The sequence below is a fragment of the Cibotium barometz genome, chromosome 18, assembly GCF_041138505.1.
Source record: "Cibotium barometz isolate CiBa-2024 chromosome 18, ASM4113850v1, whole genome shotgun sequence".
Classification (NCBI taxonomy): Eukaryota; Viridiplantae; Streptophyta; class Polypodiopsida; order Cyatheales; family Cibotiaceae; genus Cibotium; species Cibotium barometz.
Window position 1 is genome coordinate 48,032,399 of NC_141063.1, and position 72,089 is coordinate 48,104,487.

Consider the following 72,089-nt stretch of genomic DNA (forward strand, 5'->3'; position numbering starts at 1 on the left):
GAGAAATGATGAGTTGATTTGGATTCTAATTAAAAAATGAAGATTTCTGAATTTTGGCTGAATTGTAATAACTAAGCAAAACCTCAATGAGGATGATTGGGACGAGTGCCTCTGATAATGTTCGTAGTTAGAATGACATTAATGACTCCAGCAAATCACTATGAGATTAGTGGATTGTGCTGGCAAATTGCTGCTATTAACACTTGACCCAGTGGATCAAGTTAAAGGAGGTCAAATTAAAAATTTGCATAAATAAAAAATTTCCATGAAGGACTGTTCAGATAGAAAATTTTGTCTAATGGACCATTATTGTGATAAGGAATTGAATGTTATGATCTGAGTGAATTGTTATTTTATAAGGGATCTTTATCCTAGGATTCTGTTTGGGTTCACCAAAATATAAGGAACCCATAATCAGTTGGATCTTAAGAAAAAGAATTCTCTTCTAGTTTTGCGAGATGAGGACATCTCGCGTTTTTCAAGTGGGGTAGAATGTAAGATTCCCCTCGAGCCTCTCAGGATGTCCAGTATCTTCCCCTCTAGTCAAACTCCTCTTCAGAAATATCAAAGATCTTGTTTCTACCTGTTTTGGCCTAGAGAGAGAAAATGTTCTAGAGAGAGATTATTCAATTTTTGGATATTTTTGGATGGAAAAATATCTCTTTGTATTTAAATAAGTTCCCCTGAAATAGAAGTTCAAAAAGATTTTCAGAAGGTGCATTCGAAATAAATTATAATCTGTTCAAAAGGCCTTATCCTGGGAGTCCAGATTTTCTAATAATTTTAAATTAAGGTTTTGAGGAGCCAGTCAGATTCATCCAAATGTGTGGAGGAGAAAAATGGAAGAAATAGAGAAAATCCCCCCAAAATGAGTAAATGCTCACATAAGATGAAGAGTTGACTATGTACAAGGTTTATTAGTAAAAAACTATGAGTATTACTAAAAAAATGAGATATTTTGGATATAATGATTCCATTTTGACACATGTGTAAGGAAGGGGAGTCTCTTCAAGGAGGCGCCTACTTCACATGCTTGAATGAGTTTTAAACTAAAAAATAATGTGATATTTTTATCTCTCCTCTCTCTTAGATTAAACTGAATCAAAAAAGGAACCCAACCGAATAAAAAAGGAACCAAACTAGGTCCAAATCTGGTCCAAGTTATACCAAACTGAATCTGAAAAATTATAGAAATTAGTTGGTCTTGGTTAGAGCCTCCCTCTCCTATAAATAGAACCTGAGTCCTTTGTAAAAAATAGGAGAATTATACTATGCGAGAATTATGCTGAAATAATGATAATTTTTACTATTCTCTAAAATTCTCTCCAAATTATGCCAGAATTATGCTGAAATAATCATAATTTTTACTATTCTCTAAAATTCTCTCCAAATTGCAGAAATTGGAGCTTCCCTCCTTCTTCAAACTCCATTGGTGGCTCCATCAGCATACCAAACCAATTGATTGGTTGGGGGCCTCTACCGTGATTAAAGAATCAAGCAATTTGTAAGGTAAAGTGTGAATTTTGATCTTTTTCCATAATTTCTTAATGTTTCTCTCTTCTCAACCCCTCTCAAGCTTGAGAAGCTTAATTGGAATAGTTTTTTTAATGCTATTGAAGTTAATTGATGAATGGAAGTAAGGAAATACATAAATTCCCATGTCTGCTTAATTTTTATGCTTTTTATGATTTTTGTCTTCTCTAAATTGAATATGATGTTATGCCTCATTGAAAAAAGGCATTCCCCTCTCTTCTTGAGTAAATCCAACCATTCTTTATCTTAGATGAATGATTAATGGATAAAATCGAGTTTTTTATAATGTTTCTCTTTGATAAGTAGAGAATGTTTACATTAGAATGATTTAAACACTCTTGGTGAATTTCTAATTAATTTTAGAGAGTTAAAAATTGAAAAACGATCAGCCATACAAAAGAGGTTATGGTAAATTTTTTTAAATTATGAAAAATAAGTTTTTCTTTTTTTAATTTCAAAAGAGTTATTCCCATCGTATATGTATTCTTAAAGTGTTATTTTTCATCCTAGTTATAGAAAAATGCTTACTAAAAATATTTTATTAAAAAAGTGTTACTTTCTTTAGAATTAAATTCTATGCATAGAAGGAAGCATATTAATTTTTTTTTATCATAAAAGAGTGATTTTCATCATAAATGATTTGTATGCATAAATATATGCATAAAAGATATTTTTTATATATTAAAAGAGTGATTTTCATCATAAATGATTTGTATGCATAAAAGATATTTTTTATATTAAAAGTGTTATTTTCATCATAAATGATTTTTATGCATAAATGGTTGCATGAAAGAAATTCTTTTATATTAAAAGAGTGATTTTCATCATAAATGATTTGTATGCATAAACATATGCATAAAAGAATTTTTTATATTAAAAGTGTGATTTTCATCATAAATGGATTTTTTATATATTAAAAGTGTGATTTTCATCATAAATGGATTTCATGCGTAAATTAGATGCATAAGAGAAATTCTTTCATTCTAAAAGTGTAATTCCTACTAAATTGGATTTATGCATGGAAAGATCCGTAAAGAATTTAATTTAATCCAACAAGTGTTATTCTCATCAATTTTGATTTTATGCATAGAAAGATGCATAAAGAATTTTATTTTTAATTCAAAAGAGTTCTTTTCATCAATTTTGATTTTATGCATAAATAGAGGTATAAAGAATTTTATTTTTATTCCAAAAGAGTTATTCTTATCAATTTTGATTTTATGCATAGAAAGATGCGTAAAAGATTTATTTTTATTTTGAAAGTATTATTTTCATTGAAACTGAATTTATGCATAAAAGATTTATTTTTATTTCAAAAGTATTTTTTTCATTGAAATTGAATTTATGCATAGATAGATGCATAAAAGATTTATTTTTATTTTGAAAGTGTTATTCTCATTAAAATGGAATTTATGCGTAGTAAAGTGCATAAAAGGTTTATTTTGAATTCGAAAGTGTTAATTTCCTTAAAATTGAATTTATGCATAAATAGACGCATAAAAGGATTTTTATAAAAGTGTTATTCCTGCTAGAGTTGTCTTTATGCCTAATTAGATGCGTAAAGAATCTTTATATCAAAAAGTTAGAATTCTCTTACATTCTATAAGTGGATATGGATGTATAAATGTGGAATGTGGATATGGATGTATGAATGTGGAATGTGGATATGGATGTATGAATGTGGATGTATGGCTGTGGATATGGATGTGTATGTATGAATGAGGAATGTGGATATGGATGTGGATATGGATGTATGAATGTGGAATGTGGATATGGATGTATGGATGTGAATGTGGATGTGGAATGTAGATATGGATGTATGAATGTGGAATGTGGATATGGATGTATGGATGTGGATGTGGATGTGGATATGGATGTATGGATGTGGATGTGGATGTGGATGTATGAATGTGGATGTATGGCTGTGGATATGGATGTGTATGTATGAATGAGAAATGTGGATATGGATGTATGGATGTGGATATGGATGTATGAATGTGGAATGTGGATATGGATGTATAAATGTGGAATGTGGATATGGATGTATGGATGTGGATGTGGATATGGATGTATGGATGTGGATGTGGATGTAGATGTATGAATGTGGATGTGGATGTGGATGTGGATGTATGGATGTATGAATGTGGATGTGGATGTACGAATGTGGATGTGAAAATGGATGTATGGATGTAGATATGGATGTGGATGTATGGATGTCGATGTGGATGTGGATGTGAATGTGGATGTGGATGTGGATGTGGATGTATGAATGTGGATGTGGATGTACGAATGTGGATGTGAAAATGGATGTATGGATGTAGATATGGATGTGGATGTAGATATGGATGTATGGATGTATGGATGTAGATATGGATGTGGATGTGGATGTATGAAAGTGGATGTGGATGTGGGTGTATGGATGTATGGATCTGGATGTGGATGTATGAATGTGGATGCAAAAATGGATGTATGGATGTAGATATGGATGTGGATGTGGATGTGGATGTGGATGTATGGATGTATGGATGTGGATGTGGATGTATGAATGTGGATGTGAAAATGGATGTATGGATGTGGATGTGGATGTGGATGTATGAATGTTGATGTGGATGTGGATGTATGAATGTCTTGAGAATGTGGTTGTAGAGACCTACCTGATAAAGTTGCAATAGCTAACGGAGAGTCAACGGAGGACATCTCGCTTAGCAAGGTTAGCTGAGATCTTGACCAACCTCGGTTCGATTTAAATGGTGAGCTTCCGGTACGGTGTATGAGGAACCAAGGAAGCGGTCTATGAGTGAAGCGCTAGGTGACCTGCGAAGGATCCTAGAGGGTGCTGACCATACGGTGCTTGGGCTCTGGGTCGTCGAAGATACCCACACGTGCATCGTGGAAGATATTGGAACAAGGAGTAAGAGTTGTTTTTTGAAACCGAGTATGGATCTGGTTGATTGACCTTGCTGGTCCTCAACTGATGAGTCCATAGCTCTCTTATATGGATCTGTTGGTTGATCTTGCTGATCTTCAATGAGGATTCCATCTTGATTTTTATATGTGAATATATTGCCAGTTACTACTATGAGCTAGGAACTATCGAAAAGGCCCCTGTGTGAATAGGTGGTGAGCGTTCTAGTTACCAATGATGCCATAAGTACACCGATGATGAAGGAATGATTGGAAATAAGGATTCAACAAGAGATGTTGAGGATTGTGATCAGTGACACAATGGTTTCATTAAAGGATTGTTTTAAAGATAGCTGCTGCTGAGAAAAAGACAATTTCATATTGGGTGTGTAAGTGGTGTGTCTAGTTTTATGTTTGCATGAACATCTGGCTAGGGGGCCTGGGAACTCTTTTCCCTGGTACCCGCGACAAAACCTAACCAAAATTCCTAATTGGATCCTATCACTACAGTGGTTGGCTAACCCATGGGATGAGATGGGGCTAGGCTGGACTGATGGGGATCCATAAATCGAGACTCAATTTCTGTTTAGTTCGATAGATGAGGTAAATCCCGGACAAAAAATGTTCTATGGAAAAAGAATCAACGGCTGTGCCTCTCGATGAGGAAAAAAGCGTTGGTCTCTATGATCCAAGTGCAATCTGTCCCTTGAGCTGACTATGGAACTTACGAGTTCGGTCAGATCAGTTCAGTTAGTTAAGGCTTTTGACTATGTTAGGGAAAAGTTATCCTGGTGGAATCGCCCGTGCTTTCTGGGCAAAGGAAGTTTTTCCGGGTTCGGTTTTGGAAAAAAAACCGATGGATTAGTCTCTTGTCCGGATATCCATGGGCGAGGCCTCGAGTGTGGGACCCTGCCCTGCGTAAGAAGTGCTACTTCCGCTGCTAGCACCCCAGAATTCGTTGCGCAGTGGGGTAAGAGATCTTACATTATTTACCAATAAGATTAATCCAAATGTAGGGAGGAGATAAATTGAAGAATAAAAGACTCCCTCCCCCAAAATGAGTAAATGCTCACATAAGATGAAGAGTGGACTAAGGACCAAAGAAAATAATTAAAAAACTGAATTTTGACATCTCAAAGTGGGGATCTCCTCTCATGAAGGAGGTGCCTTTTTTCTCATAATTAACCCCAAATTTTAATCAATAAAATGAGATATTTCATCTCTCCTCTCTCCTATTTCAAAACTAGATCTAAAAAGTAAGCTGAACTGACCCAAATATGGTAAAAAATTGACCAAGCTGATATGGAAAACTCTAGAATCAGTTTGCTTGGTGAGAGGCTCACTTTTTCCTATAAATAGAAGCCTCCCCCTTTGTAAAAGCTTAATGTTGTTTATGCATTGTTACTCTACTCCTGTCGTCCTGAGCCATCTACATTGAATTTCTTAATAATTCAATTGTTTTTGGCCTAACCTTCTCCAAAGTTAATTGGTGGCCACTCTTGCTTCAAATAAGAGTAGAACCCTCAATCCCTCAAGCCAAAGGAGAGCTTACAAGTTCCATGTAAGCTAATTTTCTTACTTATTTACAAATTTTAAATCTATGGTTTTCTTGTTTTTTATGTTTTATAGTTGATTGAATTAAATTCAATCAACTATGTTTTATAGTTGATTGAATTAAATTCAAATGCTATGCCTTTGAGGAAAAGGCCACCCCCTTCTCTTCTTTACATTCCAACCTTTCTTAATTCTAGAAAGATTAACTAAGGGATTAATTTAACTCTTCTTATTGTTTACTCTCTTGAATTTAGAAAAATTATATAGATTAGAGTTGTGTAAATCTAATTTGGGCTAATTTAAGTTAAATAAAGGATAATAAAAATGAGAAATGGTCAGCCATACAAAGGAGATTATGGCAAAATTTTTCAGAATTTTGTGGAAAAGAAAGTTGTTTTATGTTATTCCAAAAGAGTATTTCCCACCAATTTTGCATCTAAAAGAAATATTCTAATTACTCCATGTACAGATTCACCTATGAATATGCATGTATATCATTGACATTAATTATTAAAATTTATTTCTATGCATAGAAAGATGCATAATGGAAACTTTTTTATTATAAAAGTGTTATTCTCATTAAATTTGTTTTTTATGCATAGAAAGATGCATAATGAAATTTTTTTATTATAAAAGTGTTATTCTCATTAAATTTAATTTCTATGCATAGAAAGATGCATAATGGATTTTTTTTTAATTATAAAAGTGTTATTCTCATTAAATTTAATTTCTATGCATAGAAAGATGCATAATGAATTTTTTTTTATAAAAGTGTTATTCTCATTAAATTTAATTTCTATGCATAGAAAGATGCATAATGGATTTTTTTTAAATTATAAAAGTGTTACTCATTAAATTTGATTTCTATGCATAGAAAGATGCATAATGAAAATTTTTTATTATAAAAGTGTTATTCTCATTGAATTTAATTTGTATGCATAGAAATATGCATAATGAATTTTTTTATTATAAAAGTGTTATTCTCATTAAATTTGACTTTTATGCATAGAAAGATGCATAATGGAATTTTTTATTATTATAAAAGTGTTATTCCTATTAAATTTGATTTTATGCATAAATAGATGCATAAAAGGATTTTTTTTTATAAAAGTGGTATTCCCATTGAAGTTGATTTTTATGCATAAATAGATGCTTAAAGAATTTTTATATCAAAATTAGAATTCTCTTAAATTCTATGTTTCAATTCTATGAGTATTTGATAAATAAATAATTAAATACTCTAAGAGAGAAATTTCTATCATTTTATATTCACACAGATTGCAAAAAGAAAATTCAGGAAATCTATCGAGATTGAAATATTCAGATAAATGATTAATTTATTCCTCATTGGAATTCATAACTAATTTAGAAATCAGTTAAGTGAATATTCAAAAAAAGAAATTCAATAAAATAGTAACTGAATTATCAAAACCTTTTTGAGAAAGATAGTTCAGGAAAAATCTTATCCGACTTGAATCTTGAATCAGACTATGACTAAGACCAAACTCTTTCGTCAGTTTTGAGGAAAGAAGATGCGATCATTTTAGAAAAATGCACTCAAAACTCCCGCCAAATCTGAAACTAAGTTTGAGACCCTTCAAATTGATATGTGGATCAAGGTTACGGTATTCAAGAAAACTAAGTGAAGCATCAATAATTGTAGCATGCATTAAGTTTCTTAAGTTTGATAGGTTTTGATTTGATATGTAGCATTTAAATCCATTTTTTTTCTAAGGTTTTGAAACTTTTTTTGTGCTTCACAGGAATGGAAGCTAGCAGAGCACCCGCTACCTCGCAACCACATGGTGCACCAATCTTTACTCTGGATGCTCTCGAAACAACTCAAGCTAAAAGTGTCACTCCTAGAATTAAGGTAGATAAAACCTTCGAATTGAGTAACAAAGAAGGAGTAAAATGGTTTGTGGATAGCTACGATGCTAGTGCAAACTTCAAAGGAGTCCTCCATTTGTTTCTGTCTCAAGGTGATACATCATATAGAGATGTGGGGATTGTGGTAGGTGCTAAGGATGATGTGGATGTAAGACCAAACCCATGCTTCACATGCAATGTATTGCCAGAAGGAGAAACTACAAAAGCAAATAAGTTTTGCTTATCATTGGACACTTTTCACCTAGCAGACATGACTGGCAGTAAACTAGGAAAGGACAAAGCTAGGATTGAAGATCATTGACTTTTCCAATCAAGAAGACTCAGGGGTGGATAATGTGGAGGACCTCGTGAAAGCGGTGAAGCATGCAAAGAAGGCTTTGGATTCACGAAAAAAGTCCATACCTGAAAAGGAGACAACAACCACTCAAGTTAGGAAAATTGTGGAGAAAAAAGGCAGGGCCATAGTGAAGAGTGCACTTGAAGCATCTAGAAATGCTGGTGCAACTTCTTCAAAACATAAAAAGGAGGGTAAGAAAACAAAAGTCCTTGATGTAAGCACAATAGCAGCTGAAGACATGGCAGGGTCTTAGATGCAAGAAGAGGAGCAAGCACTTGCAAAGAAGAGAAAGGCAAAGCACTCTTCTTTGCAAGCACTTGCAAAGAAGAGAAAGGCAAAGCACTCTACAAAGGTTCAAGAAATCTCTTCAAAGAGGCAAAGGACAAAACCAGCAAGTGGTTCAAAGGAGATAGATGCGTCCGATGATGAGCTAATGGAGGTTGAGACTCTAAACAAGGGCACCAAAGCAATAATCTCATTAGAAATAAAGAAAGGATATTATCCCTTTGGTTTAAATGAGGTCTTCAGCATTGATGTGATGAAATGTTATCCTGCTCCTTCAAACTGTGTGTATAGAAGGTTATATAAGGATTGGGTTCGTATTTTGACCCAAGACTTTATTGAAGACCTACAGCAAGAGGAGATACTTGCAATTTTGATGCCCTGTAATCATGCTACGAAACAACCCCTTGATAAACTCGCAAAAGAAGATATTCATAAAGTTGAATATTGGATTATCTTTGGTCAACACTCCATTAGTGCTGCACACGAGACACAAGATTGAATCCCCAAAGTGTGTGGAATACACACAATAGATGAGTATATATAGAGGAGATCCTAGGGCTATATATAGAGACATTCTGAGACATTCTATATATAGCCAATACCCCCGCTCAAAGAAGGATCTCTAACTGTGGATGAAAAAACCCTTGGGAGCTCAAGGGAAAAACCCACAGCTCTATATACACCTACCGCTATATTAAATTACTTTATAGTTACAAAGTATTATTCAAAGGAGCTACATCACTCCCATATATACAATAGCCATGAAGGCTGCGAAGGAGCTACATCACTCCCATATATAAAATATCCATGAAGGAGCTACATCACTCCCATATATACAATATCCATGAAGGAGCATGAAGGAGCTACATCACTCCCATATATATACAATATCCATGAAGGAGCTACATCACTCCCATATATACAATAGCCATGAAGGAGCTACATCACTCCCATATATACTTCATCACTCTTATGTGTACAATAGCCATGAAAGCTTTGAAGGAGTCATCGTCATGCATCTTCATGTTGTCTTGATCCATTCATGTAGGTTGGGTGCGAGTCTATCTTCGTGATGATGGCAAATAATATTTTTGTAGTCTCTTCTCTATATTGAAGCTCAACAATATCCAAATACAATCCTGATCCATAAACCCTGTAATATGGAAGAAGTCTCCATAACAAATGGAAAACCATAATTTTGTTATAGAAATATGAGATGTACACGAAAAGATGTACACAAAGAAATAGACATAAAGGTATCTTATATGGTTGCTTAGGAATATAGTCCATCCGCATGGACATGCATGGCAATGTCAACTTGTGGAAGATCATCCAATCAATGGCAAATGAACTAGATTTGGTAAGAGAATCTGGTTACTTGGAGAAGTTTACTTGGAAGATTGACCTGTTAATAAACACTAAAATAGAAAATGACACTCATTCTAGTTAGTAAGGATATCATGGAAAGCTAGAATCATATCTTTGCCATGGGAAAAATCTATGACATAAGATCAAACCTCCATTATTATGAGTCAAGATAATGAGACAACTATAACTTGGATCAAACCTCCAGGATGACATGATATGAAAGTAAACCTCATAAGATGACAGGACGAGAAATCAAACCTCTGACATCCATAGGTAGAATGACCAGACATGATGAAAAAGTGAACCTCTGACATGAAACAATAATTAGGATGTAAACACCTCTGACAGGATGAAAAAAAAAAAGGAAACCTCTGACATGACATACTTGAAAGTAAAGCTCATAAGATGACGGAACGAGTAATCAAACCTTTAACATCCGCCACCGCAGGCAACATGTAGCCACGATGACATGATGTGAATATAAACCTCATAAGCTGATAGGACGAGAAATCAAACCTCTGACGGGAAGAGAAATCAAACCTCTCGGGAAATATGCTCGACGGAATTTCTTGTTACTTGCCATAGATTGAATTCCAAGACTTGACCACCATTATAGCCATTTAGACCTGCAGGGTTGCATTGTCAACCACAAAAGACATTGATAGACTTAAGTAAACCTAGTCAATCAGATGAGCCAAAGCCAAGGCACGGTGCATCCAATGACCATGGCATCATGGTAACAATCCATGGAAACGTAGTCAACCATCATTCACGAAACATGTAACCATCATCATGGAACAACACCATGGCATCATGGATAAAATCCATAGAAACACAATCAACCAATATAGATTAGCCAAGTGAACCAACATCAACGAAACATGTAGCTTGGAATGACCAACAGCAACAAAACATATAGCTTGGAATGACCAACATCAACGAAACATATAACCATCATCATGGAACAACGATCCATGGAAACATAGTCAACCATCATCGACGAAACATGTAACCATCATCATAGAACAACACCATGGCATCATGGATACAATCCATGGAAACGTAGTCAACCGTCATTCACGAAACATGTAACCATCATCATGGAACAACACCATGGCATCATGGATACAATCCATGGAAACGTAGTCAACCATCATTGATGAAACATGTAACCATCATCATGGAACAACACCATGGCATCATGGATACATTCCATGGAAACATATAGCTTGGAATGACCAACATCAAGGAAACATATAACCATCATCATGGAACAACGATCCATGGAATCATGGATACAATCTATGGAAACATATAGCTTGGAATGACCAACATCAACGAAACATATAATCATCATCATGGAACAACGATCCATGAAAACATAGTCAACCATCATCGATGAAACATGTAACCATCATCATGGAACAACACCATGGCATCATGGATATCATGGACATTTTGAGGAAATGTGTAACCATCATCATGGAAGGAAACCATAGTATCATGAGACAATACCAAAGCATTAATACAAAGGTAAACCAAGTCAATGGATGTACATTCCATCAATATGAAAGAAACAAGATGCATTTAAAAGCATCACAATCATACCTATCAGCTCCTCATCTAGAAACAATTGACATACCTTTTCTTGAGGATTTAATATGAGAATCATACCTATCAGCTCCTCATCTGAAAAGTGAGGTCCTCATCTAGAAACAATTGACATACCTTTTCTTGAGGATTTAATATGAGAATCATACCTATCAGCTCCTCATCTGAAAAGTGAGGTTTGAGTATCCTCCACGCACTTGATGGATACCTATCCATATAGTAGTTTTCGTGATGGAAAAGCAATGCTACCATTGTATGATGGAGATAAGGATTATGTCTCCACAAGATCTTCCTTAGCTTTCATTAAAAGATGTCAAAATTAGCAGGTTACGATAGCCATATCAAACTCGACACCAAATGCAAGATGAGAAAGGTAAAATTAGCTTGAAATTGTGTAAAATAGTAGTTATGCTCTCTCTAAGAGACGCTTGATAGTGGATTCATGTATGAATTTCAATACAATTTCTCATAGTTAATGTAAAACAAACTATAAAATAGAGAACTTATCTTGCCATAATCCAAACTCTCCTGCTCTTGCTGGCACCTACTGCCTTCGCAAAATATCAAGGCCATGGTTAGCATAGATTTTCAGATTGTATATATGATCAAGAAACCATAAGAAGTGAAGATAGCAACATTGCGTGTAAGATGTGATCAGGGTAATGTAACGATAATGAAGTTTCGTGATGATGTGATCACGAAAATGTAACAATAATCGAGTTGCCTTTCAGAATAATGATGTTTTTCAACATCCAAAGGACAGATGAACATATGAACATGAAAATCTAAACTTGATGAGGATTAGTAAACAAACACAAAAGTGTAAATCCTGTGTGGGAATGGCCCTCAACTTTAAAGCTTATTAAAATCATAAGGTTAAAGCTTATTAAAATCTTTGGGCCTCGTGTCTACACACATCAATGGGAAACAGGTGCAGGTGCTGCTGTGCCCACACACAACCAATACATCAAGAAAGCACGGTAAAGATATTATTAATCCATGGGAACAATGCCAAAAGAAAAGCTATTGAAGATCAATGGTATCAAAGGTAATGGTGCCCAAGAAGTATTATTTTCTTCTGCGCATAAAACTAAAATGTTAGCAAAAAGTGCGCCTGCCAAAAGAAAAGCTAAAGCCATACATAGCTACTGCTTGAAATAGAGAAGAAGATTTATTTAATAATCATAAATAAAGCATGGAAAATAACAGTTGCGCGCTGCCGTCAGCAGCACCTTCTCTCTTTCACAAGCGTTGTCGTGCCACAGCACGTCTATGGTGTGAAACCATGCATGTGAGGTTATTAAATGCAAATCCAGATGCATGGGATTAAGTGTCTGAGTACATATGGGATGTATGGCGTGTGGAGGGTTTTGCTTTTGAGGGTGTCATGGATGCGGCAATCAAGCTAGGGATTTTGATGGGAGTGTATCTGCGGGGACAAAGTTGAAATTCTGGAAGCAAGCTTGTCCGGAACATAGCCGGAGATGGTCTCAACTGTTCGGCCTTGAATTGTGTGCACATCCAAGAAATGAATGGGCCCGCAAGGTTGCATTTGAAGTATATGGGCATGGGCAATTAGGAAGGTAATGGCCAAAAGATTTGGTGTGAAAGCATTGTGTAGCCAAATAATATATATATATATATATATATATATAAGGTGGCCAACATATAAAGGAGCCACATGGCTGCTTAGTAGATGACCAGCGCTGCTGCTATGCGCGTGAAAGACAAGTTCTGGAAGGTTGGCGGAAAGAAAAAAATGCGTAGCTGAAGGGGGAACTCTCTGGGGGGGGGGCAATTAAAAAGGATAGCCGCTGCAGACAATAGGGAAGGAAGGTTGCTTTGTTCTTGAGGCTCTGTGGGCGGCTGCAAGAGAGAGCAAAGAGAGCGTGGGGGCTCTAAAGCGTGTGCTGCCAGCGCAAGTGGAACGCGGTGGAGGAGCCAGTGTGTAGCTGCTGCAGGTATATGAAGTGGAGCCTCCCGTGTGCATAGTGAACGTGGAACGCTGTGAGGCACAGCTGGCGTCAAGACGTGCGTGTTAGGAGCCTGGGCAGACGCCGTGGGGGTTCCCAGGCGCAACACGTGGATTGCAGTGAGGTTAAGGAAACAGCTGCTGGCGAGCTGAGAGTGGAAGGCGCCAAGGACAGTGGCTGGCTACTGCGGGTGCTGGCGGCAGTAAGAGGAGCGGGTGTGAAGGGAACCGGACGGGATGAAGCTGCAGATATACGGGAAAGACTCTCTGCACAGGGCAGATAGACACAGGGAGGCCGCTTTGGTCAGAGGGGAGAGTCGCCTGGGCAGTCACGGCGAAAGAGGGAGAGAGCCCCATGTCTGTTTGAGTGGTGAGCTGCAGCCACAGGTGCTGCAGAAAAACAAGAAGAGGGTGGCAGTTCAAATACCGAGTAGAATTGTCATTTATGAGCTACATGAACACAATGACACCAAACAAAGCCATCATGTTTGTGCAGAAATCAAAGGAGACCTTGATTGTAATCTCCTTGTTTTAATCTCAAATCATATTACATTATGTCAGGAATCAAGCTTGCAGCTTTTTAGCTTTAATGGAAAAAAGGACAAAGATTGGCATTTAATCTCTGCAATTCGGCATGTCAAGTTATGTGGAGGACCTTGTGGTGGTGAAGGTTAGTTGGTTGGACTAAAGGATGGCTCAATTGTGAGGATCTGGATCAATAACCTTTTCCCTCTTTGTATATATAGTCATACAAGTGCCATATGGTTTTTCTTGGGCTTTGGAACCATAAGATGGTTGGTTTGGTTATGTATATGAGGCGTTTATGTTTGCTCTGATTTTATAGTTTGTTGGATGTTGAGCCTCTGATGCTCCATGATGGCCATGTGTATCTTTCATGTGAATACCATGAGGTGATGTCCCTTGAAGAGCTAACTTTTTTGTTTCCTTGCGGGATTTTGGATGCAACTCTCACAGCCAGACACCCAGTGTGTTCCCAGCGACACCGCCCACGTCACGACAGCGTGGAGGAGAGTAACTATTCTCCCTCTCTCTCTCTCTTCCGTTACCTCTCCGCACGGGAGGGAGAAGAACCCTCACACAAGAGTAACTATTCTCCCTCTCTCTCTCTCTTCCGTTACCTCTCCGCACGGGAGGGAGAAGAACCCTCATACACAATATAGTGGGCGTCGTTCAAAAGCAACATAACGACTGTTCTAATTAGCCCCAGCATGACACATCTCTATAGGCGACCACAACACCTACAGCTGTTGCACATGGCGCATAGCAGCCAGCCATCGTCCTCTCTTTCTTCGTCTTCTTTTTCTTCTTCTTCGTCACGTAGCTCTACGGCGATCCTCTGGCATCTCACCGGGAGGAGGACGTTTGCTAGCATGTCTGTCAACGACAACTCTGTGCATCTACTGTTTCGACAGCTTTTCGAGAAAGAATCGTCGACCTACACCTACCGAAGTGCTTTGTTTCGTCGAGAATTCCGTCCTCGTCGGCGACGCCACGAGAAGTTTGTCCGCTTTCTCTCTTCTCGTCCGGCTCATATGCGGCTCCACGGGCTGTTCTTACACAGCTCTCTTTCTTCGTCTTCTTTTTCTTCTTCTTCGTCACGTAGCTCTACGGCGATCCTCTGGCATCTCACCGGGAGGAGGACGTTTGCCAGCATGTCTGTCAACGACAACTCCGTGCATCTACTGTTTCGACAGCTTTTCGAGAAAGAATCGTCGACCTACACCTACCTGCTCGCCGATGTTGCCCTCCAATAACACACACATAGCCGTATGGAAAGAAAAAGAGAAGCGTGTTGAGACTTATCTTGCTTATCGTATGGAAAGAAGAAGAGAACCGTGATCGCCATGAATTGCACACGCTCTGATACCATGTTGGAGATGGAGGCGATAGCACACGAGACACAAGATTGAATCCCCAAAGTGTGTGGAATACACACAATAGATGAGTATATATAGAGGAGATCCTAGGGCTATATATAGAGACATTCTGAGACATTCTATATATAGCCAATACTAAATATGGCTTAAGTGACTCCTCAACTGCGTCAGCAATTTAGGTTCAGGAGATCAAAGATAATTGTAAATTGCCTACCCAAGATTTCTCGTGACATTTCCAAGGATGCAAATTTATCTGTTGCAAAGTCAATGCAAAAGGAGCCATTCCTCGATCAACTTCTACAAGCTCGAGCACAATGGCATGCAAACGGTCGTCCTAGTAAACCTTTGCCTAGTGTCAATCAACCCAATATGGATGAGTCTTGGAAGGTACTCTTTTGATTCTTTGCTATATCTTGGTAAATCATAGACATACATTACTTCTTCTTTACTTTTCATAATATCTTTTGCAGATCTATAGTTTCAAGTGTAGCAGTAGCATAAGAAAGATACATGTGAGGCTTCTTCTCAAACTGCATAAACTTAATAGTTTGGTTTGAAATTGAACTTCAAGCCTCACCTCTCTGTGATGGTGTAGCACTTGCATATCTAATTGTAGCTCAAACTTAAGTTAGAACCTCACTTGCAAGTGCTAGATTTGCATACGGAGGTGGCGCTCAAACCTAAGATCGAGCATCACCATTATATACTAGTTTAGCACTGGCAAGTGAGGCTCAAACTCAAGTTTGAGCATAAGCTCCAAATATTTGAAAACCCATAGATGCATAATTCCTCCTAATATTTTGTGATATCTATAGTAAGGGGGCTAACTTCTTACTTTGCAACTTTGGAGGCCTTTGTGGAGACCACGGAGCACACACTACATAAGAATTTTGTCAAAAATGATTTACACTTGCTTCTCTGTGATGATGAATGTATGGCAGAATTGGGTTAAGATCATGAGGCTATATGCAAAAGGCTTGCTACCAAATACAAAGGGCGAAACTCAAACTAAAGGTCTTGATCAAAATCCCAAACTTCCAACTTTGAAGAATGAAAAGAGTCACTTTGCACAACCTGATCATAGTCTCAAATCCATATTATTTTGATCAATGTTACAAAGAAGAAATCCATTTAGATCACAACATGATGGAAAACAATTGCAGAATAAACTCTTCCTCATCTAAACTAGTAGAGGTAAGGGCTCAAGAGAAATTAGTCTCTAAAATGTCAATCCCAAAATTCTACAGTACAGCCTTTCTTGAAAACTTTGGGAAGAAAATCCAAAAAGGGGATAAAATCAATTAAACACAATCCCTAGAACCTCCCACTTGTGGACCAAATATAGTGTGTACATTATCAACATTACCACCCCAACTCACAGTGTTTATACCCTATGGCAGTATATCTATATTGCAATCATTACAAAATTTTGGGTCATGACATGTCCTAATGTCTCTATTCATGTGCACAACCTATACAAATGTTAACCCAAGAAACCCCATCTACACACCAAATTTCCTTATGATAAACAAAAGTAACCCAAATAGTGGAAATTATTAAGGAAGCAATTAGATAAACATTACAGTGCTTCTATTATCATGGACCGCACAAGGTGGTAGATTTCCCTACTTAGAGTACTTTGCCACCTTTCGTTTCTGAAACCATACAACCGTTTTGTAAACTATGTACCATCGATCTTGTACTCATGGACTACCCAAGGAGACTTGATTTATTGCAAGCTACCTTGTAATACTCAATAGACAAGGTGGTATATCACCATACTTAGAGTACTCAAAAACACTTGGAGTTCCTGACACCTTATAACCCTTTTTTAAATAATGAACCATTGAGCAAATCTTCATAGAATACCTACCTTGTAATAGTCAATAGAAAAGGTGGTATATTGCCATACTGTTGAATTTTTTTCCACCCTTCCACTATGTTTTGATGCATGAGCATATGCATGGTAGCATGCGCATATTGAAGAGCGATCCTTCACTTCGTACCCTCACTTGGTTTTGGCACACAAGCATTCTTTTTGCAGGCAAAACCTCCATCAAGGTGCCGCACTCAAGCATGTGTGGGACTAACCATGTGAAATATGTGCCAAACATGATACATCGGCGAAGAGAGTTGTGGGTGCAAATGTGGTGGTTGAATAAGGGCTTGGCCCATTTAAAATTAAAAAGCTTTAAACCTTAGTGGAATTTAAAAGCTTTAAACCTTAGTGGAATTTAAAAGCTTTAAACCTTAGTGGAATTGAAAAGCTTTAAAGCTTAGTTGCATCGAATCGTTGCCATGCAGCATGGAAATGAATCGCTGCTGCCAGTGCATGCCTGCATCGAAGCGTCGCCAGCCCTCACACGTGCTTGAAGAAAGAGAGTATTGCCATTTTCTGTGCCAACCGTTGTGCTGCGAGCAAAAGAAAAGAATTGAAGCAACCCTCACGGCTGCAGCCTATTCGTGCCGAGATCTTGGCAGCGAAACTTGGCAATTCCCACAGCATCTCCTCTTGTTGAGGCTCATCCATGAGGTTTTGGCTTGAGACCTCTTGTTGAGCAGCAGACTCTGTTGCGAATTGTAAAGGAGAAGGAGACGGAGTCGTGCGCCCCCTCACACGCGAAAAAAGTGGAAGAAAACGATTCATCCCGACCTACATCGAAGAGAAACGATCTGCATCGCAGGGAAATACCTTTTATATTACACGTTTTTTTAAGCTTTACTTTATTAAAAAAATATCATTAAAAAGAAGCTATTCCCACCTTCACTTGATCAAGGGAAAAAAGAGGAATAAAGAAAAAGAAAAAGCATAATAACTTCGCCTCTTTTCCTTGCATGTGAAGAGGGAAGCAGAAGAGAAGAAGATATTTAATAAAGAAGCAGGTGCGATTCCCAGCGGCAAACAATAATATAGCTTCGCACTCACACACTCACATAGTCACGCGTTAGCAAGCCTCGTAATAAGTCATATAGTCACGCGTTAGCAAAGCAGTCATATAGTCACACACTCATATAGTCACGCATTAGCAAGCCTCGTAAGTTGTTTGTATTCAAAAATTGAAAGCATTGTAAAATTTAATCCTTGAGAGCCGTGAGGGCATTGTTTCTCCTGGAGGACATCATCGACGACAAGCACGCAAAAGCTTCGTCGACAGCAAGTAAAAAGTGGCTAGATAAGATTTCTTCTCTCTCTTTTTCTCATCATAAAGAGCTACATAAATTTGCTTTATGAATCAAACATGCGCACATCAAATTCAATATGCAAGGCACATTGCACATTGTATCTTACCTCGTTCATTGGTGTCGTAGTGTCATCCCACTCTTTTGTCATTTAGTACAAAGCTTGTTTAACATTTGTGTGTGTATACATCATCAGCACTCCATCATTGCAGCATCGCATTTGTCGAAAAGATTCATAGCACACATTCTTATCTACTAGTGCCTTCTCCTTTGGGGTGTTGGGAGAGTGTAGCTCCATTCTTTGTTGGATATTTGGAGCGGTTGTCGGGTTGTCCTCTTTGCCTTGCTCGTCCAGATATTTTCCAGACACATACTTAGGGTACTTCAACACCTCGAGTTTCTGACACCATAACCCTTTTGTAAACGATGAACCATTGAACAAATCTTTATAGAATACCTAAGGAGATGTGATTTGGTGAAAAATGCCTTGTTGTACTCAACACTAAATATCTTAAGTGTGAATAATGGAAAATTATCCATGGTACCACTGAATGTTCTCACCCACTTACAAGCTCAGGTTGTGGAAAAAAGCCAAAAAGGCAACAATAAATGATTCTACACAATGGGAAGAATTTTTTAAAATCGAATCCCAAAAATATATCACAGACTCCTAAACCCAAAAGAACTAAAGAAACATAAACTGACAAGATTAAGGCCCCTCCTATGTGACAAGGGAAAGATTCATGTAGAAGAACTTGACTTGAAAGAGGTAGAGGCTACACAAGAAGCACCCACACTACACAGGACATTGATTAATCACCCACCTTATAACAAGGTAAAGAGTCATGTAGGAGACCCACACTTGAAAGAGGTAAAGGCTATACAGGATATTGAAGCACCCACCCTCAAAGAGGTAAAGGCTATATAGGATATTGAAGCACCCACCCTCAAAATTACCCATAAAACCATAAAACCATAAAAGCCCTTGTTGTACAAGTGTTGAAAAGAAAGTCAATTCTTAATATTCCTAGATTAAAAGTTGAAATTAAAGTGTCCATGGTAATAAAAATGATACAAGCTCAACTTTACACATGGTGGCATGAACATAATCTCATGACCTTGGAACGCTGGGATTGGTTAGGCTAACCTCTCCACTACAAGCTCATTTTGAGCACCTCCCTATGAATGGTGGAGTAATTTCTCCAACTTGGACTCATATATATGTGTAGACAGCCATATTGCTTTTTTCCTCTTGATGTTTTGTTCTAAAAAACATGCCACAAATACATGAAGAGTTATAAATCATGATAGCTTAATCCTCTTAGAAATCCTTTCTTCTTTCATGGGCAATCTTGGATTTAAGTACCTTTGTCTACAAAATCCTAATCTAATGAATTTAGGCTTGGTATAGGCAAACTCCAAAGTCTTCCATAAGCTTTTGGTCTCTACTAAGAAATTGAATTTCTTAGAGATAAAAGTGGATTCATCGAATGTTAGAAAAACAACTTAAGGATTAGAAACTAAGGAGTTGTTTCCATGTTAATTGAGGTAGTCCAAGGGTGTGAAGCTTTTTTAAATTAGCTCACTAATACCACAAGTGTTGAAGGTGCAAATAGCTAGTCCACAATACCACCAACCCAGTGGTATAGAAAACCTTTTAAACCTTCAATGTTGGCTAGTGGGATCTAGCCGGAGTGGTGGTACCTACCGATGTATAGGTTCGCAATTCAAACCTTGGCATGTGCTTCAATTGATAAAGAGAAAGAGAAAGAAAAAAAACTATAGCAATACCAAAAAAAATAAAAGTCTTCAATTTGTCACTTTTTAAGGGAGATCAAAATCAGCTATAGATCTAGAAACGGTAAAGAAGAATTATTGAGGATGAGAGTGGGTAGCTTGTGGGCCTCAACACTTATTTCTTATTATTTAGAAACTACAAAAGCTCATTTGGGTAGCTACTTAAAAAGTCAACAAGTAGAGCCTGTATTTTGTCTCATAAGAGACAATATGATGGGCATTTAGTATCTAATCACACCACATGGAATATTGAAAACGATGGGAATTAAGTTCAATGACCAATGCAAGTTAGTGGAAACCAAATCATCTTGACATGAAAGATAGTGCTGGTACCTTGGCATAGCTGGCATAGATGGAGTTCATGACTATTTGGCTTCTTACCTTACTACTTTAGTGTCTCTCATTTGTTTCCATTGTGCTTAACGATCTCTCGACATTGTGTATGTAGGAATGGCATGAGGCCTTACTCTCTCAAGGTGTTTCATGTCTGGCAAGAACCGCGGACCCATATTGCTTCTCACTGTGAGGACTACGTTCAAAGAAGCTGCTACCTCACTGTCTAGCCCATATTGCTCAAGTTTTACTACTCATTTCAATACAATGACTACCCTAAACAACCGCTACTATAACTAATCCTCCAATCGCCCATCAAACCCCTCTTTTCTCTACCATGCCTACCACCCATACAATACTCTTTCACAAACCCCTACCCACACTACTCTACTAAAGCCTCCCCACTCTACTCCTTCTCAAACCCCTACATAGTCTAGTTCACATCACTCTAGGGGTAGCCACAGTTCACACCTAGGAGTGGACGGTCTTGTCGAGGTAGATGTTTTGGGAGTTGGAGTAAGAGGGCCACTTCTCCTCCCTCCACATACCTTTAATCCTAAGAACCACTTGTACTATGTGGTGAGGCCCGATAGTGTAGTTTTCATGGATGAGTCCGACATGGCAATCATGATGCACTTCAAACATCTTATGAACTCATCCTATAAGTCATGCTTTAAGAGGTGGGACCAACAATCTCATTGAGACTTTGACTATATTATTAGGTGCTTAAATGAGAGATTCTCCAACCCTCTAAATGAGAAGTTCTCTTCTCTATGGAATGGCTTTGTAGTAAAAAGATAATGAATTTTCTCTAAAACAAGAAATGGTGGCGGATTCGATGGGGAAAAAGGAACATTGTGGCAAGAAAAAAGACTATTCTCCCACCACATTATGGGTGCACAAGTAAGGAGTGGAGAAAATGCATCCAAGATGTAAGAGAGAAAAAGAAGTAAAAAATCAACCCGTCACTCACAAATGGAGAAGTTTATCTCTACATGTTGGGGGTCACGTGGGAACAATCGTTGGTGGAAGGACCGTTTTATAAGTTCTTGAATCCTTTAAATAATATTTGTTGTTGCACAAGTAAGGAGTGGAGAAAATGCATCCAAGATGTAAGAGAGAAAAAGAAGTAAAAAATCAACCCGTCACTCACAAATGGAGAAGTTTATCTGTACATGTTGGGGGTCACGTGGGAACAATCGTTGGTGGAAGGACCGTTTTATAAGTTCTTGAATCCTTTAAATAATATTTGTTGTTGCTTCTCATCATGTTTATGCTTATTCTAAATGAATAATTCATTTATTTCTTCCCTTTTTAAATAATAAATGATTGTTGGTGATCATCGACCGATAGGGATAGAAGTGGATTACCGATGCTACCATCCAGACAATGAGGAGTCAGAAGAGCAACTCAATCAAGCTATCATTGGTTCTAGATAGGACGAGGTACTTCTTGTGTGTATCAATGTGGAAGTCTTACATGATGGGCATCCAGTACCTGATCATAGCACACAATGACAAGAATTAAGTTCAACAACCAGTGCACTTAGTGGAAATCATGCCATGAAAGATAACAATGCCACCCGGTACCTTGGTGTAGATGGAGTGGACACAGAAATCGATATTATACGGTTACACATCATGTATTTTAGGTTATACATTTAGGCCCTTACATTTTGATTGATAATGTATCAATTGATAACTTTATCAATCGATAACGTTATCGATCAAAAGAAGTCACTATAAAAATTGTACATCATTCCCAATGTACTATGTGCATGACTTTCGATATCTAAAGTTTGTAAGTAAAAAAGAAGCACTTCCTTCCAAGGTGGTGCTTCTAAACTTAGAAAATTAAAAATATTTATAATATAATAAGTAAAAGAACCTTAGATATAGGTTTAGAACCATCTTGCACAGTCCGCTTATTCACAGGCTAATTAGCCATCAAGACAAAGATTTAAAAACCCAGTAGCAGCCAGCTTCACCTCAAGCTAATTGGCCATCAAGACCAAAAAAAAACAGAAACGAGTGCTCTACAATGAGTCTGCTCTCAACACAAGTTAACTAGTCATCATTACCAAAGATATCAAAACTAAAATGGGCCAGCTTCCCCTTCCAATTGCACAATCGATTTCACCACCTAAAGTAGGTTGGCTTCACATAGTTGAGTATACATCAACAAGATACCAAGAAAAACCAGAAACTGCATCACCCTCTCAAGGCTAATCAGCAAATAACACCAAAGAAACAATGCCGACTCTGCATCAACTCACCATCAACTCAGTGTAGCACATAAAAAGCTATCTTGTCGATAGCAAGCTCATCCCATTTTATAGCCTTTGCTTGCCTTACAGTTTTCATCGCCTTTCTCAAGGCTAATCAGCAAATAACACCAAAGAAACAATGCCGACTCTGCATCAACTCACCATCAACTCAGTGTAGCACATAAAAAGCTATCTTGTCGATAGCAAGCTCATCCCATTTTATAGCCTTTGCTTGCCTTACAGTTTTCATCGCCTTTCTCAGCTTTCCAGCATCGCCTCTTCTTTCCAGGCATCTTTCCAGCTTAATGCAACTATAGCTGTGGTGGGTGGCTAGCTGTCGACCTTTTCTTTTTTTCAAAGTTGGCTTTGCCCGAGTCTCCATGCATCCTTTGCTTTTAATTTGTGGTGTTTAGTTTCTTCTATCCTCCACCCTCCTTTAGTTAGGTGGCGCTTGGGTGCTGTTGCTTTTTGTATCCGCCACCAATAATCAGTTTCTTCCATGTTTTACTCTCTGTGATCCTTTAAAGTTCTCCATTAGATAATGTGCCATCAAATATTTTAACCACACTTAAATCCTTGGTTTTTAATTCAAAACCTTTGAAAAATGAAAGGTATGCCTATATGTCCATATAGTAATTTGTTTCAATGGGTGCTACACATTTCTCAAATTCATCATTTTGAAATGTCAAGAGGGGTTTTGCAAGTACTTCAATATTGGCTTTCTTTCCACCAAGGTTATGTAGGCAATCTCTTGCTGGCCTTTGAATTTATCCATTTGCAATAAAAAACTCCCATTGCCAATCCTTAGAAGCACCTCCATGTGATGAGTCCCAAAATACCTTGTCTATGGCCTCATATATGAGAAGAGAGAAAAAATGTCCACTAAAAGTTTGGTATGCCATTATGTAAGTGTCCATTGTGCACCCAAAACATTTTGGCTACCAAATTTTGAGGCTCCATTGACTTTAGCATATCACCTTGCTCTCAGCATCGTTGTGCATTGGGTTATTGTAGGCTATCTTTTCTCGGGAGATATTTTTCAAAGAGATACCACCCTATTTTCCTCATGCAATCATATCATGTTATATGTACAATGATGGTATCATAGTAAAAAAAAAGCATTCTAGCTAAAATCTCACAACGATCCTAGTATTATTATGTGCATTCTAAGGTTCACAAAATCCACTTAACAACGTAACAGTCATTAATTAGGAACATGGGAGTTATTATCACGAGGAGCCCATGGTAACTTAGGGTAGCCCGTGACGTATCATCACCCTCTTCATAGCTACCTTCGGTTTTAGTGACCGTGAGAATGTGGAAAGACCTTGGGCCCATGGGAAGACCAATAGGTTGTCTCAAGCGCAGTGTTAACCCTTCCTCCGTGCACTCTTACATTCATGGACATGCATATGTGCTGCAACCTCTATATGTTGGACAAAATGTATATGTGATGGGACCTCTATGTACTTTTGCATTGATTTCTCATGCATTACATGGACATTACGAGTAGAATTCTTTCATTCTTATTATTCAAAACTTGTTTTACAATCAAACTTGGAGCTGGCCCAAAGCACACATACACTCTATGTGGATCTTGCTTGATTTAGACAGTCAATTTGGTTGTCAAAAGTTACCCAGGTCTTGTGAAGAGCTCTAAATGCGTTGAGGCCTGTTAATTGACTCGACCATGATCTACAAAATGTAAAATATTTAAATGAATCACATGATAAATTTCAAGAATTAATTTCATCACACTATTTTTTCCCAAGCAACGTTGTATATAATTTTATCACACAACTTAAAAACTATACATGAGATATGATTGATCACATGACACAACATATGACCCGCGAACCTAAACTATAGGTCAACACACCTAATATTAAAGTGGGCATACCTAACCTTACAGTGTACATGATAAGGGATCCTATACAGTGAATTTAAAGTGGACACTTGTAGCTGGCATACCTAACCTTACAGAGTGTACATGATAAGAGATCCTATATGGTGAATTTAGAGTGAACACTTGGAACTGGTTAGTAAAGAACAAAGTGGACACAATAAATTGGAGATAAGTTGCTTAATGTGAGGAAAACTTAAAGTGGACACAATTGATCAGTGAAGACCAGAGTGGACACAATAACTAGCTTCATGTGAAGATAACTTAAAGTGGACACAAGTGATCGGTAAGACTAGAGTGGACATAGTAAGTGGATTTTGTGTGATGTAACTTAAAGTGGACACGACTGGCCGGTAAGACCAGACTGGACATAGTAAGTGGTTTTTGTATGAGGATAACTTTTAAAGTGGACACAACTAATCGGTAAAGACCAAAGTGGACACAGTAAGTGGCTTTCATGTGATGATAACTTAAAGTGGACACAACTGGTCTCGGTAAAGACCAAAGCTCCGAGGGTTCACCTCAAAAAATTTTAGTGTACCACGTGCGATCAAAAGGAGGGGTATTTTAATTCAAATTTTGAAAATTTTTTAGCAAGATTACAATAATAGGAGGGGCATTTTAATTCAACTTCAAGAAAAAATCCGTTAGTTCATAAGTAAAGAGGGGTGGTTTTATTGGGGAGGAAAATTTAGTTAAGGGGTTTTTTTAATGCCCCTTGAATGCATGTGATACATATTTTTTAAAAGTGCACCCCCCGAGGACCAAAGTAGATAGAGTAAGTGGCTTCCTGCAAATTGAACTTAAAGTGGACACATCTGGTTGGTAAAGACCAAAGTGGACATAGTAATCTTTAACAATTATTAGTGTTTAACTAGAGTGGTCACAACTACCCCATACGAGTGCTAGAGTAAAACAACTAGATTTTGTTTTAAAAACAACGATGGGAAGCCCACAGCCCACGATACTGGATATGCTTGTCGGCATAGCAGACATGACACGTGGGCCCTCTTCAGAGCCGAGGGACGCAGTACGGACGCGCAGTTTGAGATGGCCATGAGACCATACGGTCGACAGGTACTTGAAAACTCTAAACGAATGATTTTGGTTTATTGAATTACATATATATATACTTATATACTATATATTACTTGAACAGGCACAAGCTGCTGATGATCCACTTGCCACCACCACTGCAGAGGGTGGATGTGAGCACTACTCATCAGACATTCCGACCGATGTGAGCTCATCTGATCATGGAGGGAGCAGCGAGTCATCATGACTCGCTGAGTAGTACTCAGACTTATAGTATCACATTCCATATTAAGGATGTGGTTGTATATATATTTTTGTAACTGAAGCCATGGGCTACTTCGACATATGGACTCCCTTGTATATATGTGTACACATAAAATTTTGATAGTAATATTGAATCGTGAATCGATAGTATTGCATTCATGTCTGTCTTGAATCGTGTATTGACAATGGATGCATTCATGCCGTTCTTGTCTTAAATCTTCCTCGTGGATGGTCCAATGCACCCAAAAAAAAAATCCAGAGTGTTATTGGGTGCTGGAATGCTGGAACAGCATTCAGGTACCAAACAGCACTCTCTGGATTTTTTTTTTTGCTCTCTGTTTGCGTGTATAGACGCGTCAACTCTGTAAACAGTCGCATGTATATATGCAGATAATCTGTGAAATACGCGTGTATAGACGCGTCAAATCTGTGAAATATGCGTGTATAGACGTGTCAAATCTATGAAAAACACGTGTATAAGCGCAGCTAAATTGACAAAACGCGTATATACACCCTCGTATCAGCGCATCTAAGAGCAACTAAACTGACAGAACGCGTGTATACGCCCGTGTATCAGTGCGTCTGACGATTTCTATACATGCGCTTTTACACGCATGTCTCTGGCCGTGATGATACACGCGCTGATACACAGGCCCGCTACTTTTTTTCACAAGTCATTTTTAGCGGCTAGGAGCACGGGTATGAGCCCGATCCCTTTTAGTGCAACCAATAGCTTTTTGCCTTCAGGCAATGGCACCAAATCCCAAGTCTCATTTCCATAAAATGTATCCATCTCCTCATCCATAGCTTTCTCCCAACACACATTCCTAATAGCCTCATCAAAACATGTGGGTTCTACAACTGCATAACTTTTACCATATAAGCATATTGATGTGCCACATAAGCATTATAAGTCAACCTCTGCACAAGTTTTTTAAGTCTTCTAGATCGTCATAACTTTGCATTCATGGCTTTCATTGCCACGGTCAGTACATACCTATCATCGGTATAAGGTTCTGAGGATGAGAATGGGTGTTGGATTATGCATTGGTAGTTGAGAAGCATTTTGTATGGGCATGAAGCCAGAAGCATAGACCTCAATGAAGCCAGAAGCATTTGGTATGGGCATGAAGCCAGAAGCATAGACCTCAATGAAGCCAGAAGGATTTGGTATGGGCATGAAGCCAGAAGCATAGACCTTAGTAGGATTTTATTTTGTTATCTTTTTGTTTTGCATATGATAAGGCATTACTATTTTTTTCCCAATCTGGGATGTACTTATTTAGCGATTAAGTAATGAAAACTATATTTGGTCTCTCAATCTTATGTTAAAAAAATTCTTTCATCTCTCAATGTTTATATGTGAATATGATTGTCTTCACCTTCACTTGCACATGCACAAGCAAGAAAATATGTGGCTCCCCTTACAATCACTCTAGTTGTAGTTTCTGAAATGCATCAAAGAGAAGCCCCCTGGTTCTTTTTTCTTGTAGACCTAGCTTAGCTACTAGCCCAACTATACGTATGGTTATTCTCACAACTATTATCCAGCTACTACTAATGTGGTTACATGCTTGGCAATAGCTAGACACCCATAACCAAGCCAATAGTCGTGTGGTAATTTCTAGCCCATGCTAAAAAAATAAGTACTTGGCCGACAACATCCTCGATTAGGCCTCCATTGTGTTGTAGTGATGCTTGCTAATTTCTAAACCATCAGGCTTTATGAGACATAACAGTGGTTAAATCGACATTTAAATATTTATTTTAGAGAAAGATGGGAATATATTTATCAAGATAAAATGCATAAGCAAACAAAAAACACCTAAGGAGTTGTTGGAAACTAACCAATTCCATCAATGCTATTATGCCTAAAGTTGGGAAGGGTTGGTCATGTGCAATACTACTAGCCCATGGTAGGTGGTATCAGGTGACAACACCTCGTATTAGGAAAATTAGTAATTTTGAAGAAAGAACAAAATCAACTATGTCTATAGTCTGAAAAGGGCCAAGAAGTATCATTGGAAATGAGAATGCGAGCGGTGATATTATATAGCTACATCCTTGTTTAAAAGCTAGAAGCACATCTAGGCAGCTCCAAAGATGAGAAATGGAACTAAGGTGTTGTTTCCATGTTACATCCTTATTTAGAATCTAGAAGCCCAATTGGGTAGCTCTAAATATGAGAAATAGAGCCTTGCTATAAATGAAAACTCCATGAAAAAGTTGTTGTATAATATTCTTGATGGACCCTAAAGCTTTACAAAAAAGACAAGAAATAAAAATATAGTTGTCATCAACATTTAAGGAGGATTTAGCAGATAAAAATATAAGAATATATTTATTAAGACGCAATGTGTAAAGAAATTTAATTTCTTAGAGATAAAAGTGGATTTCTCGAATGTTAGAAAAAAAATGTAAGGATTGGAAACTAAGGAGTTATTTCCATGTTAATTTGAGGCAATCCAAGGGTGTGAAGCCTTTTTAAATCACCTTACTAATACCACAAGTGTTGAAACTGGGATTGGCTAGTCCACAATGCCACCAACCAATGGTAGAGAAAACCTTGCAAACCTTCAATGTTAGCTACTGGGATCTGGCCGGAGTGGTGGTGCCTACCAATGTGCACGATCTTAGTTGAAACCTTGACATGCCCTTCAATTGAAAAAGAAAAATAAAAAGGGAAAAAAAACTATAGCAATACCAAAAAATAAAATTTTTCAATTTGTCAATTTTCGAAGGAAGATCAAAATCAACTATAGATCTAGAAAGGGCAAAGAAGAACTATTGAGAATGAGAGTGGGCAGCCTGTGGGCCTGGGATACATGATAGGAATTTAGTACCTACGTGTCATGTTGAAAACGATGGAAATTAAGTTCAACGACCAGTGCAGTTAGTGGAAACCAAATCATCACGACATGAAAGATAGTGCTGATACCTTGGCGTAGATGAAGTGCATTACTATTTGGCTTGTTACCCTACTACTTCAGTGTCTCTCATTTGTTGCCATTGTGCTTAACGATCTCTCCATGTTGTGTATGTATTGCCATTGTGCTTAACGATCTCTCTATGTTGTGTATGTAGGAATGGCGTGAGGGCTTAATCTCTCAAGGTGTTCCATGTCTAGCGAGACACGACCCTTCTCAATGTGAGGACTGCATCCACGAAGCCGCTGGCTCACTGTCTAGCGCATATTGCTCAAGTGTTACTACGCCAATGACTACCCTAAACACCTGCTACTATAACTAATCCTCCAACCGCCCATCAAGCCCCTCTTTTCTCTGCCATGCCTACCACCCACACAATACTCCTTCATGAACCCCTACCCATACTACTCCTTTACTAAACCCTCCCCGCTCTACTCCTTCTCAAACCCCTACACAATCTAGTTCACGTTAGTCTCGGCGTAGCGATAGTTCCTGCATAGGAATGGAGGAGGTTCTTGTCCACGTAGATGTTTTGGGAGTTGGGGTGAGAGGGCCACTTCTCCTCCCTCCACAGACCTTTAATCCTCAGAGCCACTTGTGCTATGTGGTGAGGCCCGATTGTGTAGTTTTCATGGATGAGTCCAACATGACAATAATGATGCACTTCTAACATCTCATCTCATGAACTCCACCTAAGAGTTTTCTATAAGAGGTGGGACCAACAATTTGATCTAGACTTTGACTATGTTTTTAGGTGCCTAAATGATAAATTCTCCAACCCTCTCGATGAGAAGTTCTCTTCTCTAAGGAATAGCTTTGTACGAAGAGAATGAATTTCCTCCAAAACAAACGATGGCAGCGGATTCAAACATCATGGCAAGAAACAAGACTATTCTCCCACCACATTATGGGTGCATGAGTGGAGAAAGTACATCCAAGATGTAAGAGAGAAAAAGAAGTAATAATAAAAATCAACCCATCTTTCACAAATGGAGAAGTCTGGTTCAACAGCTTGGGGATCACGTGGAAACGATTGGAAGGACTGTTTTGTAAGTTCTTGAATCCTTTAAATGATATTAGTTGTTGCTTCTCATCATTTGTGCTTATTCTAAATGAATAATCCATTTATTGCTTCTCTTTTTTTTTTTTTTTCAAGAAATGATTGTTGGTGATGATGATCAGCCTATATGGGTAGAAGTGGATTATCGATGCTATCATCAAGACAATGAGACTTCATAATGGTTGCTTACGAGTGGAGTCAGAAGAGAAACTCAATCAAGCTATCAATGGTTCTAGATAGGACGAGCTACTTCGTGAGTGTGTCCACAAGGAAGGCAAAGATGATGACAAAATATCCCATTCATGTTGAGGACCTCAACGTAACCCCCACTCCATAGGGTTTTATTTTGTTATCTTTTTGTTTTGCATGTGATAAGGCATTCCTCTTTTTCTACCTCATTTCGGGATGTACTTCTTTAGCAATTAAGTAATAGAAATTATATTTGGTCTCAATCTTGTGCAATATATATATATATATATATATATATATATTTCATCTCTAAATGTTTATATGTGAATACGATTATCTTCACCTTCACTTGCACATGCACAAGTAAGAAAATAGGAGGCTCCTCTTACATTCACTAGACATTTCCAGTTGTAGCCTTTGCAATGCATGCACCGGGAGCCCCCTACTTTTCGTAGACCTAACTCAACTACTAGCCTAGCTATAAGACTGAGTACTGTCTTGGCTATTGCCCATCTATTGATGTGGTTACATGCTTGAAAATAATTGGTCAGATGCCCGTAACTGGGCCAATCGCCATAAGGTAATTTTTGGTCCATGCTAAAAATACACATACTTGCCTGACAAACAAGCTTGATTAGGCCTCCATTGTATTGTAGTGATGGTTGCTAGACCGTGAGGCTTATGAGAAATAACACTAGTCACATTGACATTTAAATATTTATTAGAGAGAAAGATGAGAATATATTTATCTAGATAAAGTGCATAAGAATTTGAATTAATGCTCAAAAAGAAAAAAAGATAATATTTCAACTCTATATAATGTAAGTGTAGTTTTGACACACCCTTAAGAAATTCATGGCATGGAGAAAAAACACCTAAGGAGTTGTTCGAAACGAACCAATTCCATCACTGGTATGATAGGTGGTATCAGATGACAACACCTCCCTATGACAAAATTGTAATTTTGGAACAAGAACAAAATCAACTATGTCTATAGTCTAAAAAGAGCCAAGAAGAATCATTGGAGATGAGAATGTGAGCGATGTCATAGAGCTACTACATCCTCGTTTAAGCTAGAAGCCCATTTGGGTCCTGGGCATCTCCAAAGACCAGAAATAGAACTAAGGTGTTGTTTCCATGTTACAGCCTTGTTTAGATACTAGAAGCCCAACTGGGTAGGTTCCAAAGATGAGAAATAGAACCTAGTTATAAATGATAACTCCGTGGGAAAGTTTTTGTATTATAAGATGCTTGATGGACTCTTAAGGCTTTACAAGAAAGACAAGAAATAACAATATGGCATCAAAACAATACAAGAATATATTTATTAAGATGGAGATAAAAGTGGATTTCTTGAATGTTAGAAATAAAACTTAAGAACCGGAAACTAAGCAGCTATTTGCATGTTAATTTGAGGTGGTCCAATAGTGTGAAACCTTTTTTAAATCACAAAACTAAAAATGTTGATGCATAGGAAATTGGACGGTGTAGAAAACAAGGAGAAAATGTCACCTCACTAATACCACAGGTATGGAACGTGGGAATGGCTCGTCACAATAGGCCACCAACCCACCATCACCCGGTGGTAGAGAACAACTTGAAAACCTCGAAAGGAAAAAAAAAAGAAGACTGTGGCAAAAGATCTGTCACTGGAAAACCATTATGAACTAAAGATCTAGAAAGGGAAAAATGAGCGCGGGCACCCCAACGTCCTAGAAGCTCATTTGGACAGCTACGAAGTCGAGAAGTAGAGCCCGTATTTTGTCGCAGGAGACGACACGATCGGCATCCAGTACCTGATCACAGCACACAACGACGAGAATAAAGTTCAACAAACCGGTGCACTTGGTGGAAATCATAACATGAAAGATAGCACCGCCGCCGGGTACCTTGGCGTAGATGGAGTGGACACAGAAATCCCGACTGGCGGACAGGTTGACGTTTTGCACGTCCAGTTGGAGGTTGTCCTGCAGGACGGAAAGAAGCTCCGGCCAAATACCTCTCTTCTTGGGGCAGTTGAGGGTGATGAAGAGGTCGGCGCTGCCCCAGAACCGCACCGTCACGTTCAACGGAAACGGCAAGGAGCAGCACCCTATGCGCTGCTGCCGTCCTCCGTCGCCGTTGTGGTTGTCGTTGTCGTTACCGTATGTTGCCCCTTGAACTCGCATTAATGTGGCCCTTCTGTCAGCTGCGGACTCCAGTTTCGCCTTCGTCTTGGCCAGCTGTTGCAGTTTCTCGTTCAAATGTTGCACGTACTGCATCACGTAGCTGAGTAGAGTGCACCTGTCCGCCGACTGCGGCATGCAATTACCCACGATTATTATACGTCCAGATGATAATGACACGAATTAGGATTAAGTAACATCATTATCAAACCAAAATTACGGCCACTAGAGGTCGCGCCCTTTGAAAAGTTTGCCCTTTGAAATTACACAGCACATGCAATATCCTACTCATAGTTTTGTGAGCAAGCAAGACTTCACGTCCAAGGTGTTTGTCATGAGGTTGTGATTATACATCATCTTTTTCAGCTTGTGATTTTGAGAAGCCATACCACTGTTAATTACCTTGAAGTCCGGCATGGGAAGAAGGGATCTCAGCGTTGCGAACAAGCTGGTCATGCTCTGTCGTCTCTGCCTCTCAGAATTTATGTGGGCTTCTTTGTACGTAGGCGTTCCTTTCCTCTTGGGTGGGCTAATGTGAAGGCCATCATGAGTGGGGGCGCCGGCTACTGGAGGTGGAGGAGACAACTCTGGAAACTTGAGCTCATTCTCATCATGTTTACAAACGCCGTGGATGCCATGTGGGATAGTAGTAAGCAAGCTAGACTCAAACTCTGAGTAGCTCAGGGCTTCCATGTTGGGCGACTGCAACACCACATCCAGAAGGAAAATCTCGCTCAAGTCACAAGACAAGGGGGAAGGATATAAAGCTACTAGTAGACCCTCAACAGCTTGTGTTCTGGGCTCGCTCAGCAGTAGCATATCTGAAAAGGTGGTAGGCTCATTCGCAGCTTGTGTAGCCATATCTTGCATCAACGCGACAAAGATCGGCTATGCAAACCGGATACGAGATAGGGAGAGAGAGAAAGAGAGAGAGGAATGTACCATATATAACAAGCAGCAGCGCAAAGCCTGCATTGGTGCTCTAATGAGACGCTACAATGGGTCTGGGGATACAGAGTTGTGAGATAAAACGTGGATGACCTTGAAAAGCTCGACGATTAAATGCCGCTACCCTTCATGAATTGCTATTGCTGTGACATTAGACTGTCGAGTACCGCTAAACTGTGGCGCTTGCTTGCCTCTTTGAATGTAAATTCATAAAGAAAGTTACGTCGGGTCCGGAACTGTGAACCTGCAGACAACACATCTTCGAAGTTTGCTCCCAATAAATTATTGACACGGACTCAGTCGAAGCTTAAGAACCTTTTGTTTCCAGGAAGGTTAACCTTATGCATTAGCCTTCAGGAAGATGCAAGCCTCGAAGGTTAACCTTATGCATTACCATTTAGGAAGGTACAAGCCCAGAAGGGCAACCTTACAAAGTTTGACATGTGGTAGGGTTACATGGGGAAACATCTTGAAGACAAGCTCCCAAAGTTTGGACCTAGAACTAGAAGATGGTGTTTGAACGTGAAGCAGTCGGTTCATACATTTTTGGCTTTGATTGAGAATCCTATTGGCATGAGATCTGATATAAAATTTTGGACTAAGGAGGACTATATGGAAGAGCAGACTACCAAGGGTTACACTATGACTCTTTGCTTGTGGCATATATGTAGTTGGGCTATCATGTATCTTAGGAACATTCATCCTTTTTTTTTGGGAGGGCGAGTGGTGGGACCAAATCTTAATAGTGAGTAGAAGTAGGATGAATGTGGCAGTTGTAAAAAGAGGTCTTTTGTAAATGGCTACTCTTATCTTATAAATATAACTATCTTATGTTCCCCCCCTCCCCCCCCCAAAAAAAGCCTAGAAAGGCAAATTTTAAGCTTATCCTTCATTTGCAGGTTTTTTTCCCCTATCCTTTAGGCTTTTGTTAAATAAAAGGCTAAAGACCAACAATCATTTCATGTAAAAACAAAGATAAGAAATAAATGGATCATTCATTTATAGTAAGCACAAACATGAGAAGCAACAACTAATATCATTTCAAGAACTTACAAAATGATCCTTCCAATGATCCCCAAACTTCTCCATTCATTAGGCAAAAATGTTAAAAAAAAGGGCCACATTTTAATCACTTGTACAGGATTTGGATTAAGATTTTGGCCATTAAAAACATGGCATTTATCGATAAATATAAAATTGGGTGTCATATCTACTTTTCACTAACTTCACTAGTTTTGGCTATTTTAGTGGGTTATCACTACTTGAATGTAATACGGTGTGGCTATTTCTAGGGTTTCCAACTTCACGAGCCTTCCCCACGTACCAAATGTCACTACTTCAAAAAACAAAATTTTATAATTTAGGTTTCCCTTAAAATGAGTTGTACATTTGAGTAAATATATTTTAAATTTCCTAGTCTACCAGTGACTTGCTTTGGAGATAATCTCATCAATTTATTTTTACTACAATTCTATCCGTCAGATGCATATCATACATGTAAATGGCATATGCTTCTTTCCATGTCCCACCTTTGTTGGAAATGTAGAATGTATTTTTGATGTTATGGGACCGGATTACTCCAATCCATGGTAGGAGTAACACCACAAAGGCTTGATGAACTGAGTGTTCTTTATGCGATCAGTGGACCTAACTAAGTAAGAGAACCCTAAGAGGAGGCAATGGAGCAATGTAGGCAAGAGCTTTACCTTGTGCTCACTCCACCACTTTATGCTAGCCGAATCCATTATGAAAGGTATGTATGGCCTATGACCTTGGACGTCATTCTCTTGAATATACCTACAAAAGATTATCATATAAAATCAAAACATTAGTTAATTATGCATAATAGGGCTTATGCATAAGCCCTATTGCATAAGTGAGCTAGCATAAGAGGAGAGAAGAATAGGGTGCCCATCTGAGAGTTTTTATTGGAAGCTTATTCATTCTGTATCTAAAGACAATTGTGCATAGAAAACTTTGGGGGAAGACTCAATAGAGATAGAGAGGGGGACTACAGGTTCCTTGGATTGGATATTCTCTAAGAAATTCACCTCTTAATACTTAGGTCATTATAGGTATAATATCTAGATATTATAGTGAATCACTCTAAGAGTGGGTTCACACACACATACACATGTAGCACTTTTTAGAGGCTGTTCACACACCTTTATTCTTTTGTACTTCTATAAGGCTTGGTCTCTAACATACATCATGATGTTATTCTCCCCCTTCATGGACTTCCTTGGAAGCTTCTTGATCTCACCATTATTGTGCAACTTTATCTAATCCTCTTTTTAAGATGATCGAAATTGAATTTATCAATCCTTTTTTAGCTTTTCTAGTCAGAAACATAAAACATAACATTTCTAGCCTCTAAACATATCCATTATCTTAACAAAGGAAGGGCTTTTGGGTGTAGAAACAAAGCTTTTGTTGACATGATCCTATTACTAGTGTTAGGTACTGAGATTACTGAGGTGGAATGTATTAGTTTTCTTGCTTCCGTCGTTTTATCCTTCCAAACCAACTACGAGTGGTTTATCCTTTTGCTAGTACCGGACTCCTTACAAATCAGTGAAGTTGAATCTCATCTTCATGAAGAAATCTATCATACAGAATTGTGTGAAGAGGAAGCTATATTATGAATTTCCATGCTTGTAATGATCCAATATTGAGAGTTATATGTAATATTGAGTGAACTCTATATTTCACTCAATATCAAAGTATGATGTCATAGTCTTTATTTACTGGATGTTACTCTTGGCGTCCAAGGTTTTTCTTAAAATTTGTGTCAAGAGTGTTTTATTCTACAGTGTTGTGGACATTGGTGATGTGGATATGGTATGGAGTGAAGTTAAATAGAGGCATTGTGGTGCTCTACCAATGCTTAACAATGTTCATGGGCATGCAATATTGAAGCATCCCACTTCATGCAAAGAATATAATAAAACTTACTCATCAATATGTATCTTCAGAGTGTGAAGCAAGCTTCGAACATAAAAACTATAAATCATAAACTCTAAAAATCTCGTTAAAGTGTGATAAAATCTTCGAACACGATAAAAGATAAAGCCTTAATCTAAAATTTGATCTTCTAAGTGTGAAGCAAGCTTCAAACATAATAAAAGATAAATCCTATTCCTAAGACTTTATCTTTCAAGTGTGCAGCAAGTTTCAAACACAATGAAAGACAAAACTATTTAAATATATGTACAAGTGTGAAGTAAACTTCGAACATAGGTATACATATACCTAAGGTTCTTTTACTTATTATAATATAAATATTTTTAATTTTCTAATTTTAGAAGCACTACCTTGGAAGGAAGTGCTTCTTTTTTAGCTTACAGCCTTCAGATATTGAAAGTCATGCACATAGTACATTGGGAATGATGTTCTATTTTTATAGTGACTTCTTTCAATCGATAATGGTATCGATTGATAAAGTATCGATCGAAATGTAAGGGCCTAAATGTAAAACCTAAAATATGTGATATGTCACTATATAATATGCTCGTATAAAGAGGGCAAACATATAAAACGGACATTATTCGCGTATAAAACGAATCTTGTTTAATGTATAATGCAACTTAGACCCACAAGGCATTCTCCAAGATAATAAGGCAATTCACAATTTACTAAATACACAAAGGATAAAACTCATGCTACTCTCCAGCACTGCTTGGATGGGGAGTTCAATAGATAACTCAAGTTCATCAATGATCATAGCATGAAGCTTGTGGCCATGGACAAGGTTGAACAAGAAGAAAACAAACCCTACTTAAAGAGCAAGCCAATAGCCAACTAGTGTAGCAAATCCTTCTTCATCTTGAATTGAAATGATACCATTGAAATGGTCAATTTGGTACATGCATACAACAAATATTAGGCTCCCCTTTTATCTCTTGTATGTGAAAAAGTTCTAGAAATGGCCAAAGATCTTTACCTGTTTCTATAATCACGTGGGTATTAAGTCGCAAGGTTAAAATCTCCTTATGATAAACAGTATCTTGTTAAGTCTTGCAGGCTTGCCATTGCGGCGCAGCGCATGGGGTGCTGCTCCGCGCCGTTTCCATTGAACGTGACGGTGCGGTTCTGGGGCAGCGCCGACATCTTCATCACCCTCAAATGCCCCAAGAAGAGAGCTCTTTGGCCGGAGCTTCTTTCCGTCGTGCAAGACAACCTCCAACTGGACGTGCAAAATATCAACCTGTCTGCCAACCGGGATTTCTGTGTCCACTCCATCTACACCAAAACTCCATCTACACCAAGGTACCAGGCGGCATTGCTATCTTTCATGGCATGATTTTCACTAAGTGCACTGGTTGTTGAACTTAATTCTCGTCGTTGTGTGCTATGATCAGGTACTGGATGCCCATCATGTCGTCTCCTGCGATAAAATACGGGCTCTACTTCTCGACTTCGTAGCTGCCCAAATGAGCTTCCAGGACGTTGGAGTCATTTTGCCCTTTCTAGCTCTTTAGTTCATAATGGTTTTCTGGTGACAAATTGATTAGTTTTATTTATTTTCTTGTATTACTAAAGTATTTGTTTTTCCTTTCCCTTTTTCTTTTTCTTTTTAAACAGAGGTATGCAGAGCCCACTAGCTAACGTTCAAGGTGTTCTCTACCATATTGTGACTAGCCATTCCCACCTTCCACACCTTCTTGTTTTCTACATGGTCCAAATTCACATGCATCTACATTTTTAGTTTTTTGATTTACAAAAGGTTTCACACCATTGGACCGCCTTAAATTAACATGCAAACAGCTCCTTAGTTTTTGGTCCTTAATATCATGGTTTGGTAGTATTGCACATGACCAAGATTCTTAACTTCAGTAACGATACCACTGATGGAATTGGTTCATTTCGAACAACTCCTAGGTGTTTTTTCTACATGCCATCAAATTTTTTAGGGTGTGTCAAAACTTCACTTATATTATTTAGAGTTGAAATATTCTCTTTTTTCCTTTTTGAGCATTTATTCAAATTTCTTATGCATTTTCTCTTGATAAATATATTCTCATCTTTCTCTCTAATAAATATTTAAATGTCGATGTGATTAGTATTATTTCTCATAAAGTCTCACAATCTAGAAAGCATCACTACAACACAATGGAGACGTAATCAATCTTGTTTGTTGGGGCAAGTAAGTGTATTTTAAGCATGGGCCAAAAATTACCGCATTACGGGTGACTGGCCCGATTAGAGGCATTTGACTAACTATTGCCGAGCATGTAGCCACACCAGTAACTCGATAATGGCCAAGACAGTAGTTGGTCTTATAGTTAGGCTAGTAGTTGAGCTAGGCCTACAATTAAAAAAGTAGGGGGGTTCCGGGTGCATGTATTACAAAAACTACAACTAGCAATTTCTAAAGTGAATGTAAGGGGAGTCTCCTATTTTCTTGCTTGTGCATGTGCAAGTAAAGGTGAAGACAATCACATTCACATTTAAACATTGAGAGATGAAAGATGATTTTTTTGTACAAGATTGAGAACCAATATAATTTTTATTACTTAATCGCGAAAGAATTACATCCTAGAATGAGGAAAGAAAAGAGTAATGCCTTATCACATGCAAAATAGAAAGATAACAAAATATAACCCTATGGAGTTGGGGTTGCATTGAGGTCCTCAATGTGAATGGGATATTTTGTCATCATCTTTGACTTCCTCATTGATACACTCAAGAAGTACCTCGTCCTCTCTAGAACCAGTGATAGTTTGATTGAGTTGCTCTTCTGACTCCACTCGTAAGAAACCATTTTTACGAAGTCTCATTGTTTGGATGGTAGCATCGGTAATCCACTTCTATGCCTATAGGTTGATGATCACCAAAAATCATTTATTATTAAAAAAAGGGAAGAAATAAATGGAGTATTCATTTAGAATAAGCACAAACATGATGAGAAGCAACAACAAATATTATTTAAAGGATTCAAGAACTTACAAAATGGTCGTTCCAACGATTGTTCCCACGTGAACCCCAACGTGTAGAGACAAACTTCTCGATTTGTGAGTGAGAGGTTGATTTTTGTTATTACTTCTTTTTCTCTCTTACATCTTGGATGCACTTTCTCCACTCCTTACTTGTGCACCCATAATGTCGTTAGGAGAATAGTCTTTTTTCTTGCCACAATGTTCCTTTTTCCCCGTTGAATCCGCCACCATCGCTTGTTTTAGAGAAAATTCATTATCTTCTTTCAAAGCCATTCCATAGAGAAGAGAACTTCTCATTGAGAGGGTTGGAGAATCTCTCATTTATGCACCTAAGAATGTAGTCAAAGTCTCAATCAGATTGTTGGTCCCACCTCTTAAAGCAGGACTTATAGGATGAGTTCATAAGATGTTTGAAGTGCGTCATGATTGCCATGTAGGACCCATCCATGAAAACTACACTATCGCGCCTCACCACATAGTACAAGTGGCTCTCAGGATTAAAGATATGTGGAGGGATGAGAAGTGGCCCTCTTACTCCAACTCCCAAAACATCTACCTCAACAAGACCCTGCACTCCTACGTGGGAACTGTTGCTACCCCTAGACTAACGTGAACTAGATTGTGTAGGGGTTTGAGAAGGAGTAGAATGGGGAGGGGTTTGTGAAAGAGTATTGTATGGGTGGTAAGCATGGCAGAGAGAAAAGAGGGGTCTGATGGGCGGTTGGAGGATTAGTTATAGTAGCGGGTGTTTATGCTTGTATTTGTGAATGAATGGGTGTGTAGGAATGAGGGCAAGTTGAGCTTGTGTGTGTGCTTAGTCTAGTGTCATGTGATGGTAGCCATAAGCATTCTCTCCATTTGTGGATAAGCTTTTGTGCACCGGTACGGGTTGAATCCCTAGTAACACTTGAGCAATATGGGCTAGACAGTGAGCTAGTGGCTTCTTTGAACGCAGTCCTCACACAGTGAGAAAAGACATGGAACACATTGAGAGAGTGAGGCCTCATGCCATTCCTACATACACAACATTGAGAGATCGTTAAGCACAATGGCAACAAATGAGAGACACTGAAGTAGTAGGTTAACAAGCCAAATAGTCATGAACTCCATCTATGCCATCTATGCAAGGTACCAGCACTATCTTTCATGTTATGATGATTTGGTTTCCACTAACTTGCATTGGTCGTTGAACTTAATTCCCATCGTTTTCAAAATTCCATGTGGCGTGATTAGATACTAAATACCCATCATGTTGTCTCTTATGACAAAATACAGGCTCTACTCATTGACTTTTTAAGTAGCTACCCAATGAGCTTTTCTAGTTTCTAAACAATAAGAAATAAGTGTTGAGGCCCACAAGCTGCCCACTCTCATTCTCAATAATTCTTCTTTACCGTTTCTAGATCTATAGTTGATTTTAATCTCCCTTCAAAAGTGACAAATTGAAGACTTTTAATTTTTTTGGTATTGCTATAGTTTTTTTTCTCTCTTTTTCTTTATCAATTGAAGGGCATGCCAAGGTTTGAATTGAGAACCTATACATCGGTAGGTACCACTCACTTTGGCTGGATCCCACTAGCTAACATTGAAGGTTTACAAGGTTTTCTATACCACTGGGGGTGGTGGGTTGGTGGTATTATGGACTAGCCATTTGCACCTTCAACACTTGTGGTATTAGCCATTTGCACCTTCACACCCTTGGACAGCCTCAAATTAACATGGAAACAACTCCTTAGTTTTTAATCCTCAAGTTGCTTTTCTAACATTCGATATATCCACTTTTATCTCTAAGAAATTCAATTTCTTTACACATTGCATTTTAATAAATATATTCTTTTATTTTCTCTACTAAATCCTCCTTTAAATTTGATGACAACTATATTGTTGTTTCTTGTCTTTGTTGTAAATCTTAAGGGTCCATCAAGAATCTTATACAACAACTTTTTCATGGAGTTATCATTTATAGCTAGGCTTTATTTCTCATCTTTAGAGCTACCCAACTAGTCCTCTAGTTTCTAAATAAGGATGTAACATGGAAACATCCCCTTAGTTGCATTTCCCATCTTTGGAGCTGCCGAGATGGGCTTCTAGCTTTTAAACAAGGATATAGTTATACAACATCACCGCTCACATTCTCATTTCCAATGATACTTCCTGGCCCTTTTTAGGCTATAGACATAGTTGATTTTATTGTTTCTTAAAAATTACAATTTTTTTCATAGGAGGTGTCGTCACCTGATACCACCTATCATGGGTTGGTACTATTGCACATGACCAACTTTAGGCATAATACCACTGATGGAATTGGTTAGTTTCCAACAACCCCTTAGGTGTTTTTTCTACATTCCATGAATTTTTTTAGGGTGTGAGGAATATTTTGAGTTGAAATATTCTCTTTTTTCCGTTTTGAGCATTAATTCAAATTTCTAATGCATGTTACCTTGATAAATATATTCCAATCGTTCTCTCAAATAAATCTTTAAATATGGATGTGACGTGTTATTTCTCATAAAGCCTCATGGTCTAGCAAGCATCACTACAACATAATGGAGGCCTAATTGGGATGTTGTCGAGCAAGTATTTGTATTTTTAGCATGGGCCAAAAATTACTGCATGACTAGTGGCTCGGCTACGGTGTCCAACTATTGTAGAGCATGTAACCACAGTAGTAGCTAGATAATATCTGGGGCAATAGCGAGACTTATAGTTGGGGGCTAGTAGCTAATCTAGGCCTGTAAGAAAAAAGAAGCAAGGGATCTTCTATTATGAACTGCAGAAACTATAAATGGTAATTTTTATAGTGAATGTAAGGGAAGCCTCCTATTTTCTTTCTTGTGCATGTGCGAGTGAAGACAATCATATTCACATATGAACATTGAGAGAGAAAAGAATTTTTTTTACATAGGATTGAGATCAAATATAGTTTTCATTACTTAATCACATAATAAAAGCATCCTAAATTGGAAAAAAGGAGTTATGCGTTATTATATGCAAAACAAAAAGATAACAAAATAAAAGCCTACTGTGTTGGGGCTGCATTGAGGTCCTCAACATGAATGGGATGTTTTGTCATCATCTTTTCTTATAAGTACCTCATTATCTCTAGAATGGCTGTGATAGCTTGATTAAGTTACTCTGCGATGATGACTCTACCCCATTACTAAGTCTCATTCTTTGGATGGTAGTGTTAATCCACTTATCCCCTATAGGCCAATGATGAACAACCATTTCATGTAAAAATAAAGATAATAAATACATGGATCATTCATTTAGAATAAGCACAAACATGAGAAGCAAAAACTATTTTTGTGTATGTGAAAAGGCTTGATGGAACCATATTGTGTCTGCGTAAACTGAGACCAAGCTTACTGTCCATATCGTTCGTTTATAATCGATAGTAGATTTGCCCATATATGCAGTGCTCTATGCAAAACAAAAGAGACAACAACACAAGATTTCTCTAATAGAAAAATGCTAAAATCTTAAACAAAAAAGGCAACATGTGATAATGAAACATTTTTGAGACCTTCTACAATATTGCATAGACAAGCATAGTGAATAGTGTCCCTTCTGGATGATAGCTTTTGAGGATTTACCACACGCTCCCCACTATTAAAGCCAAAGGCAAATTCTCTTTTACAAGAGAAATATTTTGAAAAGATAGAGGGCTCCCCCTCTAGTATAACCACCTACTCATGGATAACCACTCCTAACTTGACTTAACTAGCATTTTAGATGCCTACAATAATGCCCCATATCTCTATGCATATGCTGAAACCCTAAACCCGGTACCCAAGGGTGCAATAAACATGAGAGAGCTTACATCAACAATGCCATCCGAAGGAGATGATAATAACACAAGAATTCTCTACTAGGATGAATTCTTAAAGCTTAAACAAACGAGGCAACATGTTATATTAGAACATTGTTGAGAACTTCTACAATACTACTTAGACAAGCAGGGTGGACACTGCCCCTTCTTTTGGATGATAGCTTCTCTGAACTTTCCACATGCTCCCCACTATGAAAGCCAAAGAAAACTTCTCTTTTACAAGAGAAGGATAATGAAAAGATTGAGGGCTCCCCCTCCCCTATAACCACCTACTTGCGGGATAGCCACCCCTAACTTGAGGGCTCCCCCTCCCCTATATCCACCTACTTGCGGGATAGCCACCCCTAACTTGACTTAACTAGTGTTCTAACCACCTACTTGTGGGATAGCCACCCCTAACTTGACTTAACTAGTGTTCTAGATGGTCTACAATAATGCCCCATATCTCTATGCATAAGCCTAAATCCAAAACCGGCACTCAAGGGTACAATAAAAATGAGGTTACATGAATAAGAGAGCTTACCTTGAAATGTGAGCCGATGAAGAGGATAACAATGCAAGACCTACAAAACATAACATGAGAAAAAGTTATTAGTTATACATTTATGCTTCATATATGCATAGCACTACACATTAGGCTTATGTATAAGGGCTTAAGGCATAAGCCTACTACATAAGCCTATTGCATAAGGGCTATGCATAAGCGTTATGAATAAGCCTATTGTATAAGGGCTTATGCATAGGTCTTATATGCATAAGCCTATTGCATAAGGGCTTATGCATAGTCTTATTGCATAAGGGCTTATGCCTGAGCCTATGCATAAGCCTATTGCGTAAGCCTATACATAATGGCTTATGCATAAGCCTATTTCATAAGGGCTTATGTATAACTTGACTAAAGGGCTTATGCATAAGGGCCTATGTATAAAGCCTATGCATAAGGGCTTATGTATAACTTGACTAAAGGGCTTATGCATAAGGGTTTATGTATAAAGCCTATGCATAAAGCCTTAAGAATAGAGCTTATGCAAAGGCCTTAAACATAGGGATTATTTATTAGGCTTATGCATAAGCCATATTCTTAAGGCTTTATGCATAGGCTTTATACATAGTCCCTTATGCATAAAGCCTTATGCATAGGCTTTATACATAGTCCCTTATGCATAAAACCTTTTGCATAAGGCCTAAGGATAAGGTCTAGGCATAAGGCCTTAGGCATAAGCCCTTACATCTAGTTATACATAAGTCCAAGCCCTTATGAATAAGCCCTTATGCATTGGCTTAAGGCTTATGCATAGGCCTTAAGAATATGCTTATACATAGGCATTAAGCATAGGCTTATGCGTAACTTAACCTAACCCTAATCCTTGGCACCCAAGGGTGCAATAACACAAAGAGAAGAAGCATAAACAAATAATGGAAAAGTGGGCTTATCTCATCTTACGAGAAGGAAATAAAGGAAAGGCATGCTTACCTTGGAGAAAGAGAGGCTTGGCTAACAATCCTAATATAGGATTGATAATGGTGATAGACACAAGATCAAGCATAAAATTAAGGTGGGTTATACCACACTAAGAACTCCATGAGAGAGAGAGAGAGAGAGAGAGAGATTACACACTTAACACAAGATCTCTAGAATTCTCTGTACTAACGTAGGCCAAGTCGATGTCACTTGCCAAGACTCTCTCCTTGATAAAGTGGTAATGTACCTTAATGTGTTTCGTCACACATGAAAAACTCGGTTCCTGGCCAACTGTATACTGCTAAGATTGTCACAATATATGACAACCTTTCTCTCCACATGCAACCCCAAATCAGCACAAGTAGCTTGTGTAACCAAGTTACCTCACACGTTGCCATCACATCTCCTCTTTACTCTGCCTCTGTTCTTGACAACGCAACTGTGGGTTGCTTCTTGATGCTCCATGTCACAACATCACTCCCCAATGAAAACACAAATCTGCTGGTAGATCTCATGTCTGAGATGCTACGTACCCGATCTCCAGTTATGTACCCATATAACTCCAATGGTACACTTGCTGTATAAAACAATGCATAATCAACAATGGCCATCAAATAGTGAAGTGTGTATCGCACACTATCAAGATGTGGTTTGCGTGGAACTTGCATAAACTGGCTCTTTAAGCTAACAGTGTCACTCAAATCTGGCTTGCTGATCGTGACATAGATTAAACTCCCCACAATCTTCCTGTACATCGTGGGATCCTCTAACACAACCTATATCCACACTAGGCTTGCCATTTTGATCTAATGGCACTGAGATTAACTTAAAGTCAGCCATCCTATACTTGGACAACATGTCCACTAACACTGTTGTGGACAAAATAGGTAATATTTCTTGAAAATGAGAAACATTTGGCATCTTTCAAAGATTCCATAAAAAAACTTCAATTTTTTATCTCTTTTTAAGAAGTGTTCTACGCATGCGTATAACACTACCCAAAAAGGATAATATTTTGGGCACTTTACACATTTCTTACAAAAATTGATATGAAAAAAGACTTCGTTTTGCTTACTTTTTGAGATTATAATTAAGAATCTAACAATAAGTTTTCAAGAAACATGCCAAATTAGAGACAATGTTTATTATTTCCATCTTTAATCCATTAAAAAATGATATAACTGTAAAAAGAAGTTATTTTCTAAACGTATAGATTATGGCATAATTATGGTCAAACTTTGCCAGAACCCATTTTGAACCCCCTCGAACACATTAGGCCAAAAAATAGCGTATTTTTAAAGATAAAAAATTGCCTAAAATTTACCAGTTTTCCATAATGAACTCACTATGGGAAAACGGTTCTGGGACCAAAATTTCGACGATGGGTGTTTTCTAACTCCTCTCGAAAAGTTAGAAAACCTCCCAATTTTTTACGGCAGAAAATGAAAAATTTTCCAGACTCTTTTTTTTTGGCACCCCTTTATCTGGTGCGGTGGTGATCTTTATGGTGCAGTGTGTGGGTCTCTCCGCGTGCTGCGCTGTTCACGCACAGCTGCCTTCTTTTATTATTATTATTATTTTCTTTTTTGAAGTGCGTGTGCAGCGAATTCAATGCGTGTGCAGCTGTGAGATTTGCAGCAAATTCGAAATGTTCAATCTTCATGTGTGTGTACAGATTTCAATTTCTCTACGGGTGCAGGTTTAACAGAGAACTAAAATGCACAAAATTAAAGATGCAAAAAACTAAACTAAGCTAAGAACAGAAAATAAAACGAACATGCAGAAAATTAAAACTGTAAAAATTAACCTCAGACAGCAAAAATTATCCTCAAACAGAATGACAAAAATACAAATCAGGGCTCTCTCTTTCGCACACAAATTGAAATTGGCAGGTTTAGCGCCTACCTCCAATCCTTCTCGTGTGTTGAATCCTTGTCTTGACCTCAAGAGAGAGGCATAGCTAGCCAATCGTACTCAAATTGCAAGACAATAAAGAGAATTTAACAGCAGATAAGTCTGAAATAAGTACCAAAATTAGTCCCAAAGCCTGCTCTCCTATCCAACGGTTTTGCAACTGATTGGAGCTTAACAAGGAGTGGTAGTGTGTGTATGGTGCTCAACTAATGTAGGCACTCTTTTCCCGGCAACGGCGCCATTGAAGAGAAGTTCTCTATACCGTGCAATATAGTGCTCATAGAGTACTACCGATCAACAAATGTGTTAAGAAACACAATGTCAATCCGAGGACTCGACCCCATTAGTGCATGAAGGCTTATCCCTTGCGGGAGAGCTCACATACACGAACCACTACTTGACGATTCAACCATTCAACACCTCAATCAATCTCTCAATTCCTTAAACCCACTACACTAATCAAGAGAATAAGCAATGCATGGCAATCTCTTAATCCCATTCAAACATTGATTAAATCTTAGCTTTCCCTAATGCCAGCAAACCCATAAGCGTGCATCTACTAACCCACAAGCTTAAGCAAGCATAGAATGTAACATTCATAAACCCACAAGCTCATAGAGACAGTCTATCCATGAATAACTCATTACCAATGAAGTGGGCAAGAGCTTGCATCAATGGAGACTACACACACACACACTACAAGCATGCATACACGAGAAAGAAAGAAGCATTCAACTAATCATAGATTAATCTATTTCAATGATGCTAAAACAGATTAAGAGAAAGAAGTGGAGCTATACTCATTGGAGCTTGATGTTCATTAGAGTACAATAGAGAGAGTTAGAGAGTTGCCATAGCTTGAGAGCTCAAGAGTTTCACTCAATAGCTTATGAGAATGGCCAAAAACATCCTCTTTCTTTAGGTAACATCTCTTTTATAGAGATGTCACCAACCCTAGAGCTGTTTCACACATGGGCGGACAACCCCATAAGTGAGCCTTGCTTAATACACTTAGAACTCTCATTTAGAACCCACAGTGGCCTAAAATGATTTACATTGCACTTCGGTACAAAAATATAGAAAAATTATGTACGTCTTTATGTTCCCATGGCTACAATCCCGCTCTCTTGCATTAATTGCTTCCGGCCTCCTTCCATAATGCGTGTTCCCGTGAGTGAACAGTGGTTGTTGGTGGGTGCCTTGCACTGTGTTTTATGAAGGCATGGTAACACGTGCGGTGTTCTTAGTGCGTGCCATATCCATGTATGACTATGCCTATTACGCTAATGTGGTGATGTGCTGGTGTCCTTATGTGGGTGCCTACGTAGATCTTGAGCTCAAGCTCTCTAAAAAAGTAAAATGAAAATGAACTGAGAGAAGGAACTATTAATAGTTTTTTTAAAGGGTAAAAAAAACCTAACTAAACTCATTTTCTTAGCCTTATAACATCTAGATTTGTGTTGGTGTGTGCACAACCCAATGACTCCCTTGTCTCCTCATTTGTGCATGCGAAGCACCGTGCCTATGGGGAGCATTGGTCTGCAACCATTCAAGCCGAGCATGACTTTTTGTAGCCTTGTGTGCCTCTTGCGCAAGCTTAGATTGTTGGGCCCGCTCCATAACCAATACCCTTCCAAAGGTTATGCGGTAAAACCAATTGAACATCTCTTCTAGATAGCTTGTACGTGTTACTCTTACAGAAGCTCCAACTGGATCTTGTATTTTTGAAATAAACCCCTCTTGCTTTATAATGTGATTTCTCCATCCCTTGGGTACACATGTCGAGCGATCCGTACTTGTTCATGAAATATGCACCATGTGCATAAACTATGTGATGTACACACGACAATAGAATTTAATTAGAAAAAATCTAGGTTAAAACACCAATTTATTTTTTTATTATACAACTTACCATATAGTGTATTACTTTACTCTCTCTCCAAGCACCTACAATATGTTGTTGCAATGATGCTCGTTCTTGGGTAGTTGTGCTACTTTGATTCATAATGCTAACCATGTTATTGAAATTTATCCAAAGCTGTTTACGCATATTTACAAGAGCTGGCATTGGACAATCTACATTTGTGGTGATTGCACACAGGTCTCTCCAAAGTCCCCAAGTCTTCTTTGAATTCTCTATGTTTGCTGGCTTCTCCAAAACTCTCCTTGCCTTTGCTGCAGTCATGGAGACCTTTTGAGCAACCTTGTATGACATACCAGAGGCCTACTTATTCACTTCAATTTTCACATTTCTGCCATCGCAGCCCAGAGAATTCAAAAGATGCCCTAATTTACCAAGGGTTGCAACTTTCCTCTCTTGTGTAGGCATTATGAATGCATAATCGATATGGCAATTAAGTAATCGATCGAACATTCTCATGAATGCACGAAATGTGCAAAAGTGAATATTCTTTAGTGGAAAATTAATTATGGGGCTCCAATTTGAATTCGTGTTTGGTTCTCCTAGCATATCAGGAGACACGACACCTTCCACCCATTTGCTTGTTTCTCATCTTCATCATCAGTTGACTCGGTTGAATCTATTGCATCTTCTTGTTGCTTCTTCCCTTTCTTGGGACCTTTTGAGGCATCTTTCCCAATAGAACCAACCTTCTGCATACCTTTTCCACCATTTGTCTTTTTCTTCCTAAGAATATTATTCTAAGCATTGTAGTATGGACAAGGCCATCTTGATGTCGCGCCTTGAGCACAACCCATCATGCATTTAATTCTCTTCAAATCTCCCCCAAGATGCCAATCCACCTTGAACTTTTCTATGTTTTCTACATCTAAATGTTGACCATCAATTTGCTTTTTGATTACATCTGTTATCCACAGGGAGTCCTTTCAAACATCTATGTCAATACCTCAAGAGTCTCCTTTGGTACCTCGAATGCACGAAGCCACCAGACCCCTTTCTCAGATTGCACACAAACTTGGTTTGGCAGTCTTTTCCCATGCACATATCATGGCCTCATTCATGAGCAAATGCTCATACGTTCCAGCTTCCGACCTTTCACGATTTGGTACTCATCTAGCTTGAGCACAAATGAAAGTGTTCTTCCCAAAACTATAAATAAATGGTAATTTACAATATTTAAAACAAAATAATCGTCTTCATTTTCTATGAAAAAACATGAATAATAGTAACTGCAAGTTCTCACCTTCAGGTGTGAAAGACCATAGAACTTTGCCATAGCTTGTTGTAGTCTCTCAATATGAACAAAGATGTTATTGTAAACATCAAAGTGAAATTCTATACTTGTTGTCTTGATTTTATTTCTGCTCGACCCTGTGTCTAATGTTAGTGTGCACTCAATGTGATAAAACTATCCTATAGCTCGCTGCACATCATCATTATTGATATGCTTGACATTGTGAATCACCTTGAGTGTAGGAAATAAAGTGCCAATGATTCCTTGTCTTGAAATGCATCTTTTACAACCTAACGGATTGCTTGGTACCCTTTCATGCCAATTCTAGCTACATCACAAGCATGTTGAATTAATGAAGAATCGATGGAGGTGGTAATCTTGCTCACCACATTGCTGACAATAGCTTGGCGTATTTTAGAACGATGATGGTCCCTAATAATTGAGAGAATATCCTTGGTATTCAGAATGGCTTTGACCAAATCTTTCCATCCCTCTTCGTTACAGAAAATTCCTGTGGGGCAGAACATAAATCATGACTATTTTGTTTAAATCACTGAGTGCATAATGAAAGATTATGTTACTTACTTTGTTGTACGAATCCTTTTCTTCCGTGCTCCACCTTTAAATGTAAGGGATTTTATACTAGTCAATGTCTTTTTGCATTCACGAGCACCATTTGGCGTTGCTTTGAGTCGTTTGATAAGTTCCTCTAGCCTTTGAATATTTGCATCCTTCTCCACATTCTCTACGAGGATCTCTTTCATTTTATCTGATGATATTTTAAGTCTTTCTTGACATTGTAAAAGGGTGAATTGTGATGCTTGCAATTGAGATTGGAGAATATAGGTTTGTCAAGCTCTACTTGTAGTCAATCTTCTGTAGCATCCTAACAAGCCAAGCTCTCCTTCACCAACAAATTGCATAAAAGATGATAAGTCACGGAAAGGAGGGTTTACTCTTAATGGAGGGTAAATTGGATAGAGACGCCTATCAACCCAAAGATCTACATTTTTCTCCTTAGCTATCCTACGAGCTTGGACAGATTGTGCATCAGTAGGATGGGTTTTTTTAGAGCTACCAAACTCTTCAGGAATACGAATGTGTAAATCAACCTTCCGTTTTCTAGCTTCACAAGGGGCTACACACACAGATTGCAAAGGCTCCATAGCTAAGAAGAGGAAGAAGCTAAAGTAGAGAAATCCTCAGGGAGAGAGAGAGAGAGAGAGAGAGAGAGAGAGAGAGAGAGAGAGTGAGTGAGTGAGAGAGACTGTTAAAACTTTGATGTTGGAGGTTTAACACAAATCCGTTTTTCTAAGTAGAAAATGATATTTTTGATATATAAATGTACTAACATGGAGTTTTTCATTCAATAAATTACATTTATGAGAAAAAAAATAAAAATTTGGGGTCCCCATAATTTCGGGATCTCATAGATGTAATGGTTCCTGTAGTTATGTTTATGGGGTTGTGGGGACCTTACAGTTAATTATGGATGTACTGGCTCCTGACAGGCTTCTTACGTGACCTATCTCGCCCCTATCTGTCACATCATAGTAGATCACTCCCTCCACCTCTCTCATCTTCTCCTCCTCATCTTCACTGTCTCCTCTAACTCTTCTCCCTCTATCTCCTCTCTCATCGCGTGCCCTCGAGGGGGGGGGTCACTCACAAAAAAATATGAATATCACGTGCGTTCAACAGAAGAATAATTTTAATTTATGAAACTTACAGAAATATATTTACATAAGGGTATGATTTAAAATTTTTTCAAAAAAATTTACAAATTCATAAAGAAAAGGGGATATTATATAGATTAAAAAATTCACAAATAAGGGATTTAAAATATAGGCCTTGAATGCACGCAATAGGGATATTTTACATATAGTGACCCCCCCGAGCGCGTGCCCTACTACCTCCCCCACAAAGCACCTGCCGCATCCTCCACTCCCACTCTTCCTACTGTTGCAGGTGGAGTCATGACTGGGGGATTACGTGATGGTGGCTGTGAGCCCTGACGTGACAGCGGCTCTGTGAGGGAGTACGTGATGGTGGCTATGAGCCCTGACATGACGGTGCCTAGGAGGGTGTGCGTGAGTGTGTCTGGGATGAGGTATGTCTCCTCGATGGGTGTGGAAGAGAAGAAGATGCATGCCGTCTCATCGGACTCGCAGGCATAGACGGCAGTGGAGTGACCTGGATACTCAGGGGCGGGGTATAGATACCAAGCATGGAAGGAGGGGGATGGGCATACATGTACTCTATATGCTCAACTGGACTAGGATGGCGCCCAAAATGATTTAGCATCTCCATCAGCCAAGTGCTGTACGCAAATGGATCGGATGAAGAACTTGAATCCATAAAGAATCTACAAAAATAAAAGTATGTACATGATTGCATCAAAGCACAATTGCAAGCTAGCACATATGATTTTGTGAAGGCAAGCCATATGTAGATGGGATTATCTCTCTGAAGAACCTGGATTGCAAGTATGGGTGTAACACAATCACGTGTATACACCTGTCCAAAAACGCGTGTATATACGCGTGAACGTCTGTGCAGACAGGATACACGCAGACATACACGCGTTCCTACATGCGGCTTGCGAAAAAGAAATTTTGAAAGGGACCGACCTCCGACAAATTGTCCTCATAAAAAGCCCACTGTCGCCTACTGTCACAATCATTCACCAGATGGCAACCAGAGAAGGAGAAGGACGGAGACAAATGCATAAAGGAAAGATACAATAGCATAAACAAATGGAAGGAAAGAGATAGGACAAAGGACAAATTGACTCACCTCTGAAAAAGTGAGTCTTCTTTTTGGCTGGTTTCCTTCACCTGTGTGTGTGTGTGCTCCTTGTCTTCTCCTTGCACTTAGGTTTAGAGCTCTGTTGGAAGAGGCGACGACGAAGGTGAGCAAATCTTTAGTTTGAAAATGTTTATTTGGAGAAGGCGGGTTATTTTTAGGTATGGACAGGTCGTCGTGTGTAACCGTGTGTGTAACCGTGCGTGTAACCACACGTGTATTTTCACGTTTACAATAAGTCAGTCGCGTTTATACACGCGATTTTTAGAGGTGGCCGCGTTTATACACGCGATTTTCAGGATATAGTCGCATTTATACACGTAATTTTTAGGATTTAGACGCGTTTATACACTCCATTTTTAGGATGTAGCCGCGTTTATGCACGCGATTTTCAGGATGTAGCCGTGTTTATACACACGATTTTTATACTTTCAATAAAACTGATTATGCTTTTGTGTTTACTCTTTTGTACATAGGATGTCATCAATCTCCTCAAGCAGTTCTGGTGAGGATGAGAGAATGCATCATCGTAATCGTGATGTGTGGTTGGGACAAAGGATCAAGTGTATGTGTAATCGATGTTAAGGATGCATTGTAAGAGCGCATCAAATTACCTTGAATCACATCTCCATGTATGGAGAATGGAATCAAACAGGTTTAGAGGTCAGTAGATGTAAATTGATAGTATTCAAATGACTCATGGTATCCAAATTAAATTAATGGAGTTGTAATATATATACTCTAATTGAAGCAAGATGCAGTACCACACCCTAACATGGTGCCCTACGCACGGCGAGAGCACACAAAGCGTTGACGAGATGATGCTGGAGCTTCGGGATCTATTGTCAGAGATGAGTGGGAAAGGGATGACAATAGCCCTGCACCACACGAAGTTGTGGAAGAGGAAGTGTTTGATGATATGGTACGGTATCTTTTTAGGGATGATCCCAAAGGTATGGACAATGATGATATAGAACAAGAGCATCTTTACAAGGCTTCATCGACACCGGTTTTTGAAGGGTGCACATTCTCTATTTTACGTGCTTCACTTGAACTACTCAATATACAAACAGTTTATGGGGATGAAGCAATGCAAGTCTTGACGCATTATTGAAGTAAGCATTCTAACTTGCAAATTTTAATTAGTGGTTTAGGGTTTAGGATTTAGGACTAATTGATGATATTGGATGCAGGCTATTATCAAACATGCTTCCAAAGGGAAATAGACTACCCACCTCAAACATGCTTCCAAAGGGAAATAGACTACCCACCTCAAGAGACATAGCGAGGTGCTATGTGATATCTCTTGGAGGATTGGATTATGATCGCATACATGCATGCGTCAATGATTGCATTCTCTTTCGTGGGACGCATAAGGAGGCTCAACATTGTCCCACTTGTGGTGAAGCAAGGTATAGAACAGATGTGAAGAGTTTTGATGTACCTCGTAAAGTCTTGCGACACTTTCCTATAATTCCTCGCATCAAACACATGTTCAAGTGCAAATCCATAGTAGAGCTCATGTCATGGCATTCCTCACATCGATCGGATGATGGCATGTGGAGAATTCCCGCAGACACTCCTGCTTGGAAGCATATTGAAGATGAGTGGCCCAGCTTTAAAACAGAGCCCAGAAACTTGAGACTTGGCCTAGGTATGGATGGAGTGAATCCATTTAGTTTCAAAAGCACCGCATACAGTGTGTGGCCAGTTGTGTTAGTGAATTACAACCTTCCACCATCAATGGCGATCAAGAAGGGACATCTTATGTTATCCCTTCTAATTCCAGAAAAACATAAAGTCAAGCATACAGATGTTTATCTCGAACCGTTGATTGATGCGTTGGAGGAACTATGGAGAGGTGTTGCGGTGGTGGACATTAGTAGGCCTCCCTCCTCTCGACACTTCGACTTAAAAGCAGTGCTGATGTGGACAATGCATGACTTTCCAGGATACGATTGTTCTGGTAAGAATTCTAATTACCTCCCTACTCTAATACTATTGGCTATATTAATTATAACTATTGACTTTATTATTCTAACTTATATTTATATTTTAACAGGTTTGAAAACATCAGGTAAACATGCATGTCTTGTTTGTGGCCCTTCGTTAGTACATGAGTATGCTGACGGTTTGTGTAAGACCATATTCGATAATCATCATCGATTTCTCCCGTCAGATCATCCTAAATATGTTGCTAGTAAGAGTAACATTCCTCCACAAACACTTCGTGCAAAATATTGGAAGCGTATTTGGGAGTCTACAAATATTCTTCCTCCGGATGGCATGAACAGGTATATAGTAATGTTTTTTAATCTTGTTTTGTGTAGTCTCTAATTGGATTAAAGATCACATAGAGCAATCCCTTGTGTAGGTACTCCATTTTTTTCGGCTACCATATTGGACCCATCTTAAGATCAACCATCTTCTTGATCCCATGCACATCTTCAAGAATGTGGGATCTGGTATTTGGGAACATGTTATTGGTAAACAAGACAATGTTAGCGTACGAGAGGACTTGCGGGTCGCAGGACGTATGCATCAAGCTTGGCCACGAGAGGAGGGTGGGCACGTTCATCTTTTGCCTGCACCATGGATTATATCAAAGAAAGAGGAGAAGCAGGTAAAGTAGGCCATCACCACTTTGCGTACTCCCACTGGATGCATGAGATCATTGAAGGGAGCATTTACAACCACTAAGAAAAGAGGCGTTGAGCAACTATATGGGTTGAAGTCCCACGATTGGCACAAGATGCTCCAAGTAAGTGTTTTCCAGGTCTTGTATGTTGAAATTAAATTTTGTAATGCCATAAACCATACATACATGTGCTCTTATGTGTGCAGTTCATACTACCTACTAGCATCGACCATTGTGCAAATAAGAGTTTGAAAAAATGTATTTATAAGATGGGCGAGCTTGTGAGGTATGTAAAACCCATGTCAGATCACCCTTCACTATACCTTGCAAAATGAACGTGCATGAGGTATAACGTACTATTCATTTATTTTTCAGATATGTTAGTTCCAAAGCAATTGATCCAGCCACGTTGGATGATGCACGTGTTATGGCAGTGGAGGTGGTTTGTTTGGTAGAGGAGACTTTTCCGCGAACCATTCTCACAAGTCAACTACATCTCATTGTGCATTTAGTGGACGAAATTGCTTTATGTGGCACTGTGCATGCACGTTGGATGTTCTTCCTAGAGCGCTTCATGAAGACCTTAAAAGACTTTGTGAGGTAAAGTGCAAGGCTCGAAGGAAGCATGGCCGAGGGTTGGTTGATACAAGAGTCTCTTGTATATATTTCAGAATTTCTTGGTCAGGTGGACAACTCTTTGCCACCACGACTATGGAGCAATGAAGAGGACTTGAGGATGACCTCTATTGTGCCTCAAGGAAAAGGACAGAGTAAAGTAATTGACAGAACATTGATTGATGATCTCAATTTCACTTGCATCCTTAATAGTGATGAGATGAGTAGATGGGTTACAAGATATGAGGATGCAAAGACAAAAAGGCAAGGAGAAAGAGCTCTCTTTCGGAGGCAACATGGCTCTCGTAAGGCGTACCCTAAGCATCTAGCAACACTTCCGAATGATATCCATGTTGATTGGTTGCATGAGAAAATGGAGAGAGCACAGAGTGATGAGGGGCTGCATATCACGGCAGAAGAATGGGAGCATGCACAAGGATGCATGTTAAAGGTACATAGAACTAATGTTTTGCATTAGTTGTAAGTGATTTGCTTTTAATATTTATTCACATTTCTTACACAAATATTGCTTCTATTTTGGTCCAGTGCACTATGTTCAATGCTATATGGTGTGAAGGCAAGCATTTTCGAACACAAAGAATTGATGAAAAGAGGAATACACAAGATTGCGGTGTCATTAGTAGCTTTGAGGGAGCTAATGGAAAAATGGATGATTATTGTGGCACAATCCAAGACATATTTAGGCTTGACTTTCGTCGCTTCCTTGTGTATATTTTGGATGTCCAATGGCAAATGAACGTGGTGGAAAAAGGGCCTAATGCAACGATAATACGCCATGCAAGTGGCTATGTAACTATTGACTCTACAAAGTTTTGGCAAACAAAGAAAGATAGGCTCGTATTGCCACAACAATGTGAGCAGGTATGCATTTTTTTACTAATGTGTTTCATGTACATATATATCTAAGCTCGTGTACGCCTTGACTTTTGATATGCTAATTAATTACTGCAGTATATGTATTTGAGTAGGTTATCTATCTGCCAATGGTGTATGACATTAAATGGTGGTACGTCATCCCTATTGCACCACGTTCCAAAGTGATGTATAATACATTCACTGATATGGAGCATATGGAGGATATAACAAGCCACAATGAAGATGATGTCGAACATGCCAATGAAGATGTTGTGATCGATGATCAAGAAATAAGAGATGATCATGATAATGAGGATGAGCATGCCATTTCTCATGATCATGAGAATGACCCTACCATTGAGGATGATGGTGATGTTGATGAGGATGATCAGGACATCGATACCATTATCAATGGACAGAATATCGATAGTGGAATAAATTTAATCGTAGCCTTACAAATTGATCAAATGGATATTGATGTTGATCGTTTGGCAAGGATGGATCTTATTCAAGATGAGATCGAACCCTAACCAATCCATCACTGTATCGTTCTAAATTGATGACATTTCTATTGTATATGTTGTCTTTTAATTATCATCTCATGATTTATTTTTGAATATATTTCATTGTTATAAATGCATGTAGTGGGATTGTGTAATGATATATACTGTAATGTACTATGAGATGGTTTAAAGAAAATAGTTTTTAATTTTGTAAAGTTATTTAGTTTTTCTTAATAAAGCACTCGCATGTATTGATGCGTGTATAATTGCGTGTATATACATGCACTTATACACGTGTTTCTGAAACCAGTATACACGCGAATTTAGATGCCAATACACACGCGCTGGTAGACGCGTTTCTTAAAGTTCAATACATGCAAATTTATATGCCAATATACACGTGTCCGATACTATTCATATACATGTGCGACCATACACGCTCTCGTAACTTATCGCGTGTATGGATAAAGAATACAATCATTTGGACAAGCATGGTGTGTGTTGTAGTCCATGCCAATTGAGTGCAACATTGTTTTTGCTTGACTACGGTCCACTGGCATCTCATTATCTTTTGGCAATATTTGATGTTTCAATAAGTTGTCACACAAAATAGACAGGCGAAGAAAATGCATATAAAGGTACATAACTCACTAATTGCATAAGATAGCATCACTTATACAAAAATATTTTATACGCTCATATCAGACCATCCAAAAGCCGCGTGGCTCTTTCTCTTCTTGGGAAGGGTATTCCACATGTCGTGTGATTTCCTCTACCCCTTCATGTTCCAAACCATGATCTTCTGTTCTGTCATGTAAGGCATTTATCATGTTATCCATGTCATGTTCTAATATTTGCTCCAAATCTGCCTCAAGTTTCTCGGGTTGGTGGATCACCTTGTTTGTGACTACTCTTGTTGGTCTCCATCGTTTAGGCCAGATATCTACTGGTTCATCATTGTTGAAGCGTGCATTGCCACTAATTAGATGTTCCAATCACTCCATGAAAAATATTTTTCATTTTTTTGTATGATCATTGCAAATTCGTCGATGTCGAGCCACTTGGTATCTGCAGCGTACATGGGGAAAGTCTCTTCTCCTCTAAATTAACAAAATTTAAGGGTGTGGCATCTTCCGTGGTTTCCATATTGATTTGCAATGGGAACGAATGCTTATTTTTGGAGGGGAATAAGTATTTGTGGAGGGTGGAAGTCAGGGATATGGAATTTGAAATGTCGGGGGTGCACAAGATCTAGAAAGATTTTGAATTTGAATGAAAAGTAGCGACCATATTCGAAATAAGCATCGAAAAGATCGTGGAAATAATCGTGGAAAAAGTCATTGAAAATACCGTCAAAAAAAGACACCAAAATCGTGGTCGAAATTAGCGTGGGAAATTCTTTTTTCAACACTTGTTTCCACGTTATTTTTTGACTATATTTTTGACACTTTTTTCAACCCTGATTTCGACGATTATTTCGACGCTTATTTTGATGGTGCAGGTTTTTACAGTAAAATAGAGCCTCACTTTTTCTACATTTTTGTGCATGCGTGTGTGTTTTCATCCCTCAAGCATCAGGTTTGCCTCATTTGCTCTCACTCCCCTCTCCTCTTGGTTGTATATGCATGTGTTGTAAGATGTGTGTGTATGTGACTAGGGATAATTTTCTTATTTTTTGCTTTGTTCTTTGTTTTGTAGGTTCTCTCTCTCTCCCAAGCTCTTCTCCACTTCCTTACCACACTCAAGCAGGTTCGCCTCCTTATTTGCCCTCCCTCCCCTCTCCTCTTGGTTGTGAGATGTGTAGGTTCTCTCTCTCTCCCAAGCTCTTCTCCACTTCCTTACCACACTCAAGCAGGTTCGCCTCCTTATTTGCCCTCCCTCCCCTCTCCTCTTGGTTGTGAGATGTGTGTGTGTGTGATAGGGATAATGAATGTTCCTGTTTTCTGCTTTGTTATTTGTTTTGCAAGTTTTTACTCTCTCTCCCAAGCTCTTCTCAACTTCCTTACTACTCAAGCAAGTTCGCCTCCTTCTTTGCCTTCCCTCCCCACCTCCTCTTGGTTGTGAGATGTGTGTGTGTGTGTTTAGGGATAATGAATGTTTTTGTTTTTTGATTTTTTCTTTCTTTTACAGGTTCTCTCTCTCTCCCAAGCTCTTCTCCACCTCCTTACCACTCAAGTAGGTTTGCCTACTTCTTTACCCTCCCTCCCCTCTCCTCTTGGTTGCATGTGCGTATGTTGTGTGTTGTGAGATGTGTTCTCTTATTCATGTGTATGCTTATTCAAGTGCCCATTGAATGAGGATGTTGCAAATGTTGTTACAGCTCTAGGAGATCTAGATTGTAAGCTATGGCATCATCGGTTTGCTCACTCAAATTTCTCAAAGCTTCTTGATATTCATCCTCATGATCTTATGAGAGGTATGGACCTCAAATCTCACCCGCATATGGGGATATGTGAATATTGTGCTCTAGGCAAACATCATCATAAGCCATTTCCAATGTCTACAAATATTTAAATAATCTTTTGGATCTCATTCATACTGATATTTGTGGACCCTTTCCTCCATCCAAGTATTGCTACCGTTACCTCATTATTTTTATTGATGACTATTCATGGTATACAAATGTCTTTTTGCTACGGCATAAATCAGAAGCATTGGACACATTTAAGAGGTACCAAATATCTGTGGACAATCACACTAGTCGAAGAGTCAAAATTCTTTGAAGTTGTAATGGTGGTGGTGAATATATTTCCAACTTATTTCATGATCATTGCATCAACCATGGCATCCACCACGCATATACCATTCCATATTCTCCCCAATAGAATGGAGTTATAGAGCGAAAGAATCGTACAATTTTGAATGCAATCAGATCCATGCTTATTCATTGTGGATTATCTCGCTCTTTTTGGGCAGAAGTAGTATTGATAGCCATTTTTGTTCAAAATCATCTTCCAACTACTGCACCTTCTCGTAAGATTCCAATCATAGCTTGGATAGGCCAAACTCCTTCTGTTGCACATTTCAAAGTCTTTGGGTGTATTTCTTATATTCATGTCCCAAAAGAGACACGACACAAGCTAGAACCTTCAAGTTTGAAGGTTATTTTTATTGGTTATTCTGACAACTCAAAGGGTTACAAGTTTTACGATCCAAGTTCTCAAAAGACAATTGTTAGTCGAGATGCTATATTCAATGAGCAATTGATGGGAGGTTCATGGTCCATAAATGATGCTGATAATATAAAAACATTACTCACTTCTTTTCCTTTTCTATTTTTGGACAATGATTTGCATGATGACAACACTCTTTTGATGGATATTGGAGACAAGTCTATTGATGTTCATCCTACGGTTTCAAAGAAGACTGCTCTACAGATCTTGATATGTATGTTGATCTTCCTATTGAACTAAGCACGGTGCAAATCATGTATATGATGATGATCTTGAAACCTTTAATCACGTATTGGGGCTGTTTGTGAAGATCCTTCAACTTATGCAGAAGCTATGTCCTCTCCACAAAAGGAACAATGGAAAGAAGCCATGGAAGCTGAATTTGAGTCTTTGATCTCGAAAGGTACATGGGTTCTTACCAATCTACCTTCTGATCGTACTCCTATCAAATGTAAGTGGGTTTACAAGACTAAAACAAAGGCAGATGTATCCTTTGATAAATTCAAAGCTCATTTAGTTGCAAAGGGATACTCACAAATCATAGGGATTGATTATCATGACACTTTTTCACCCGTAGTTCATAGTACAAGCATTCGAGTACTACTAGCTTTTGCAACTCAGTTTGATTTGGAAATACATCAAATAGATGTTAAGATGGATTTTCTTAATGGAGACTTAAAGGAGGAAATATATATGGAGCAACCTAAAGGATTTACAATTCCCGGAAAGGAACATCTTGTATGCCAACTCCATCATCGTGCTTTGTATGGAATAAACAAGCTTCACGATTATGGTACATCAAGATTGATCAATTTCTCACATCTCAGGGGTTTGTTTCTTGCTTCTCTGATCCAAATCTTTATATCAAGCGCAATGTGGATAGCCATTTTGTGATATTGGCCCTTTATGTTGATGACACTATACTTGTGTCTAATAATCTATCTTTCATGCAACAAGTAAAAAAGGTTTTATCCTCAGCCTTTGATATGGTGGATCTTGGCGACATCCATTCACGCCTTGGTATTCAAGTTTAAAGGTATCATCACAATGGTATTTTGCTTCTTCATCAGACAAAGTTTATCCAAGATATTGCTTAAACATTTAGATTGGGTATTGCACATTCGGCAAACACTCCTTGTCTTGCAAGCTCTACTAGGAGTACTTCTGCAAATATTGAGGCTGAATCATTAGCTTTAAATCAACTCTATGCTAATCTTGTTGGTTGTCTTCAATTTGTGGGCATGAGCACTCATTCGTGATATTCTTTTTTCAGCAAATCTGTTAGGACAATACTTGTCCTCTCCATCTACAAGACATTGGTCTCAAGCTAAACGTGTTTTGAAATACTTGAAGGGCACTATAGATTTTGGACTTATATATCGCCATCAAGAAACGTTGTATTGCAATTTCTACTACAGAGTCTGAATATGTAGCTGCATCTTTAGCAACTCATGAATTGGTTTGTCTTTGACAATTTCTTTATTGATATTGGTCATTCTCCTTCCTCAAGAACTCCTCTTAGATGTGACAAACCAAAGTGCTATTAGTCTAGCCAAGGACTACGTGCAACATAGCAAGTCCAAGCATATTGCAGTTCATTATCACTATGTTCGACATGAAGTAAGGAAAGAAGCAATAATGGTAGAACATTATCCAACTAATCAAATGATTGTAGACATTCTCACCAAAGGACTCCATGAAGCTCAGTTTACACTTTTGCGATCAGAACTTGGAGTTGTGGCAGCCTCTTTGGAGATTAGCGCATCTCACATCATGTCAATTTTGTCTAGACTTGTACATAGCCTATAGAATTTAGGACACTTCACACATTACTTCACATCATGCACATTTATTCTTTGTACTTTGTATATAGAAGCACATTGCACATGGACTTTAAGATGGCATTGTACATTTATATGTAGGAGCTCGGGTTTTTTCCCTTGTGCTCCCAAGAGTTTTTTTACTCGCAGCTGGAGACCTTTATTTGACTGGGGGTGTTGGAGCTATATATAGCTAGCCCTAACTCACTCTAGGTCTTGCCTATATATATGTGACTTGTGAATAATATGATTCATTCTTGTGGAGCGTATGTGGTGTCTCTTGTCTCGCCTCTCTCCCTCTCTCAACATCTCAACAGATTGTATTACAAAACATTTTATGCTTCTTCTTTTATGATATTGGGATCACATTTTGTGCTTCTTTTTTGTGATATTGGAATATTTTAAGCTCTCGTGAATTCTCTCTAGAATGTCTAGATTTGTTTTCTGGCCAGTACGTGACTATACACATGACTAAAGCCTCGTAACCGCGCATCAATATAGTGGTGCATAGGCACATACTGAAATTGTGTACACCCTGTGCACCTACCCAGGTCCCCTCTCTCTCCTCTTCACATGGCTATGCTCCCTATATCTTATGTGTAAGTACACCCATGATCCCTCTTTACATACATACAGGCATAGAAACAAAGACAAATCTTCTCAAATCGAAACCGTGACATTCTAAGCATTTGTGCTTACTTTTGGGTATCTTTGGGACCTAAGTTGAATTGGCTTTAAAAATCCACTTCATTTAAGAGGCTATTTGCATTCAAATAAATGTCTCTTATCTTACTTAGCCCTCGAGAGCTCACCTAAAAATATGTAAGGTAAATTTATAGAAATACAATTACAGAGGGGATTAAATTTTTCTCAATTTTGAAAAAAACCTTTGTAAGTCTATAAAGAAAAAGGGGGTCATTTTATTTATGAGAAATTTACAGGTAAGGGGTATTTTAAATACCTCTTGAATGCACGTGATACATAGGGTTTCTTAGTAGTGCACCCCTCGAAGCTTTGCCAATACCAAAAACATCGAAAATATCCAAAAACTTAAAAAATCTAAATAAATTACAAAACCTTAAAAAATATAAAATTTGAATTAAAAGCAATTTTACAAAACCCAAAAAAATAGCTAAATGAATTATATAATTCTAACAAACCATATAACTTTAAAAATATAAAACCCAAAATAGCATCTACTTGAGAACCAGCTCATCAAGCTTGATGTAGTTGAATCTAATTGTTGAAATCTACCAACCCTTGAGGTCCATGTCTCAAGTACAACTCATAATGACATCTGACATGCATGGTATGCTTGGTGACTCCTCCTATCCCCTAAGTGACTAGTTCTTTGCCACCGATAATGAGTTGTAACCTCTTGCAAATGCTCAAACTCAACACTCAATAACCCTTGTAGCCCTATACCCAAACTGTAGGAAGGGGATTTACACAAGGAATAAATAGTGCTATAAATTTAAGAGATAGCTACATGTGGCCCACAAGTGTGACTCATCGAGAACCATGGTCGTAGAGATCTCCAAGATCATGGGCAAATAAAATGGATCTACTGGCCCTCTTCAATTTATGTAAATGTTTGAGTAGCTTTTGGAAATCTGAATTTCCTCCAAGGTGCATGAATTGAATCTATACTTAGTGGGACAATATAGTCAATAGTTCATCACTTTGATACCTATGATTAAGCAAAATTTTAGAACCATGAGAAGATAACCTTCATTAAAGGATTCCCTAGGCAAGTCCCTAATTGGAGTGTAGTAATAGAATTCTATATGATAGAGCAACAAACTTAAAGAAAATATAATGGATTACTTCTTGCATTTGGAATCCCTAAACTCACAATGGGAGGATTGGGAGAAACTCAATGATGCACAAATGAGACAATGTTTCCTCATGGGAATGAAAAGAATCACTTTACAAAACTTGATCATAGTCTCAAATCCATATTCTTTTGATCAATGTTGCAAAGAAGAAATCCATTTAGATGATAACATGATGGGGAACAATTGCAGAATCAACTCTTCCTCATCTAAACTAGTAGAAGTAAGGGCTCAAGAGAAATTAGTCTTTGAAATGTCAATCCGAGAATTCTACAGTACAGCCTTTCTTGAAAAAATTGGGAAGAAAATCCAAAAAGGGGATAAACTCAATTAAACACAATCCCTAGAACCTCCCACTTGTGGACCAAATATAGTGTGTACATTATCAACATTACCACCCCAACTCACAGTGTTTATACCCTATGGCAATATATCTATATTGCAATCATTACAAAATTTTGGGTCATGACATGTCCCAATGTCTCTATTCATGTGCACAACCTATACAAATGTTAACCCAAGAAACCCCATATGAACACCAAATTTCCTCATGACAAATAAAAGTAACCCAAATAGTGGAAATTATTAAAAGGAAGCAATTAGATAAACATTACAGTGCTTCTATTATCGTGGACCGCACAAGGTGGTAGATTTCCCTACTTAGAGTACTTCACCACCTTTAGTTTCTGAAACCATACAACTGTTTTGAAAATGATGTATTATCGATCATGTGCTCATGGACACCCAAGGAGACTTGATTTATTGAAAGCTACCTTGTAATACTCAATAGACAAGGTGATATATTGCCATTCTTAGAGTACTTAAAAACACCTAGAGTTTCTGACACCTTATAACCCTTTTGTAAACAATGAACCATTGAACAAATCTTCATAGAATACCTACCTTATAATACTCAATAGACAAGGTGGTATATTGCCATACTTAGGGTACTTAAACACCTTGAGTTCCTGACACCTTGTAACCCTTTTGTAAATGATGAACCATTGAACAAATCATCATAGAATACCTATGGAGACGTAATTTGGTGAAAGATACCTTGCAGTACTGAACACTTACTATCTTAAGTGTGAATAATGGAAAATTATCCATGGTGCCACTGAATGTTCTCACCCACTTACAAGCTAAGGTTGTGGGAAAAGGCCAAAAAGGCAGCAATAAATGACTCTACACAATGGGAATAATTTTTAAAAATAGAATCTCAAAAATAAATCACATACTCCTAAACCCAAAAGAACTAAAGAAACAAAAAATAACAAGATTAAGGCACCTCTTGACAAGGGAAAGAGTCATGTAGAAGACCCAGACCTGAAAGAGGTAGAGGCTACACAAGAAGAACCCACACTACACAGGATATTGATTAATCACCCACCTCATAACAAGGTAAAGAGTCATGTAGGAGACCCAGACTTGAAAGAGTTAAAGGCTATACATGATATTGAAGCAACCACCCTCAAAATTACCCATAAAACCATAAACTCTACATGTATAGCCCTTGTTGTACAAGTGTTCAAAAGAAAGTTAATTCTTAATATTCCTAGATTAAAAGTTGAAATTAAAGTGTCCATGGTAATAAAAACGGTACAAGCTCAACTTTACACATGGTGGCATGAACACAATCTCATGACCTTGGAACTCTAGGATTGGTTAGGCTGGCCTCTCCACTACAAGCTCATTTTGAGTACCTCCCTATGAATGGTGGAGTAATTTCTCTAAGTTGGACTTATATATATGTGTAGACAGCCACATTGCTTTTGTCATCTTGATGTTTTCTTCTAAAAAACATGCCATGAATACATGAAGAGTTATAAACCATGATAGCTTAATCCTCTTAGAAATCCTTTCTTCTTTCATGGACTTTTGAATATCCAAGCCAATCTTGGATTTAAATGCTAATAGAGTACCTTTGTCTACAAAATCCTAATCTAATGAATCTAGGCATGGTATAGGCAAACTCTCTAGTCTTCCATAAGCTTTTGGTCTTGTAGGGACAATAAATGTAGTGTTGTATAAAAATATCTTCTTGTTAATGAAAAGAGAAGATGGTTGATCGAAAAATAATACTTTCCCAAGATCACCATGCATAGGTTCAAAAGTCCCAGTAAATAACTCTATAGGTTGCCACTCAATGCTTGTTGATGGATAAACATCTATCACATATACAACACATGTGAATAAATAATAGAATCATAAAGAAAATAAATTAAATTACAAAAAATATCTTACAATGATCTTACAATATAGATGTTAGAGTACAAGGATGCATGTGCATGTCTCTTGTCATGTATACATGTTGCACCTTTGCCTTCCACCCATCTTTTCTATCTTGAATTCTAAGATACACCGCTTCCAATGGTATTGTAATAAGCCTCTTTTTTGTCTTTTTATCCTATGAGGACCTTTGCATGATGGTTTCATACTCACCCAATCATTTTAACCAGGGATTTAATATTCACGTGATCACAAGATTTTTTATGATAATAACACATGTGAACAAGTTATTCACATGTTCTCATTTTACCGTTCACATAATAACAGGTCACTTGCCATTTGGGAACCCCTTAAAAGCTTGGCTACACATGGGAATAAGCTATTCACATGTTCTCATGTTACCATCTTCACATAATAGCAGGTCAGTGGCCACCTAAGAAGATTTTTTATGCCTGACAAAGATAATTTTTTTAGGCCCTTGTGAAAGCTTTGTGAATATAACATGGGATCACAAGATTTTTTGTGTTATTAACATATGTTATTAACATGTTCACATGTTCTCGTTTACGTCAATGAAATCCCTGAAATTTTTAACGTAAAGTTTATACCTTTCCACAGACCCTGATCATCCTTAACATTGTGAAGGATGCAGGATGAAATGGCATTAGGAGTGCACCTCAACTTAGACTATTGTCTAGACATTGCTTGATGATGAATAGATAAGAGGATAATGCAACCCGCGGTAGACTAGGGAATTTAAAATGTATTTACTCAAATGTACGACTCTTTTTGGGAGGAACCTATATTTTAAATTATTTTTTTTGAAGTACTAACATTTGGTACGTGGGGGCAGGCCCGTGAAGTTGGAACCCCCAGAAATAGCCTTACCGTATTACATTGAAGTAGTGATAACCCACTAAAAATAGCCAAAGTGAAGTTAGTGAAAAGTAGATATGACATCCAATTTTATATTTATCGATAAATGTCATGTTTTTAATGGCCAAAAGATTAATCCAAATCCACCACAAGTGAATAAAATTTGGCCATTTTTTAACATTTTTAGACCTAATGAATGGAGAAGTTATCGGGGATCGTTGAAAGGACCGTTTTGTAAGTTCTTCAAATGATATTAGTTGTTTCTTCTCATGTTTGTGCTTATTCTAAATGAATGATCCATTTATCTATTATCTTTATTTTTACATGAAATGATTGTTGGTCATCGGCCTATAGGAGAGAAGTGGATTACTGACACTACCATCCAAAGAATGAGACTTAGTAATGGCTGCATGTGGGCATTAAAGTTAAAGTAAAAAAGTAAAGTAGATGGTCCATAATAAGGGGTAGTTGAAGAGGCATTGGACAAGGAAAAGGCAATTTCTAGCTGATAAAAGTCAAGGGGCTGAAAGCTGGAAGGTCATGCACCACTTAGGCCTATATAACCACTTAGGCGCCCCTTTCTAGGGGTAGTTGAAGAGGAATTGGACAAGGAAAAGGCAATTTCTAGCCAATGAAAGGTCAAGGGACTGAAGTTGGAAGGTCATGCACCGGCATATATAACCATGAGTTTAGGGACTATTTGGGATATGGTTGGGTGGAGAATCAAAGTACTAGTCTTACAAGTCCTCAAGCTTATAATGCAAGGATCATTACAAGTCGGTACCCATGCGGCTCGATATTATACCCTAAGAAATTACACTTCTTGCTTTTGGAGTTTCACTTGGTTTTGGATGAGTCTAAGAACTAAATGTAATAAATCAAAAAAATGAAGGTTTCTTACTTGTATACGCTTCCTGAGATGTTATGCTCTTCACTGTGTTTAACTCATGTTGAAAGGATATACATTGTAGGCTACCTTGATCATTTTTATTTTTTTTTTGCATTCCTTTCCCTTTAATCATACTCCACGCCATCTCCATAATTGTGTGAGTATTACGCTTTGCAACACCATTTTGTTTCGAAGTATAAGTAACTGCTAAATTTCTCTTAATCCGGTACTCCTTACAATAGGCATTGTAGAAAGAGAAAGGGTTAACCAATTCCTAGAAGATATACTTCGAGCATATGTTAATCATAAGCAAAACAATGAGGATGAGTATATTTCATTATTAAAATTTTCTTGTAATAGTGCTAAACATTCTGCTACTACTGGTTTTAGTCCGATCATCTAATGTATGGATTTCAACCCGGAGCACCCATATCAGTTGGGTTACAAAAAGAAAAATTACAGAGTGTAAAATACTTTCTCGGAGACATGCAAGACATGCTAAACATTGCAAGAAGCAATGTTAAAATAGGATCGTTCTATTAGTTATGAGAAAGGTAAAAGAACACTAATTAATTTTTAGGAAGGTGATTTAATTTATATAAAGATTTCTAAAAAGTTAAAAACTTTAAAAAGTGGAAAAGTTTCAATGTTAAGTCCAAGGTATTGTGGTCTTTATACAATACTTAAAAAAAATGGAGGTGTATCTTACAAGGTAGCTTTACGTGAAGGATCCAGAGTACATCCTATGTTTAGATTGAAATGCAAGATGGGAAACAATAATAACATCATTGTTGGAAAAGAAGAAATAGTTGATTTTATAGAACCACCTTTTCTTCCACATGAGCCTAAAAATATTCTCGAATATCAAGAAAAGAAAACTAGACATTCTTTGTTTAAAGAATGTTTAGTAAAGTGGAAAGAGAGATGAGAAGAAGGATCAACTTAGGAAAGATTGGATAAACTAAAGAAATAGTGACCTGAGTTTGTTTTTTAGGACGAAAACTTTTCTTTCAAGGGGGAGAAATGTTATGAGATTGATAAACACTAAGGTAAGACTAGGAAAGATTATTTATATATAAAAGGTTGCTATAAATAATGTTAAAACCCTAAGATCTCTCTAGATAATTGTTATGCATAAACATGCATGAATCAGGCATAAACTAATCCACCCGAAAGCCCAAAGAATGCACACATAAATTATAAATGAAATACATCATACCTCTACCTTGATGTCCCATACCATCAAGAGGTATAACTCCAATCCAATAGCATGAAGCTATAGTGTGAAATGGTAGGTGAGTAGATATGGACCTCTACACAAGAGACCATAGCTTAAGCCTCCAAGCCCCCAAGCCTCCAAGCCTCCCTTGAGTGTGCCCCATGCCCCTATTATATAGGAGGACCCTCAAGTGACTCTTGACCTCCATTTTCCATGTGTGACCCTTGGATGCCTGACCCTAACCTTAACCCTTAAGGTTAGTCCTAACCCATGCTCCACTAGAGCTTGTTCCCATGCTCCCATGCTCACAAGCCTAAGTGATGTAAGCAAAGCAACAATATTGAGCCCAAATTATCCCATAAGATAATATATGTGAGGGATCACTAGCGTCCCATACCACCATGATACCACCCATACATACCTTAATAATTTGAAACTCCCTAGTATGCCATCTAGGAAAATATGAATAAAATTTTGTATAAAAGAAATAAGATGGCCTTATCCCAGACTTTCACATACTACAATCTGTCTCTATATACCTGAGACTACATCAAGGAATAACTCTTTTCGAGTGCATCATTAGAAAAGAAATTGAATTATTGGCACCTTTCTAATGATAACTACCCAATAAACTCAATAAAGTTAGGATAGAAAAATAACTCACCTAGATACATAAACAACTAGGTATCTGAGTTGGAATATGTACAAGAGTACAAGCAATATACTCCAAAATTATGTGCAAAAAATGAAGGCAAATGCTACCTTCAAAGCACATGATATTATCCAAAAGATCAAAAGATCCTTATAAAACCATGGATAAAAGCATAAAATCTCCTTGAATCCATAAAAACCATAGTTGATCATAAAAAACAATGCATACCATCAAGTGGACATTAATCATGCCAAAAGAAGTATACTCATCAAAACATGCAGGCTATACATAAAAGAAGTTTATCTAGAGAATGCTCAAACTATAACTTTCAATGAATTTAGAAAATGAGATTGTTTTTAAATGTTGAGGTCAACATGTAAGCAAAGTAACAATATTGAGCCCAAATTATCCCATAAGATAATATATGTGAGGGATCACTAGCGTCCCATACCACCATGATACCACCCATACATACCTTAACAATTTGAAACTCCCTAGTATGCCGTCTAGGAAAAATATGAATAAAATCCTGTATAAAAGAAATAAGATGGCCTTATCCTAGACTTTCACATACTACAATCTGTCTCTATATACCTGAGACTACATCAAGGAATAACTCTTTTCGAGTGCATCATTAGAAAAGAAATCGAATTATTGGCACTTTTCTAATGATAACTACCCCATAAACTCAATAAAGTTAGGGTAGAAAAATAACTTACCTAGATACATAAACAACTAGGTAACTGAGTTGGAATATGTACAAGAGTACAAGCAATATACTCCAAAATTATGTGCAAAAAACGAAGACAAATGCTACCTTCAAAGCACATGATATTATCCAAAATATCAAAAGATCCTTATAAAACCATGGATAAAAGCATAAAAGCTCCTTGAATCCATAAAAACCATAGTTGATCATTAAAAACAATGCATACCATCTAGTGGACATTAATCATGCCAAAAGAAGTACACTCATCAAAACATGCAGGCTATAGATAAAAGAAGTTTATCTATAGAATGCTCAAACTATAACTTTCAGTGAATTTAGAAAATGAGATTGTTTTTTAATGTTGAGGTCAACATGCTAAGTGATGTAAGCAAAGCAGCAATATTGAGCCCAAATTATCCCATAAGATAATATATGTGAGGGATCACTAGCGTCCCATACCACCATGATACCAGCCATACATCCTATATAAAAGAAATAAGATAGCCTTATCCCAAACTTTCACATACTACAATCTGTCTCTATATACGTGAGACTACATCAAGGAATAACTCTTTTCGAGTGCATCATTAGAAAAGAAATTGAATTATTAGCACCTTTCTAATGATAACTACCCAATAAACTCAATAAAGTTAGGGTAGAAAAATAACTCACCTAGATACATAAACAAGTAGGTATCTGAGTTGGAATATGTACAAGAGTAAAGCAATATACTCCAAAATTATGTGCAAAAAACGAAGGCAAATGCTACCTTCAAAGCACATGATAATATCCAAAAGATCAAAAGATCCTTATAAAACCATGGATAAAAGCATAAAATCTCCTTGAATCCATAAAAACCATAGTTGATCATAAAAATCAGTGCATACCATCTAGTGAACATTAATCATGCCAAAAGAAGCATTAAAATTAGTGGCCAACTCATCAATCCGAAGTATATGAACGTGGTGTCGTTCAAGCAAAACTCCAAAGTAAGCAAGTGAAACACATTTGTGTAGCACTCAATTTTTTAAAAAAAAACCCTAGACACAAATGATCTAGGCAGAACCTAATGAGTCCATATAAAACTTGAAAAACATCCAATAAAATCCACCAAAACAAACCGATCAACTGACCCATGATAGAATTTATCTTAGGCTTAAGAAATTAAGCATAGACCACACTTAAATAAGTGCAAAATAAATTATCATGAAAAAGTATCAAAGGTGAAACACACTTTGAACGCAATTTATAGCCATCAAAAGTATGGAATGTGTCCAAATAGAATGGCCAAACAATGGCAAAAAATCATGAAAACATTGTTTAAATTAATCCAAACAGAAATAACTACTAATACGAGGTATAATCATATTAATAATATGCGAATAACCCGCATCTATCTAATGTCAACACGAGAAAACGTACTTCAACATTAAATAATCCTCAAAAATATTAAATTCTCCACAAAAAGAATTATCATGATTTTTTTCTAATTTTATAGGACCTCAAAATATAATAATTTGGAATTCCAC

The 72,089-nt window shown here is 37.9% G+C and overlaps 1 protein-coding gene across 1 annotated transcript; it reads right to left on the reverse strand.

Annotated features, from left to right (window-relative positions):
• Positions 1 to 31,734: 31,734 nt before the first annotated feature.
• On the reverse strand, positions 31,735 to 33,508 carry LOC147629425 (transcription factor MYC2-like). The gene is made up of 3 exons (XM_086812998.1): positions 32,874 to 33,508; positions 32,196 to 32,600; positions 31,735 to 32,102 (listed from the first exon to the last, which is right to left on the reverse strand). Exons 1-3 carry the CDS (start codon positions 33,339 to 33,341, stop codon positions 32,019 to 32,021), a joined length of 957 nt encoding a protein of 318 aa, XP_086669124.1. The 5' UTR covers positions 33,342 to 33,508; the 3' UTR covers positions 31,735 to 32,018.
• Between the last annotated feature and the right edge of the window lie 38,581 nt (positions 33,509 to 72,089).

Excerpts from the sequence above, each read along its gene's own strand:
- LOC147629425 (XM_086812998.1), bottom strand. The coding sequence starts at position 33,341 with ATGCAAGATATGGCTACACAAGCTGCGAATGAGCCTACCACCTTTTCA. Across the intron at positions 32,601-32,873 it reads TTCCCATGCCGGACTTCAAG|TCGGCGGACAGGTGCACTCT; the intron begins GTAATTAACAGT and ends TGCATGCCGCAG. Across the intron at positions 32,103-32,195 it reads TCCACTCCATCTACGCCAAG|GTACTGGATGCCGATCGTGT; the intron begins GTACCCGGCGGC and ends TGCTGTGATCAG.